The sequence below is a fragment of the Ammospiza caudacuta genome, chromosome 15 (genome assembly GCF_027887145.1).
Source record: "Ammospiza caudacuta isolate bAmmCau1 chromosome 15, bAmmCau1.pri, whole genome shotgun sequence".
Taxonomy (NCBI): Eukaryota; Metazoa; Chordata; class Aves; order Passeriformes; family Passerellidae; genus Ammospiza; species Ammospiza caudacuta.
In genome coordinates this window covers 1,382,611-1,453,844 of record NC_080607.1, presented here as the reverse complement: position 1 = coordinate 1,453,844, position 71,234 = coordinate 1,382,611, and positions in this window count along the sequence as shown.

Here is a 71,234-nt window from a genome sequence, read left to right as displayed (position 1 = left end):
TGGGATTGTGTGCGCAGCTTGCCAACTGATAGAAAACAGTACCTTACACTTTCCTGACCTTTCCAATCACATGAACATTCGATAGGAAGTTATTTTGGACAACTTTTCATTTCTTTATGCAAACACTTGGCAGACCTCCGTGCAACGTCCAGAACACGATGGGAGATGTTTTCTGTGTTCCGCATGTTTTCCTTGCCAGACAGAGTGGAAAAGCTTTCTGCTAGGATGTAGACCACAAAAGACGCTAAAGACGAAGGTACGAGGCTCTCCGGAGCTAAGCACCGCTCCCGGGCTTCTTTCGGCAGAAGCCGCGCTAAGAGAGCACTGTGAGCGGTACAATCGTCTTTGCGCGAAGAAGCCGCTTCTTCGGCTCCGGGAGCCGGAGAGAGCGGCAGCATCGGAAAGGTGAAGAAGGAAGCTGTACAACACTGGGATTGTGTGCGCAGCTTGCCAACTGATAGAAAACAGTACCTTACCACTTTCCTGACTTTTCCAATCACATGAACATTCGATAGGAAGTTATTTTGGACAACTTTTCATTTCTTTATGCAAACACTTGGCAGACCTCCGTGCAACGTCCAGAACACGATGGGAGATGTTTTCTGCGCTGGCGCAGGTTTTCCTTGCCAGACTGAGTGGAAAAGCTTTCTGCTAGGATGTAGACCACAAAAGACGCTAAAGACGAAGGTACGAGGCTCTCCGGAGCTAAGCGCCGCTCCCGGGCTTATTTCGGCAGAAGCGGCGCTAAGAGAGCACTGTGAGCGGTACAATCGTCTTTGCGCGAAGAAGCCGCTTCTTTGGCTCCGGGAGCCGGAGAGAGCGGCAGCATCGGAAAGGTGAAGAAGGAAGCTGTACAACACTGGGATTGTGTGCGCCAGCTTGCCAACTGATAGAAAACAGTACCTTACACTTTCCTGACGTTTCCAATCACAGAATGTTCGATTGGAAGCTGTTTTGGACAACTTTTCTTTGTTTCTTTCAAACACTTGGCAGACCTCCGTAAAACGTCCAGAACACGAAGGCAGATGTTTTCTGCGCTGGCGCAGGTTTTCCTTGCCAGACAGAGTGGAAAAGCTTTCTGCTAGGATGTAGACCACAAAAGACGCTAAAGACGAAGGGACGATGCTCTCCGGAGCTAAGCACCGCTCCCGGGCTTCTTTCGGCAGAAGCGGCGCTAAGAGAGCACTGTGAGCGGTACAATCGTCTTTGCGCGAAGAAGCCGCTTCTTCGGCTCCGGGAGCCGGAGAGAGCGGCAGCATCGGAAAGGTGAAGAAGGAAGCTGTACAACACTGGGATTGTGTGCGCAGCTTGCCAACTGATAGAAAACAGTACCTTACACTTTCCTGACCTTTCCAATCACATGAACATTCGATAGGAAGTTATTTTGGACAACTTTTCATTTCTTTATGCAAACACTTGGCAGACCTCCGTGCAACGTCCAGAACACGATGGGAGATGTTTTCTGCGCTGGCGCAGGTTTTCCTTGCCAGACAGAGTGGAAAAGCTTTCTGCTAGGATGTAGACCACAAAAGACGCTAAAGACGAAGGTACGATGCTCTCCGGAGCTAAGCGCCGCTCCCGGGCTTCTTTCGGCAGAAGCGGCGCTAAGAGAGCACTGTGAGCGGTACAATCGTCTTTGCGCGAAGAAGCCGCTTCTTCGGCTCCGGGAGCCGGAGAGAGCGGCAGCATCGGAAAGGTGAAGAAGGAAGCTGTACAACACTGGGATTGTGTGCGCAGCTTGCCAACTGATAGAAAACAGTACCTTACAACTTTCCTGACTTTTCCAATCACATGAATATTCGATTGGAAGCTGTTTTGGACAACTTTTCATTTCTTTATGCAAACACTTGGCAGACCTCCGTACAACGTCCAGAACACGATGGGAGATGTTTTCTGTGCTGGCGCAGGTTTTCCTTGCCAGACAGAGTGGAAAAGCTTTCTGCTAGGATGTAGACCACAAAAGACGCTAAAGACGAAGGGACGATGCTCTCCGGAGCTAAGCGCCGCTCCCGGGCTTCTTTCGGCAGAAGCCGCGCTAAGAGAGCACTGTGAGCGTTGCAATCGTCTTTGCGCGAAGAAGCCGCTTCTTCGGCTCCGGGAGCCGGAGAGATCGGCAGCATCGGAAAGGTGAAGAAGGAAGCTGTACAACACTGGGATTGTGTGCGCAGCTTGCCAACTGATAGAAAACAGTACCTTACCACTTTCCTGACTTTTCCAATCACATGAACATTCGATTGGAAGCTGTTTTGGAGAACTTTTCTTTGTTTCTTTCAAACACTTGGCAGACCTCCGTGCAACGTCCAGAACACGATGGGAGATGTTTTCTGTGCTGGCGCAGGTTTTCCTTGCCAGACAGAGTGGAAAAGCTTTCTGCTAGGATGTAGACCACAAAAGACGCTAAAGACGAAGGTACGATGCTCTCCGGAGCTAAGCGCCGCTCCCGGGCTTCTTTCGGCAGAAGCGGCGCTAAGAGAGCACTGTGAGCGGTACAATCGTCTTTGCGCGAAGAAGCCGCTTCTTCGGCTCCGGGAGCCGGAGAGAGCGGCAGCATCGGAAAGGTGAAGAAGGAAGCTGTACAACACTGGGATTGTGTGCGCAGCTTGCCAACTGATAGAAAACAGTACCTTACCACTTTCCTGACTTTTCCAATCACATGAACATTCGATAGGAAGTTATTTTGGACAACTTTTCATTTCTTTATGCAAACACTTGGCAGACCTCCGTGCAACGTCCAGAACACGATGGGAGATGTTTTCTGCGCTGGCGCAGGTTTTCCTTGCCAGACAGAGTGGAAAAGCTTTCTGCTAGGATGTAGACCACAAAAGACGCTAAAGACGAAGGTACGATGCTCTCCGGAGCTAAGCACCGCTCCCGGGCTTCTTTCGGCAGAAGCCGCGCTAAGAGAGCACTGTGAGCGGTACAATCGTCTTTGCGCGAAGAAGCCGCTTCTTCGGCTCCGGGAACCGGAGAGAGCGGCAGCATCGGAAAGGTGAAGAAGGAAGCTGTACAACACTGGGATTGTGTGCGCAGCTTGCCAACTGATAGAAAACAGTACCTTACCACTTTCCTGACTTTTCCAATCACATGAACAATCGATAGGAAGTTATTTTGGACAACTTTTCATTTCTTTATGCAAACACTTGGCAGACCTCCGTGCAACGTCCAGAACACGATGGGAGATGTTTTCTGCGCTGGCGCAGGTTATCCTTGCCAGAGTGGAAAAGCTTTCTGCTAGGATGTAGACCACAAAAGACGCTAAAGACGAAGGTACGAGGCTCTCCGGAGCTAAGCACCGCTCCCGGGCTTCTTTCGGCAGAAGCGGCGCTAAGAGAGCACTGTGAGCGGTACAATCGCCTTTGCGCGAAGAAGCCGCTTCTTCGGCTCCGGGAGCCGGAGAGAGCGGCAGCATCGGAAAGGTGAAGAAGGAAGCTGTACAACACTGGGATTGTGTGCGCAGCTTGCCAACTGATAGAAAACAGTACCTTACCACTTTCCTGACTTTTCCAATCACATGAATATTCGATTGGAAGCTGTTTTGGACAACTTTTCTTTGTTTCTTTCAAACACTTGGCAGACATCCGTGCAACGTCCAGAACACGATGGGAGATGTTTTCTGTGCTTGCGCAGGTTTTCCTTGCCAGACAGAGTGGAAAAGCTTTCTGCTAGGATGTAGACCACAAAAGACGCTAAAGGCGAAGGTACGATGCTCTCCGGAGCTAAGCGCCGCTCCCGGGCTTCTTTCGGCAGAAGCGGCGCTAAGAGAGCACTGTGAGCGGTACAATCGTCTTTGCGCGAAGAAGCCGCTTCTTCGGCTCCAGGAGACGGAGAGAGCGGCAGCATCGGAAAGGTGAAGAAGGAAGCTGTACAACACTGGGATTGTGTGCGCAGCTTGCCAACTGATAGAAAACAGTACCTTACCACTTTCCTGACTTTTCCAATCACATGAACATTCGATAGGAAGTTATTTTGGACAACTTTTCATTTCTTTATGCAAACACTTGGCAGACCTCCGTACAACGTCCAGAACACGATGGGAGATGTTTTCTGTGCTGGCGCAGGTTTTCCTTGCCAGACAGAGTGGAAAAGCTTTCTGCTAGGATGTAGACCACAAAAGACGCTAAAGACGAAGGGACGATGCTCTCCGGAGCTAAGCACCGCTCCCGGGCTTCTTTCGGCAGAAGCCGCGGTAAGAGAGCACTGTGAGCGGTACAATCGTCTTTGCGCGAAGAAGCCGCTTCTTCGGCTCCGGGAGCCGGAGAGAGCGGCAGCATCGCAAAGGTGAAGAAGGAAGCTGTACAACACTGGGATTGTGTGCGCAGCTTGCCAACTGATAGAAAACAGTACCTTACCACTCTCCTGACTTTTCCAATCACATGAATATTCGATTGGAAGCTGTTTTGGACAACTTTTCCTCTCTTCTTGTCAAACACTTGGCAGACCTCCGTGCAACGTCCAGAACACGATGGGAGATGTTTTCTGCGCTGGCGCATGTTTTCCTTGCCAGACAGAGTGGAAAAGCTTTCTGCTAGGATGTAGACCACAAAAGACGCTAAAGACGAAGGTACGATGCTCTCCGGAGCTAAGCGCCGCTCCCGGGCTTCTTTCGGCAGAAGTGGCGCTAAGAGAGCACTGTGAGCGGTACAATCGTCTTTGCGCGAAGAAGCCGCTTCTTCGGCTCCGGGAGCCGGAGAGAGCGGCAGCATCGGAAAGGTGAAGAAGGAAGCTGTACAACACTGGGCTTGTGTGCGCAGCTTGCCAACTGATAGAAAACAGTACCTTACCACTTTCCTGACTTTTCCAATCACATGAACATTCGATAGGAAGATATTTTGGACAACTTTTCATTTCTTTATGCAAACACTTGGCAGACCTCTGTGCAACGTCCAGAACACAATGGGAGATGTTTTCTGTGTTCCGCATGTTTTCCTTGCCAGACAGAGTGGAAAAGCTTTCTGCTAGGATGTAGACCACAAAAGACGCTAAAGACGAAGGTACGAGCCTCTCCGGAGCTAAGCACCGCTCCCGGGCTTCTTTCGGCAGAAGCGGCGCTAAGAGAGCACTGTGAGCGGTACAATCGTCTTTGCGCGAAGAAGCCGCTTCTTCGGCTCCGGGAGCCGGAGAGAGCGGCAGCATCGGAAAGGTGAAGAAGGAAGCTGTACAACACTGGGCTTGTGTGCGCAGCTTGCCAACTGATAGAAAACAGTACCTTACACTTTCCTGACCTTTCCAATCACATGAACATTCGATAGGAAGTTATTTTGGACAACTTTTCATTTCTTTATGCAAACACTTGGCAGACCTCCGTGCAACGTCCAGAACACGATGGGAGATGTTTTCTGCGCTGGCGCAGGTTTTCCTTGCCAGACAGAGTGGAAAAGCTTTCTGCTAGGATGTAGACCACAAAAGACGCTAAAGAAGATGGTACGAGGCTCTCCGGAGTTAAGCGCCGCTCCCGGGCTTCATTCGGCAGAAGCGGCGCTAAGAGAGCACTGTGAGCGGTACAATCGTCTTTGCGCGAAGAAGCCGCTTCTTCGGCTCCGGGAGCCGGAGAGAGTGGCAGCATCGGAAAGGTGAAGAAGGAAGCTGTACAACACTGGGATTGTGTGCGCAGCTTGCCAACTGATAGAAAACAGTACCTTACCACTTTCCTGACTTTTCCAATCACATGAACATTCAATTGGAAGCTGTTTTGGACAACTTTTCTTTGTTTCTTTCAAAAACTTGGCAGACCTCCGTGCAACGTCCAGAACACGATGGGAGATGTTTTCTGTGCTGGCGCAGGTTTTTCTTGCCAGACTGAGTGGAAAAGCTTTCTGCTAGGATGTAGACCACAAAAGACGCTAAAGAAGATGGTACGAGGCTCTCCGGATTAAGCGCCGCTCCCGGGCTTCATTCGGCAGAAGCGGCGTTAAGAGAGCACTGTGAGCGGTACAATCGTCTTTGCGCGAAGAAGCCGCTTCTTCGGCTCCGGGAGCCGGAGAGAGCGGCAGCATCGCAAAGGTGAAGAAGGAAGCTGTACAACACTGGGATTGTGTGCGCCAGCTTGCCAACTGATAGAAAACAGTACCTTACCACTTTCCTGACTTTTCCAATCACATGAACATTCGATAGGAAGTTATTTTGGACAACTTTTCATTTCTTTATGCAAACACTTGGCAGACCTCCGTACAACGTCCAGAACACGATGGGAGATGTTTTCTGTGCTGGCGCAGGTTATCCTTGCCAGACAGAGTGGAAAAGCTTTCTGCTAGGATGTAGACCACAAAAGACGCTAAAGACGAAGGTACGATGCTCTCCGGAGCTAAGCGCCGCTCCCGGGCTTCTTTCGGCAGAAGCGGCGCTAAGAGAGCACTGTGAGCGGTACAATCGTCTTTGCGCGAAGAAGCCGCTTCTTCGGCTCCGGGAGCCGGAGAGAGCGGCAGCATCGGAAAGGTGAAGAAGGAAGCTGTACAACACTGGGCTTGTGTGCGCAGCTTGCCAACTGATAGAAAACAGTACCTTACCACTTTCCTGACTTTTCCAATCACATGAATATTCGATTGGAAGCTGTTTGGGACAACTTTTCCTCTCTTCTTGTCAAACACTTGGCAGACCTCCGTACAACGTCCAGAAAACGATGGGAGATGTTTTCTGTGCTGGCGCAGGTTATCCTTGCCAGACAGAGTGGAAAAGCTTTCTGCTAGGATGTAGACCAGAAAAGACGCTAAAGACGAAGGTACGATGCTCTCCGGAGCTAAGCGCCGCTCCCGGGCTTCTTTCGGCAGAAGCGGCGCTAAGAGAGCACTGTGAGCGGTACAATCGTCTTTGCGCGAAGAAGCCGCTTCTTCGGCTCCGGGAGCCGGAGAGAGCGGCAGCATCGGAAAGGTGAAGAAGGAAGCTGTACAACACTGGGATTGTGTGCGCAGCTTGCCAACTGATAGAAAACAGTACCTTACCACTTTCCTGACTTTTCCAATCACATGAAAATTCGATAGGAAGTTATTTTGGACAACTTTTCATTTCTTTATGCAAACACTTGGCAGACCTCCGTGCAACGTCCAGAACACGATGGGAGATGTTTTCTGCGCTGGCGCAGGTTTTCCTTGCCAGACAGAGTGGAAAAGCTTTCTGCTAGGATGTAGACCACAAAAGACGCTAAAGACGAAGGTACGAGGCTCTCCGGAGCTAAGCACCGCTCCCGGGCTTCTTTCGGCAGAAGCGGCGCTAAGAGAGCACTGTGAGCGGTACAATCGCCTTTGCGCGAAGAAGCCGCTTCTTCGGCTCCGGGAGCCGGAGAGAGCGGCAGCATCGGAAAGGTGAAGAAGGAAGCTGTACAACACTGGGATTGTGTGCGCAGCTTGCCAACTGATAGAAAACAGTACCTTACCACTTTCCTGACTTTTCCAATCACATGAATATTCGATTGGAAGCTGTTTTGGACAACTTTTCTTTGTTTCTTTCAAACACTTGGCAGACATCCGTGCAACGTCCAGAACACGATGGGAGATGTTTTCTGTGCTTGCGCAGGTTTTCCTTGCCAGACAGAGTGGAAAAGCTTTCTGCTAGGATGTAGACCACAAAAGACGCTAAAGACGAAGGTACGATGCTCTCCGGAGCTAAGCGCCGCTCCCGGGCTTCTTTCGGCAGAAGCGGCGCTAAGAGAGCACTGTGAGCGGTACAATCGTCTTTGCGCGAAGAAGCCGCTTCTTCGGCTCCGGGAGCCGGAGAGAGCGGCAGCATCGCAAAGGTGAAGAAGGAAGCTGTACAACACTGGGATTGTGTGCGCAGCTTGCCAACTGATAGAAAACAGTACCTTACCACTTTCCTGACTTTTCCAATCACATGAACATTCGATAGGAAGTTATTTTGGACAACTTTTCATTTCTTTATGCAAACACTTGGCAGACCTCCGTGCAACGTCCAGAACATGATGGGATATGTTTTCTGCGCTGGCGCAGGTTTTCCTTGCCAAACTGAGTGGAAAAGCTTTCTGCTAGGATGTAGACCACAAAAGACGCTAAAGACGAAGGTACGATGCTCTCCGGAGCTAAGCACCGCTCCCGGGCTTCTTTCGGCAGAAGCCGCGCTAAGAGAGCACTGTGAGCGGTACAATCGTCTTTGCGCGAAGAAGCCGCTTCTTCGGCTCCGGGAGCCGGAGAGAGCGGCAGCATCGGAAAGGTGAAGAAGGAAGCTGTACAACACTGGGCTTGTGTGCGCAGCTTGCCAACTGATAGAAAACAGTACCTTACCACTTTCCTGACTTTTCCAATCACATGAACATTCGATAGGAAGTTATTTTGGACAACTTTTCATTTCTTTATGCAAACACTTGGCAGACCTCCGTGCAACGTCCAGAACACGATGGGAGATGTTTTCTGTGTTCCGCATGTTTTCCTTGCCAGACAGAGTGGAAAAGCTTTCTGCTAGGATGTAGACCACAAAAGACGCTAAAGACGAAGGTACGAGGCTCTCCGGAGCTAAGCACCGCTCCCGGGCTTCTTTCGGCAGAAGCGGCGCTAAGAGAGCACTGTGACCGGTACAATCGTCTTTGCGCGAAGAAGCCGCTTCTTCGGCTCCGGGAGCCGGAGAGAGCGGCAGCATCGGAAAGGTGAAGAAGGAAGCTGTACAACACTGGGATTGTGTGCGCAGCTTGCCAACTGATAGAAAACAGTACCTTACCACTTTCCTGACTTTTCCAATCACATGAACATTCGATAGGAAGTTATTTTGGACAACTTTTCATTTCTTTATGCAAACACTTGGCAGACCTCCGTGCAACGTCCAGAACACGATGGGAGATGTTTTCTGCGCTGGCGCAGGTTTTCCTTGCCAGACTGAGTGGAAAAGCTTTCTGCTAGGATGTAGACCACAAAAGACGCTAAAGACGAAGGTACGAGGCTCTCCGGAGCTAAGCACCGCTCCCGGGCTTCTTTCGGCAGAAGCGGCGCTAAGAGAGCACTGTGAGCGGTACAATCGTCTTTGCGCGAAGAAGCCGCTTCTTCGGCTCCGGGAGCCGGAGAGAGCGGCAGCATCGGAAAGGTGAAGAAGGAAGCTGTACAACACTGGGCTTGTGTGCGCAGCTTGCCAACTGATAGAAAACAGTACCTTACACTTTCCTGACGTTTCCAATCACATGAATCTTCGATTGGAAGCTGTTTTGGACAACTTTTCTTTGTTTCTTTCAAACACTTCGCAGACCTCCGTACAACGTCCAGAACACGAAGGGAGATGTTTTCTGTGCTGGCGCAGGTTTTCCTTGCCAGACAGAGTGGAAAAGCTTTCTGCTAGGATGTAGACCACAAAAGACGCTAAAGACGAAGGGACGATGCTCTCCGGAGTTAAGCGCCGCTCCCGGGCTTCTTTCGGCAGAAGCGGCGCTAAGAGAGCACTGTGAGCGGTACAATCGTCTTTGCGCGAAGAAGCCGCTTCTTCGGCTCCGGGAGCCGGAGAGAGCGGCAGCATCGGAAAGGTGAAGAAGGAAGCTGTGCAACACTGGGATTGTGTGCGCAGCTTGCCAACTGATAGAAAACAGTACCTTACCACTTTCCTGACCTTTCCAATCACATGAACATTCGATAGGAAGTTATTTTGGACAACTTTTCATTTCTTTATGCAAACACTTGGCAGACCTCCGTGCAACGTCCAGAACACGATGGGAGATGTTTTCTGCGCTGGCGCAGGTTTTCCTTGCCAGACAGAGTGGAAAAGCTTTCTGCTAGGATGTAGACCACAAAAGACGCTAAAGAAGATGGTACGAGGCTCTCCGGAGTTAAGCGCCGCTCCCGGGCTTCTTTCGGCAGAAGCGGCGCTAAGAGAGCACTGTGAGCGGTACAATCGTCTTTGCGCGAAGAAGCCGCTTCTTCGGCTCCGGGATCCGGAGAGAGCGGCAGCATCGGAAAGGTGAAGAAGGAAGCTGTACAACACTGGGATTGTGTGCGCAGCTTGCCAACTGATAGAAAACAGTACCTTACCACTTTCCTGACTTTTCCAATCACATGAACATTCGATTGGAAGCTGTTTTGGACAACTTTTCTTTGTTTCTTTCAAACACTTGGCAGACCTCCGTGCAACGTCCAGAACACGATGGGAGATGTTTTCTGTGCTGGCGCAGGTTTTCCTTGCCAGACTGAGTGGAAAAGCTTTCTGCTAGGATGTAGACCACAAAAGACGCTAAAGAAGATGGTACGAGGCTCTCCGGAGCTAAGCGCCGCTCCCGGGCTTCTTTCGGCAGAAGCCGCGCTAAGAGAGCACTGTGAGCGGTACAATCGTCTTTGCGCGAAGAAGCCGCTTCTTCGGCTCCGGGAGCCGGAGAGAGCGGCAGCATCGCAAAGGTGAAGAAGGAAGCTGTACAACACTGGGCTTGTGTGCGCAGCTTGCCAACTGATAGAAAACAGTACCTTACCACTTTCCTGACTTTTCCAATCACAGGAATATTCGATTGGAAGCTGTTTTGGACAACTTTTCATTTCTTTATGCAAACACTTGGCAGACCTCCGTGCAACGTCCAGAACACGATGGGAGATATTTTCTGCGCTGGCGCATGTTTTCCTTGCCAGACTGAGTGGAAAAGCTTTCTGCTAGGATGTAGACCACAAAAGACGCTAAAGACGAAGGTACGATGCTCTCCGGAGCTAAGCACCGCTCCCGGGCTTCTTTCGGCAGAAGCGGCGCTAAGAGAGCACTGTGAGCGGTACAATCGTCTTTGCGCGAAGAAGCCGCTTCTTCGGCTCCGGGAGCCGGAGAGAGCGGCAGCATCGGAAAGGTGAAGAAGGAAGCTGTACAACACTGGGATTGTGTGCGCAGCTTGCCAACTGATAGAAAACAGTACCTTACACTTTCCTGACGTTTCCAATCACAGAATATTCGATTGGAAGCTGTTTTGGACAACTTTTCTTTGTTTCTTTCAAACACTTGGCAGACCTCCGTACAACGTCCAGAACACGAAGGGAGATGTTTTCTGTGCTGGCGCAGGTTTTCCTTGCCAGACAGAGTGGAAAAGCTTTCTGCTAGGATGTAGACCAGAAAAGACGCTAAAGACGAAGGGACGATGCTCTCCGGAGCTAAGCGCCGCTCCCGGGCTTCTTTCGGCAGAAGCGGCGCTAAGAGAGCACTGTGAGCGGTACAATCGTCTTTGCGCGAAGAAGCCGCTTCTTCGGCTCCGGGAGCCGGAGAGAGCGGCAGCATCGGAAAGGTGAAGAAGGAAGCTGTACAACACTGGGATTGTGTGCGCAGCTTGCCAACTGATAGAAAACAGTACCTTACTCTTTCCTGACCTTTCCAATCACATGAACATTCGATAGGAAGTTATTTTGGACAACTTTTCATTTCTTTATGCAAACACTTGGCAGACCTCCGTGCAACGTCCAGAACACGATGGGAGATGTTTTCTGCGCTGGCGCAGGTTATCCTTGCCAGACAGAGTGGAAAAGCTTTCTGCTAGGATGTAGACCACAAAAGACGCTAAAGACGAAGGTACGAGGCTCTCCGGAGCTAAGCACCGCTCCCGGGCTTCTTTCGGCAGAAGCGGCGCTAAGAGAGCACTGTGAGCGGTACAATCGCCTTTGCGCGAAGAAGCCGCTTCTTCGGCTCCGGGAGCCGGAGAGAGCGGCAGCATCGGAAAGGTGAAGAAGGAAGCTGTACAACACTGGGATTGTGTGCGCAGCTTGCCACCTGATAGAAAACAGTACCTTACCACTTTCCTGACTTTTCCAATCACATGAATATTCGATTGGAAGCTGTTTTGGACAACTTTTCTTTGTTTCTTTCAAACACTTGGCAGACATCCGTGCAACGTCCAGAACACGATGGGAGATGTTTTCTGTGCTTGCGCAGGTTTTCCTTGCCAGACAGAGTGGAAAAGCTTTCTGCTAGGATGTAGACCACAAAAGACGCTAAAGACGAAGGTACGATGCTCTCCGGAGCTAAGCGCCGCTCCCGGGCTTCTTTCGGCAGAAGCGGCGCTAAGAGAGCACTGTGAGCGGTACAATCGTCTTTGCGCGAAGAAGCCGCTTCTTCGGCTCCAGGAGCCGGAGAGAGCGGCAGCATCGCAAAGGTGAAGAAGGAAGCTGTACAACACTGGGATTGTGTGCGCAGCTTGCCAACTGATAGAAAACAGTACCTTACCACTTTCCTGACTTTTCCAATCACATCAACATTCGATAGGAAGTTATTTTGGACAACTTTTCATTTCTTTATGCAAACACTTGGCAGACCTCCGTACAACGTCCAGAACACGATGGGAGATGTTTTCTGTGCTTGCGCAGGTTTTCCTTGCCAGACAGAGTGGAAAAGCTTTCTGCTAGGATGTAGACCACAAAAGACGCTAAAGACGAAGGGACGATGCTCTCCGGAGCTAAGCACCGCTCCCGGGCTTCTTTCGGCAGAAGCCGCGCTAAGAGAGCACTGTGAGCGGTACAATCGTCTTTGCGCGAAGAAGCCGCTTCTTCGGCTCCGGGAGCCGGAGAGAGCGGCAGCATCGGAAAGGTGAAGAAGGAAGCTGTACAACACTGGGATTGTGTGCGCAGCTTGCCAACTGATAGAAAACAGTACCTTACCACTCTCCTGACTTTTCCAATCACATGAATATTCGATTGGAAGCTGTTTTGGACAACTTTTCTTCTCTTCTTGTCAAACACTTGGCAGACCTCCGTACAACGTCCAGAACACGATGGGAGATGTTTTCTGCGCTGGCGCATGTTTTCCTTGCCAGACAGAGTGGAAAAGCTTTCTGCTAGGATGTAGACCACAAAAGACGCTAAAGACGAAGGTACGATGCTCTCCGGAGCTAAGCGCCGCTCCCGGGCTTCTTTCGGCAGAAGCCGCGCTAAGAGAGCACTGTGAGCGGTACAATCGTCTTTGCGCGAAGAAGCCGCTTCTTCGGCTCCGGGAGCCGGAGAGAGCGGCAGCATCGGAAAGGTGAAGAAGGAAGCTGTACAACAGTGGGATTGTGTGCGCCAGCTTGCCAACTGATAGAAAACAGTACCTTACCACTTTCCTGACGTTTCCAATCACATGAATATTCGATTGGAAGCTGTTTTGGACAACTTTTCCTCTCTTCTTGTCAAACACTTGGCAGACCTCCGTACAACGTCCAGAACACGATGGGAGATGTTTTCTGTGCTGGCGCATGTTTTCCTTGCCAGACAGAGTGGAAAAGCTTTCTGCTAGGATGTAGACCACAAAAGACGCTAAAGACGAAGGTACGAGGCTCTCCGGATCTAAGCGCCGCTCCCGGGCTTCTTTCGGCAGAAGCCGCGCTAAGAGAGCACTGTGAGCGGTACAATCGTCTTTGCGCGAAGAAGCCGCTTCTTCGGCTCCGGGAGCCGGAGAGAGCGGCAGCATCGGAAAGGTGAAGAAGGAAGCTGTACAACACTGGGCTTGTGTGCGCAGCTTGCCAACTGATAGAAAACAGTACCTTACCACTTTCCTGACTTTTCCAATCACAGGAATATTCGATTGGAAGCTGTTTTGGACAACTTTTCATTTCTTTATGCAAACACTTGGCAGACCTCCGTGCAACGTCCAGAACACGATGGGAGATGTTTTCTGCGCTGGCGCAGGTTTTCCTTGCCAGACAGAGTGGAAAAGCTTTCTGCTAGGATGTAGACCACAAAAGACGCTAAAGACGAAGGGACGATGCTCTCCGGAGTTAAGCGCCGCTCCCGGGCTTCTTTCGGCAGAAGCGGCGCTAAGAGAGCACTGTGAGCGGTACAATCGTCTTTGCGCGAAGAAGCCGCTTCTTCGGCTCCGGGAGCCGGAGAGAGCGGCAGCATCGGAAAGGTGAAGAAGGAAGCTGTACAACACTGGGCTTGTGTGCGCAGCTTGCCAACTGATAGAAAACAGTACCTTACCACTTTCCTGACTTTTCCAATCACATGAACATTCGATTGGAAGCTGTTTTGGACAACTTTTCTTTGTTTCTTTCAAACACTTGGCAGACCTCCGTGCAACGTCCAGAACACGATGGGAGATGTTTTCTGTGCTGGCGCAGGTTTTCCTTGCCAGACTGAGTGGAAAAGCTTTCTGCTAGGATGTAGACCACAAAAGACGCTAAAGAAGATGGTACGAGGCTCTCCGGAGTTAAGCGCCGCTCCCGGGCTTCATTCGGCAGAAGCGGCTTTAAGAGAGCACTGTGAGCGGTACAATCGTCTTTGCGCGAAGAAGCCGCTTCTTCGGCTCCGGGAGCCGGAGAGAGCGGCAGCATCGGAAAGGTGAAGAAGGAAGCTGTACAACACTGGGATTGTGTGCGCCAGCTTGCCAACTGATAGAAAACAGTACCTTACCACTTTCCTGACGTTTCCAATCACATGAATATTCGATTGGAAGCTGTTTTGGACAACTTTTCCTCTCTTCTTGTCAAACACTTGGCAGACCTCCGTGCAACGTCCAGAACACGATGGGAGATGTTTTCTGTGCTGGCGCATGTTTTCCTTGCCAGACAGAGTGGAAAAGCTTTCTGCTAGGATGTAGACCACAAAAGACGCTAAAGACGAAGGTACGATGCTCTCCGGAGCTAAGCGCCGCTCCCGGGCTTCTTTCGGCAGAAGCGGCGCTAAGAGAGCACTGTGAGCGGTACAATCGTCTTTGCGCGAAGAAGCCGCTTCTTTGGCTCCGGGAGCCGGAGAGAGCGGCAGCATCGGAAAGGTGAAGAAGGAAGCTGTACAACACTGGGCTTGTGTGCGCAGCTTGCCAACTGATAGGAAACAGTACCTTACCACTTTCCTGACTTTTCCAATCACAGGAATATTCGATTGGAAGTTATTTTGGACAACTTTTCATTTCTTTATGCAAACACTTGGCAGACCTCCGTGCAACGTCCAGAACACGATGGGAGATGTTTTCTGCGCTGGCGCAGGTTTTCCTTGCCAGACAGAGTGGAAAAGCTTTCTGCTAGGCTGTAGACCACAAAAGACGCTAAAGACGAAGGTACGAGGCTCTCCGGAGCTAAGCACCGCTCCCGGGCTTCTTTCGGCAGAAGCGGCGCTAAGAGAGCACTGTGAGCGGTACAATCGCCTTTGCGCGAAGAAGCCGCTTCTTCGGCTCCGGGAGCCGGAGAGAGCGGCAGCATCGGAAAGGTGAAGAAGGAAGCTGTACAACACTGGGATTGTGTGCGCAGCTTGCCAACTGATAGAAAACAGTACCTTACCACTTTCCTGACTTTTCCAATCACATGAACATTCGATAGGAAGTTATTTTGGACAACTTTTCATTTCTTTATGCAAACACTTGGCAGACCTCCGTGCAACGTCCAGAACACGATGGGAGATGTTTTCTGCGCTGGCGCAGGTTTTCCTTGCCAGACTGAGTGGAAAAGCTTTCTGCTAGGATGTAGACCACAAAAGACGCTAAAGACGAAGGTACGAGGCTCTCCGGAGCTAAGCACCGCTCCCGGGCTTCTTTCGGCAGAAGCGGCGCTAAGAGAGCACTGTGAGCGGTACAATCGTCTTTGCGCGAAGAAGCCGCTTCTTCGGCTCCGGGAGCCGGAGAGAGCGGCAGCATCGGAAAGGTGAAGAAGGAAGCTGTACAACACTGGGCTTGTGTGCGCAGCTTGCCAACTGATAGAAAACAGTACCTTACACTTTCCTGACGTTTCCAATCACATGAATCTTCGATTGGAAGCTGTTTTGGACAACTTTTCTTTGTTTCTTTCAAACACTTGGCAGACCTCCGTACAACGTCCAGAACACGAAGGGAGATGTTTTCTGTGGTGGCGCAGGTTTTCCTTGCCAGACAGAGTGGAAAAGCTTTCTGCTAGGATGTAGACCACAAAAGACGCTAAAGACGAAGGGACGATGCTCTCCGGAGTTAAGCGCCGCTCCCGGGCTTCTTTCGGCAGAAGCGGCGCTAAGAGAGCACTGTGAGCGGTACAATCGTCTTTGCGCGAAGAAGCCGCTTCTTCGGCTCCGGGAGCCGGAGAGAGCGGCAGCATCGGAAAGGTGAAGAAGGAAGCTGTACAACACTGGGATTGTGTGCGCAGCTTGCCAACTGATAGAAAACAGTACCTTACCACTTTCCTGACCTTTCCAATCACATGAACATTCGATAGGAAGTTATTTTGGACAACTTTTCATTTCTTTATGCAAACACTTGGCAGACCTCCGTGCAACGTCCAGAACACGATGGGAGATGTTTTCTGCGCTGGCGCAGGTTTTCCTTGCCAGACAGAGTGGAAAAGCTTTCTGCTAGGATGTAGACCACAAAAGACGCTAAAGAAGATGGTACGAGGCTCTCCGGAGTTAAGCGCCGCTCCCGGGCTTCTTTCGGCAGAAGCGGCGCTAAGAGAGCACTGTGAGCGGTACAATCGTCTTTGCGCGAAGAAGCCGCTTCTTCGGCTCCGGGAGCCGGAGAGAGCGGCAGCATCGGAAAGGTGAAGAAGGAAGCTGTACAACACTGGGATTGTGTGCGCAGCTTGCCAACTGATAGAAAACAGTACCTTACCACTTTCCTGACTTTTCCAATCACATGAATATTCGATTGGAAGCTGTTTTGGACAACTTTTCTTTGTTTCTTTCAAACACTTGGCAGACATCCGTACAACGTCCAGAACACGATGGGAGATGTTTTCTGTGCTTGCGCAGGTTTTCCTTGCCAGACAGAGTGGAAAAGCTTTCTGCTAGGATGTAGACCACAAAAGACGCTAAAGACGAAGGTACGATGCTCTCCGGAGCTAAGCGCCGCTCCCGGGCTTCTTTCGGCAGAAGCGGCGCTAAGAGAGCACTGTGAGCGGTACAATCGTCTTTGCGCGAAGAAGCCGCTTCTTCGGCTCCGGGAGCCGGAGAGAGCGGCAGCATCGCAAAGGTGAAGAAGGAAGCTGTACAACACTGGGATTGTGTGCGCAGCTTGCCAACTGATAGAAAACAGTACCTTACCACTTTCCTGACTTTTCCAATCACATGAACATTCGATAGGAAGTTATTTTGGACAACTTTTCATTTCTTTATGCAAACACTTGGCAGACCTCCGTGCAACGTCCAGAACATGATGGGATATGTTTTCTGCGCTGGCGCAGGTTTTCCTTGCCAAACTGAGTGGAAAAGCTTTCTGCTAGGATGTAGACCACAAAAGACGCTAAAGACGAAGGTACGATGCTCTCCGGAGCTAAGCACCGCTCCCGGGCTTCTTTCGGCAGAAGCCGCGCTAAGAGAGCACTGTGAGCGGTACAATCGTCTTTGCGCGAAGAAGCCGCTTCTTCGGCTCCGGGAGCCGGAGAGAGCGGCAGCATCGGAAAGGTGAAGAAGGAAGCTGTACAACACTGGGCTTGTGTGCGCAGCTTGCCAACTGATAGAAAACAGTACCTTACCACTTTCCTGACTTTTCCAATCACATGAACATTCGATAGGAAGTTATTTTGGACAACTTTTCATTTCTTTATGCAAACACTTGGCAGACCTCCGTGCAACGTCCAGAACACGATGGGAGATGTTTTCTGTGTTCCGCATGTTTTCCTTGCCAGACAGAGTGGAAAAGCTTTCTGCTAGGATGTAGACCACAAAAGACGCTAAAGACGAAGGTACGAGGCTCTCCGGAGCTAAGCACCGCTCCCGGGCTTCTTTCGGCAGAAGCGGCGCTAAGAGAGCACTGTGACCGGTACAATCGTCTTTGCGCGAAGAAGCCGCTTCTTCGGCTCCGGGAGCCGGAGAGAGCGGCAGCATCGGAAAGGTGAAGAAGGAAGCTGTACAACACTGGGCTTGTGTGCGCAGCTTGCCAACTGATAGAAAACAGTACCTTACACTTTCCTGACGTTTCCAATCACATGAATCTTCGATTGGAAGCTGTTTTGGACAACTTTTCTTTGTTTCTTTCAAACACTTGGCAGACCTCCGTACAACGTCCAGAACACGAAGGGAGATGTTTTCTGTGCTGGCGCAGGTTTTCCTTGCCAGACAGAGTGGAAAAGCTTTCTGCTAGGATGTAGACCACAAAAGACGCTAAAGACGAAGGGACGATGCTCTCCGGAGTTAAGCGCCGCTCCCGGGCTTCTTTCGGCAGAAGCGGCGCTAAGAGAGCACTGTGAGCGGTACAATCGTCTTTGCGCGAAGAAGCCGCTTCTTCGGCTCCGGGAGCCGGAGAGAGCGGCAGCATCGGAAAGGTGAAGAAGGAAGATGTGCAACACTGGGATTGTGTGCGCAGCTTGCCAACTGATAGAAAACAGTACCTTACCACTTTCCTGACCTTTCCAATCACATGAACATTCGATAGGAAGTTATTTTGGACAACTTTTCATTTCTTTATGCAAACACTTGGCAGACCTCCGTGCAACGTCCAGAACACGATGGGAGATGTTTTCTGCGCTGGCGCAGGTTTTCCTTGCCAGACAGAGTGGAAAAGCTTTCTGCTAGGATGTAGACCACAAAAGACGCTAAAGAAGATGGTACGAGGCTCTCCGGAGTTAAGCGCCGCTCCCGGGCTTCTTTCGGCAGAAGCGGCGCTAAGAGAGCACTGTGAGCGGTACAATCGTCTTTGCGCGAAGAAGCCGCTTCTTCGGCTCCGGGAGCCGGAGAGAGCGGCAGCATCGGAAAGGTGAAGAAGGAAGCTGTACAACACTGGGATTGTGTGCGCAGCTTGCCAACTGATAGAAAACAGTACCTTACCACTTTCCTGACTTTTCCAATCACATGAACATTCGATTGGAAGCTGTTTTGGACAACTTTTCTTTGTTTCTTTCAAACACTTGGCAGACCTCCGTGCAACGTCCAGAACACGATGGGAGATGTTTTCTGTGCTGGCGCAGGTTTTCCTTGCCAGACTGAGTGGAAAAGCTTTCTGCTAGGATGTAGACCACAAAAGACGCTAAAGAAGATGGTACGAGGCTCTCCGGAGCTAAGCGCCGCTCCCGGGCTTCTTTCGGCAGAAGCCGCGCTAAGAGAGCACTGTGAGCGGTACAATCGTCTTTGCGCGAAGAAGCCGCTTCTTCGGCTCCGGGAGCCGGAGAGAGCGGCAGCATCGCAAAGGTGAAGAAGGAAGCTGTACAACACTGGGCTTGTGTGCGCAGCTTGCCAACTGATAGAAAACAGTACCTTACCACTTTCCTGACTTTTCCAATCACAGGAATATTCGATTGGAAGCTGTTTTGGACAACTTTTCATTTCTTTATGCAAACACTTGGCAGACCTCCGTGCAACGTCCAGAACACGATGGGAGATATTTTCTGCGCTGGCGCATGTTTTCCTTGCCAGACTGAGTGGAAAAGCTTTCTGCTAGGATGTAGACCACAAAAGACGCTAAAGACGAAGGTACGATGCTCTCCGGAGCTAAGCACCGCTCCCGGGCTTCTTTCGGCAGAAGCGGCGCTAAGAGAGCACTGTGAGCGGTACAATCGTCTTTGCGCGAAGAAGCCGCTTCTTCGGCTCCGGGAGCCGGAGAGAGCGGCAGCATCGGAAAGGTGAAGAAGGAAGCTGTACAACACTGGGATTGTGTGCGCAGCTTGCCAACTGATAGAAAACAGTACCTTACACTTTCCTGACGTTTCCAATCACAGAATATTCGATTGGAAGCTGTTTTGGACAACTTTTCTTTGTTTCTTTCAAACACTTGGCAGACCTCCGTACAACGTCCAGAACACGAAGGGAGATGTTTTCTGTGCTGGCGCAGGTTTTCCTTGCCAGACAGAGTGGAAAAGCTTTCTGCTAGGATGTAGACCAGAAAAGACGCTAAAGACGAAGGGACGATGCTCTCCGGAGCTAAGCGCCGCTCCCGGGCTTCTTTCGGCAGAAGCGGCGCTAAGAGAGCACTGTGAGCGGTACAATCGTCTTTGCGCGAAGAAGCCGCTTCTTCGGCTCCGGGAGCCGGAGAGAGCGGCAGCATCGGAAAGGTGAAGAAGGAAGCTGTACAACACTGGGATTGTGTGCGCAGCTTGCCAACTGATAGAAAACAGTACCTTACTCTTTCCTGACCTTTCCAATCACATGAACATTCGATAGGAAGTTATTTTGGACAACTTTTCATTTCTTTATGCAAACACTTGGCAGACCTCCGTGCAACGTCCAGAACACGATGGGAGATGTTTTCTGCGCTGGCGCAGGTTATCCTTGCCAGACAGAGTGGAAAAGCTTTCTGCTAGGATGTAGACCACAAAAGACGCTAAAGACGAAGGTACGAGGCTCTCCGGAGCTAAGCACCGCTCCCGGGCTTCTTTCGGCAGAAGCGGCGCTAAGAGAGCACTGTGAGCGGTACAATCGCCTTTGCGCGAAGAAGCCGCTTCTTCGGCTCCGGGAGCCGGAGAGAGCGGCAGCATCGGAAAGGTGAAGAAGGAAGCTGTACAACACTGGGATTGTGTGCGCAGCTTGCCACCTGATAGAAAACAGTACCTTACCACTTTCCTGACTTTTCCAATCACATGAATATTCGATTGGAAGCTGTTTTGGACAACTTTTCTTTGTTTCTTTCAAACACTTGGCAGACCTCCGTGCAACGTCCAGAACACGATGGGAGATGTTTTCTGTGCTTGCGCAGGTTTTCCTTGCCAGACAGAGTGGAAAAGCTTTCTGCTAGGATGTAGACCACAAAAGACGCTAAAGACGAAGGTACGATGCTCTCCGGAGCTAAGCGCCGCTCCCGGGCTTCTTTCGGCAGAAGCGGCGCTAAGAGAGCACTGTGAGCGGTACAATCGTCTTTGCGCGAAGAAGCCGCTTCTTCGGCTCCGGGAGCCGGAGAGAGCGGCAGCATCGCAAAGGTGAAGAAGGAAGCTGTACAACACTGGGATTGTGTGCGCAGCTTGCCAACTGATAGAAAACAGTACCTTACCACTTTCCTGACTTTTCCAATCACATCAACATTCGATAGGAAGTTATTTTGGACAACTTTTCATTTCTTTATGCAAACACTTGGCAGACCTCCGTACAACGTCCAGAACACGATGGGAGATGTTTTCTGTGCTTGCGCAGGTTTTCCTTGCCAGACAGAGTGGAAAAGCTTTCTGCTAGGATGTAGACCACAAAAGACGCTAAAGACGAAGGGACGATGCTCTCCGGAGCTAAGCACCGCTCCCGGGCTTCTTTCGGCAGAAGCCGCGCTAAGAGAGCACTGTGAGCGGTACAATCGTCTTTGCGCGAAGAAGCCGCTTCTTCGGCTCCGGGAGCCGGAGAGAGCGGCAGCATCGGAAAGGTGAAGAAGGAAGCTGTACAACACTGGGATTGTGTGCGCAGCTTGCCAACTGATAGAAAACAGTACCTTACCACTCTCCTGACTTTTCCAATCACATGAATATTCGATTGGAAGCTGTTTTGGACAACTTTTCTTCTCTTCTTGTCAAACACTTGGCAGACCTCCGTACAACGTCCAGAACACGATGGGAGATGTTTTCTGCGCTGGCGCATGTTTTCCTTGCCAGACAGAGTGGAAAAGCTTTCTGCTAGGATGTAGACCACAAAAGACGCTAAAGACGAAGGGACGATGCTCTCCGGAGCTAAGCGCCGCTCCCGGGCTTCTTTCGGCAGAAGCCGCGCTAAGAGAGCACTGTGAGCGGTACAATCGTCTTTGCGCGAAGAAGCCGCTTCTTCGGCTCCGGGAGCCGGAGAGAGCGGCAGCATCGGAAAGGTGAAGAAGGAAGCTGTACAACAGTGGGATTGTGTGCGCCAGCTTGCCAACTGATAGAAAACAGTACCTTACCACTTTCCTGACGTTTCCAATCACATGAATATTCGATTGGAAGCTGTTTTGGACAACTTTTCCTCTCTTCTTGTCAAAAACTTGGCAGACCTCCGTACAACGTCCAGAACACGATGGGAGATGTTTTCTGTGCTGGCGCATGTTTTCCTTGCCAGACAGAGTGGAAAAGCTTTCTGCTAGGATGTAGACCACAAAAGACGCTAAAGACGAAGGTACGAGGCTCTCCGGATCTAAGCGCCGCTCCCGGGCTTCTTTCGGCAGAAGCGGCGCTAAGAGAGCACTGTGAGCGGTACAATCGTCTTTGCGCGAAGAAGCCGCTTCTTCGGCTCCGGGAGCCGGAGAGAGCGGCAGCATCGGAAAGGTGAAGAAGGAAGCTGTACAACACTGGGCTTGTGTGCGCAGCTTGCCAACTGATAGAAAACAGTACCTTACCACTTTCCTGACTTTTCCAATCACAGGAATATTCGATTGGAAGCTGTTTTGGACAACTTTTCATTTCTTTATGCAAACACTTGGCAGACCTCCGTGCAACGTCCAGAACACGATGGGAGATGTTTTCTGTGCTGGCGCAGGTTTTCCTTGCCAGACAGAGTGGAAAAGCTTTCTGCTAGGATGTAGACCACAAAAGACGCTAAAGACGAAGGGACGATGCTCTCCGGAGTTAAGCGCCGCTCCCGGGCTTCTTTCGGCAGAAGCGGCGCTAAGAGAGCACTGTGAGCGGTACAATCGTCTTTGCGCGAAGAAGCCGCTTCTTCGGCTCCGGGAGCCGGAGAGAGCGGCAGCATCGGAAAGGTGAAGAAGGAAGCTGTACAACACTGGGCTTGTGTGCGCAGCTTGCCAACTGATAGAAAACAGTACCTTACCACTTTCCTGACTTTTCCAATCACATGAACATTCGATTGGAAGCTGTTTTGGACAACTTTTCTTTGTTTCTTTCAAACACTTGGCAGACCTCCGTGCAACGTCCAGAACACGATGGGAGATGTTTTCTGTGCTGGCGCAGGTTTTCCTTGCCAGACTGAGTGGAAAAGCTTTCTGCTAGGATGTAGACCACAAAAGACGCTAAAGAAGATGGTACGAGGCTCTCCGGAGTTAAGCGCCGCTCCCGGGCTTCATTCGGCAGAAGCGGCTTTAAGAGAGCACTGTGAGCGGTACAATCGTCTTTGCGCGAAGAAGCCGCTTCTTCGGCTCCGGGAGCCGGAGAGAGCGGCAGCATCGGAAAGGTGAAGAAGGAAGCTTTACAACACTGGGATTGTGTGCGCCAGCTTGCCAACTGATAGAAAACAGTACCTTACCACTCTCCTGACGTTTCCAATCACATGAATATTCGATTGGAAGCTGTTTTGGACAACTTTTCCTCTCTTCTTGTCAAACACTTGGCAGACCTCCGTGCAACGTCCAGAACACGATGGGAGATGTTTTCTGTGCTGGCGCATGTTTTCCTTGCCAGACAGAGTGGAAAAGCTTTCTGCTAGGATGTAGACCACAAAAGACGCTAAAGACGAAGGTACGATGCTCTCCGGAGCTAAGCGCCGCTCCCGGGCTTCTTTCGGCAGAAGCGGCGCTAAGAGAGCACTGTGAGCGGTACAATCGTCTTTGCGCGAAGAAGCCGCTTCTTTGGCTCCGGGAGCCGGAGAGAGCGGCAGCATCGGAAAGGTGAAGAAGGAAGCTGTACAACACTGGGCTTGTGTGCGCAGCTTGCCAACTGATAGGAAACAGTACCTTACCACTTTCCTGACTTTTCCAATCACAGGAATATTCGATTGGAAGTTATTTTGGACAACTTTTCATTTCTTTATGCAAACACTTGGCAGACCTCCGTGCAACGTCCAGAACACGATGGGAGATGTTTTCTGCGCTGGCGCAGGTTTTCCTTGCCAGACAGAGTGGAAAAGCTTTCTGCTAGGATGTAGACCACAAAAGACGCTAAAGACGAAGGTACGAGGCTCTCCGGAGCTAAGCACCGCTCCCGGGCTTCTTTCGGCAGAAGCGGCGCTAAGAGAGCACTGTGAGCGGTACAATCGCCTTTGCGCGAAGAAGCCGCTTCTTCGGCTCCGGGAGCCGGAGAGAGCGGCAGCATCGGAAAGGTGAAGAAGGAAGCTGTACAACACTGGGATTGTGTGCGCAGCTTGCCAACTGATAGAAAACAGTACCTTACCACTTTCCTGACTTTTCCAATCACATGAACATTCGATAGGAAGTTATTTTGGACAACTTTTCATTTCTTTATGCAAACACTTGGCAGACCTCCGTGCAACGTCCAGAACACGATGGGAGATGTTTTCTGCGCTGGCGCAGGTTTTCCTTGCCAGACTGAGTGGAAAAGCTTTCTGCTAGGATGTAGACCACAAAAGACGCTAAAGACGAAGGTACGAGGCTCTCCGGAGCTAAGCACCGCTCCCGGGCTTCTTTCGGCAGAAGCGGCGCTAAGAGAGCACTGTGAGCGGTACAATCGTCTTTGCGCGAAGAAGCCGCTTCTTCGGCTCCGGGAGCCGGAGAGAGCGGCAGCATCGGAAAGGTGAAGAAGGAAGCTGTACAACACTGGGCTTGTGTGCGCAGCTTGCCAACTGATAGAAAACAGTACCTTACACTTTCCTGACGTTTCCAATCACATGAATCTTCGATTGGAAGCTGTTTTGGACAACTTTTCTTTGTTTCTTTCAAACACTTGGCAGACCTCCGTACAACGTCCAGAACACGAAGGGAGATGTTTTCTGTGCTGGCGCAGGTTTTCCTTGCCAGACAGAGTGGAAAAGCTTTCTGCTAGGATGTAGACCACAAAAGACGCTAAAGACGAAGGGACGATGCTCTCCGGAGTTAAGCGCCGCTCCCGGGCTTCTTTCGGCAGAAGCGGCGCTAAGAGAGCACTGTGAGCGGTACAATCGTCTTTGCGCGAAGAAGCCGCTTCTTCGGCTCCGGGAGCCGGAGAGAGCGGCAGCATCGGAAAGGTGAAGAAGGAAGCTGTACAACACTGGGATTGTGTGCGCAGCTTGCCAACTGATAGAAAACAGTACCTTACCACTTTCCTGACCTTTCCAATCACATGAACATTCGATAGGAAGTTATTTTGGACAACTTTTCATTTCTTTATGCAAACACTTGGCAGACCTCCGTGCAACGTCCAGAACACGATGGGAGATGTTTTCTGCGCTGGCGCAGGTTTTCCTTGCCAGACAGAGTGGAAAAGCTTTCTGCTAGGATGTAGACCACAAAAGACGCTAAAGAAGATGGTACGAGGCTCTCCGGAGTTAAGCGCCGCTCCCGGGCTTCTTTCGGCAGAAGCGGCGCTAAGAGAGCACTGTGAGCGGTACAATCGTCTTTGCGCGAAGAAGCCGCTTCTTCGGCTCCGGGAGCCGGAGAGAGCGGCAGCATCGGAAAGGTGAAGAAGGAAGCTGTACAACACTGGGATTGTGTGCGCAGCTTGCCAACTGATAGAAAACAGTACCTTACCACTTTCCTGACTTTTCCAATCACATGAACATTCGATAGGAAGTTATTTTGGACAACTTTTCATTTCTTTATGCAAACACTTGGCAGACCTCCGTGCAACGTCCAGAACACGATGGGAGATGTTTTCTGCGCTGGCGCAGGTTTTCCTTGCCAGACAGAGTGGAAAAGCTTTCTGCTAGGATGTAGACCACAAAAGACGCTAAAGACGAAGGTACGAGGCTCTCCGGAGCTAAGCACCGCTCCCGGGCTTCTTTCGGCAGAAGCGGCGCTAAGAGAGCACTGTGAGCGGTACAATCGCCTTTGCGCGAAGAAGCCGCTTCTTCGGCTCCGGGAGCCGGAGAGAGCGGCAGCATCGGAAAGGTGAAGAAGGAAGCTGTACAACACTGGGATTGTGTGCGCAGCTTGCCAACTGATAGAAAACAGTACCTTACCACTTTCCTGACTTTTCCAATCACATGAATATTCGATTGGAAGCTGTTTTGGACAACTTTTCTTTGTTTCTTTCAAACACTTGGCAGACATCCGTGCAACGTCCAGAACACGATGGGAGATGTTTTCTGTGCTTGCGCAGGTTTTCCTTGCCAGACAGAGTGGAAAAGCTTTCTGCTAGGATGTAGACCACAAAAGACGCTAAAGACGAAGGTACGATGCTCTCCGGAGCTAAGCGCCGCTCCCGGGCTTCTTTCGGCAGAAGCGGCGCTAAGAGAGCACTGTGAGCGGTACAATCGTCTTTGCGCGAAGAAGCCGCTTCTTCGGCTCCGGGAGCCGGAGAGAGCGGCAGCATCGCAAAGGTGAAGAAGGAAGCTGTACAACACTGGGATTGTGTGCGCAGCTTGCCAACTGATAGAAAACAGTACCTTACCACTTTCCTGACTTTTCCAATCACATGAACACTCGATAGGAAGTTATTTTGGACAACTTTTCATTTCTTTATGCAAACACTTGGCAGACCTCCGTGCAACGTCCAGAACATGATGGGAGATGTTTTCTGCGCTGGCGCAGGTTTTCCTTGCCAGACTGAGTGGAAAAGCTTTCTGCTAGGATGTAGACCACAAAAGACGCTAAAGACGAAGGTACGATGCTCTCCGGAGCTAAGCACCGCTCCCGGGCTTCTTTCGGCAGAAGCGGCGCTAAGAGAGCACTGTGAGCGGTACAATCGTCTTTGCGCGAAGAAGCCGCTTCTTCGGCTCCGGGAGCCGGAGAGAGCGGCAGCATCGGAAAGGTGAAGAAGGAAGCTGTACAACACTGGGATTGTGTGCGCAGCTTGCCAACTGATAGAAAACAGTACCTTACCACTTTCCTGACTTTTCCAATCACATGAACATTCGATAGGAAGTTATTTTGGACAACTTTTCATTTCTTTATGCAAACACTTGGCAGACCTCCGTGCAACGTCCAGAACACGATGGGAGATGTTTTCTGTGTTCCGCATGTTTTCCTTGCCAGACAGAGTGGAAAAGCTTTCTGCTAGGATGTAGACCACAAAAGACGCTAAAGACGAAGGTACGAGGCTCTCCGGAGCTAAGCACCGCTCCCGGGCTTCTTTCGGCAGAAGCGGCGCTAAGAGAGCACTGTGACCGGTACAATCGTCTTTGCGCGAAGAAGCCGCTTCTTCGGCTCCGGGAGCCGGAGAGAGCGGCAGCATCGGAAAGGTGAAGAAGGAAGCTGTACAACACTGGGATTGTGTGCGCAGCTTGCCAACTGATAGAAAACAGTACCTTACCACTTTCCTGACTTTTCCAATCACATGAACATTCGATAGGAAGTTATTTTGGACAACTTTTCATTTCTTTATGCAAACACTTGGCAGACCTCCGTGCAACGTCCAGAACACGATGGGAGATGTTTTCTGCGCTGGCGCAGGTTTTCCTTGCCAGACTGAGTGGAAAAGCTTTCTGCTAGGATGTAGACCACAAAAGACGCTAAAGACGAAGGTACGAGGCTCTCCGGAGCTAAGCACCGCTCCCGGGCTTCTTTCGGCAGAAGCGGCGCTAAGAGAGCACTGTGAGCGGTACAATCGTCTTTGCGCGAAGAAGCCGCTTCTTCGGCTCCGGGAGCCGGAGAGAGCGGCAGCATCGGAAAGGTGAAGAAGGAAGCTGTACAACACTGGGCTTGTGTGCGCAGCTTGCCAACTGATAGAAAACAGTACCTTACACTTTCCTGACGTTTCCAATCACATGAATCTTCGATTGGAAGCTGTTTTGGACAACTTTTCTTTGTTTCTTTCAAACACTTGGCAGACCTCCGTACAACGTCCAGAACACGAAGGGAGATGTTTTCTGTGCTGGCGCAGGTTTTCCTTGCCAGACAGAGTGGAAAAGCTTTCTGCTAGGATGTAGACCACAAAAGACGCTAAAGACGAAGGGACGATGCTCTCCGGAGTTAAGCGCCGCTCCCGGGCTTCTTTCGGCAGAAGCGGCGCTAAGAGAGCACTGTGAGCGGTACAATCGTCTTTGCGCGAAGAAGCCGCTTCTTCGGCTCCGGGAGCCGGAGAGAGCGGCAGCATCGGAAAGGTGAAGAAGGAAGCTGTACAACACTGGGATTGTGTGCGCAGCTTGCCAACTGATAGAAAACAGTACCTTACCACTTTCCTGACCTTTCCAATCACATGAACATTCGATAGGAAGTTATTTTGGACAACTTTTCATTTCTTTATGCAAACACTTGGCAGACCTCCGTGCAACGTCCAGAACACGATGGGAGATGTTTTCTGCGCTGGCGCAGGTTTTCCTTGCCAGACAGAGTGGAAAAGCTTTCTGCTAGGATGTAGACCACAAAAGACGCTAAAGAAGATGGTACGAGGCTCTCCGGAGTTAAGCGCCGCTCCCGGGCTTCTTTCGGCAGAAGCGGCGCTAAGAGAGCACTGTGAGCGGTACAATCGTCTTTGCGCGAAGAAGCCGCTTCTTCGGCTCCGGGAGCCGGAGAGAGCGGCAGCATCGGAAAGGTGAAGAAGGAAGCTGTACAACACTGGGATTGTGTGCGCAGCTTGCCAACTGATAGAAAACAGTACCTTACCACTTTCCTGACTTTTCCAATCACATGAACATTCGATTGGAAGCTGTTTTGGACAACTTTTCTTTGTTTCTTTCAAACACTTGGCAGACCTCCGTGCAACGTCCAGAACACGATGGGAGATGTTTTCTGTGCTGGCGCAGGTTTTCCTTGCCAGACTGAGTGGAAAAGCTTTCTGCTAGGATGTAGACCACAAAAGACGCTAAAGAAGATGGTACGAGGCTCTCCGGAGCTAAGCGCCGCTCCCGGGCTTCTTTCGGCAGAAGCCGCGCTAAGAGAGCACTGTGAGCGGTACAATCGTCTTTGCGCGAAGAAGCCGCTTCTTCGGCTCCGGGAGCCGGAGAGAGCGGCAGCATCGCAAAGGTGAAGAAGGAAGCTGTACAACACTGGGCTTGTGTGCGCAGCTTGCCAACTGATAGAAAACAGTACCTTACCACTTTCCTGACTTTTCCAATCACAGGAATATTCGATTGGAAGCTGTTTTGGACAACTTTTCATTTCTTTATGCAAACACTTGGCAGACCTCCGTGCAACGTCCAGAACACGATGGGAGATATTTTCTGCGCTGGCGCATGTTTTCCTTGCCAGACTGAGTGGAAAAGCTTTCTGCTAGGATGTAGACCACAAAAGACGCTAAAGACGAAGGTACGATGCTCTCCGGAGCTAAGCACCGCTCCCGGGCTTCTTTCGGCAGAAGCGGCGCTAAGAGAGCACTGTGAGCGGTACAATCGTCTTTGCGCGAAGAAGCCGCTTCTTCGGCTCCGGGAGCCGGAGAGAGCGGCAGCATCGGAAAGGTGAAGAAGGAAGCTGTACAACACTGGGATTGTGTGCGCAGCTTGCCAACTGATAGAAAACAGTACCTTACACTTTCCTGACGTTTCCAATCACAGAATATTCGATTGGAAGCTGTTTTGGACAACTTTTCTTTGTTTCTTTCAAACACTTGGCAGACCTCCGTACAACGTCCAGAACACGAAGGGAGATGTTTTCTGTGCTGGCGCAGGTTTTCCTTGCCAGACAGAGTGGAAAAGCTTTCTGCTAGGATGTAGACCAGAAAAGACGCTAAAGACGAAGGGACGATGCTCTCCGGAGCTAAGCGCCGCTCCCGGGCTTCTTTCGGCAGAAGCCGCGCTAAGAGAGCACTGTGAGCGGTACAATCGTCTTTGCGCGAAGAAGCCGCTTCTTCGGCTCCGGGAGCCGGAGAGAGCGGCAGCATCGGAAAGGTGAAGAAGGAAGCTGTACAACACTGGGATTGTGTGCGCAGCTTGCCAACTGATAGAAAACAGTACCTTACTCTTTCCTGACCTTTCCAATCACATGAACATTCGATAGGAAGTTATTTTGGACAACTTTTCATTTCTTTATGCAAACACTTGGCAGACCTCCGTGCAACGTCCAGAACACGATGGGAGATGTTTTCTGCGCTGGCGCAGGTTATCCTTGCCAGACAGAGTGGAAAAGCTTTCTGCTAGGATGTAGACCACAAAAGACGCTAAAGACGAAGGTACGAGGCTCTCCGGAGCTAAGCACCGCTCCCGGGCTTCTTTCGGCAGAAGCGGCGCTAAGAGAGCACTGTGAGCGGTACAATCGCCTTTGCGCGAAGAAGCCGCTTCTTCGGCTCCGGGAGCCGGAGAGAGCGGCAGCATCGGAAAGGTGAAGAAGGAAGCTGTACAACACTGGGATTGTGTGCGCAGCTTGCCACCTGATAGAAAACAGTACCTTACCACTTTCCTGACTTTTCCAATCACATGAATATTCGATTGGAAGCTGTTTTGGACAACTTTTCTTTGTTTCTTTCAAACACTTGGCAGACATCCGTGCAACGTCCAGAACACGATGGGAGATGTTTTCTGTGCTTGCGCAGGTTTTCCTTGCCAGACAGAGTGGAAAAGCTTTCTGCTAGGATGTAGACCACAAAAGACGCTAAAGACGAAGGTACGATGCTCTCCGGAGCTAAGCGCCGCTCCCGGGCTTCTTTCGGCAGAAGCGGCGCTAAGAGAGCACTGTGAGCGGTACAATCGTCTTTGCGCGAAGAAGCCGCTTCTTCGGCTCCGGGAGCCGGAGAGAGCGGCAGCATCGCAAAGGTGAAGAAGGAAGCTGTACAACACTGGGATTGTGTGCGCAGCTTGCCAACTGATAGAAAACAGTACCTTACCACTTTCCTGACTTTTCCAATCACATCAACATTCGATAGGAAGTTATTTTGGACAACTTTTCATTTCTTTATGCAAACACTTGGCAGACCTCCGTACAACGTCCAGAACACGATGGGAGATGTTTTCTGTGCTTGCGCATGTTTTCCTTGCCAGACAGAGTGGAAAAGCTTTCTGCTAGGATGTAGACCACAAAAGACGCTAAAGACGAAGGGACGATGCTCTCCGGAGCTAAGCACCGCTCCCGGGCTTCTTTCGGCAGAAGCGGCGCTAAGAGAGCACTGTGAGCGGTACAATCGTCTTTGCGCGAAGAAGCCGCTTCTTCGGCTCCGGGAGCCGGAGAGAGCGGCAGCATCGGAAAGGTGAAGAAGGAAGCTGTACAACACTGGGATTGTGTGCGCAGCTTGCCAACTGATAGAAAACAGTACCTTACCACTCTCCTGACTTTTCTAATCACATGAATATTCGATTGGAAGCTGTTTTGGACAACTTTTCTTCTCTTCTTGTCAAACACTTGGCAGACCTCCGTAGAACGTCCAGAACACGATGGGAGATGTTTTCTGCGCTGGCGCATGTTTTCCTTGCCAGACAGAGTGGAAAAGCTTTCTGCTAGGATGTAGACCACAAAAGACGCTAAAGACGAAGGTACGATGCTCTCCGGAGCTAAGCGCCGCTCCCGGGCTTCTTTCGGCAGAAGCCGCGCTAAGAGAGCACTGTGAGCGGTACAATCGTCTTTGCGCGAAGAAGCCGCTTCTTCGGCTCCGGGAGCCGGAGAGAGCGGCAGCATCGGAAAGGTGAAGAAGGAAGCTGTACAACACTGGGATTGTGTGCGCCAGCTTGCCAACTGATAGAAAACAGTACCTTACCACTTTCCTGACGTTTCCAATCACATGAATATTCGATTGGAAGCTGTTTTGGACAACTTTTCATTTCTTTATGCAAACACTTGGCAGACCTCCGTGCAACGTCCAGAACACGATGGGAGATGTTTTCTGCGCTGGCGCAGGTTTTCCTTGCCAGACAGAGTGGAAAAGCTTTCTGCTAGGATGTAGACCACAAAAGACGCTAAAGACGAAGGGACGATGCTCTCCGGAGTTAAGCGCCGCTCCCGGGCTTCTTTCGGCAGAAGCGGCGCTAAGAGAGCACTGTGAGCGGTACAATCGTCTTTGCGCGAAGAAGCCGCTTCTTCGGCTCCGGGAGCCGGAGAGAGCGGCAGCATCGGAAAGGTGAAGAAGGAAGCTGTACAACACTGGGCTTGTGTGCGCAGCTTGCCAACTGATAGAAAACAGTACCTTACCACTTTCCTGACTTTTCCAATCACATGAACATTCGATTGGAAGCTGTTTTGGACAACTTTTCTTTGTTTCTTTCAAACACTTGGCAGACCTCCGTGCAACGTCCAGAACACGATGGGAGATGTTTTCTGTGCTGGCGCAGGTTTTCCTTGCCAGACTGAGTGGAAAAGCTTTCTGCTAGGATGTAGACCACAAAAGACGCTAAAGAAGATGGTACGAGGCTCTCCGGAGTTAAGCGCCGCTCCCGGGCTTCATTCGGCAGAAGCGGCTTTAAGAGAGCACTGTGAGCGGTACAATCGTCTTTGCGCGAAGAAGCCGCTTCTTCGGCTCCGGGAGCCGGAGAGAGCGGCAGCATCGGAAAGGTGAAGAAGGAAGCTGTACAACACTGGGATTGTGTGCGCCAGCTTGCCAACTGATAGAAAACAGTACCTTAGCACTTTCCTGACGTTTCCAATCACATGAATATTCGATTGGAAGCTGTTTTGGACAACTTTTCCTCTCTTCTTGTCAAACACTTGGCAGACCTCCGTGCAACGTCCAGAACACGAAGGGAGATGTTTTCTGTGCTGGCGCATGTTTTCCTTGCCAGACAGAGTGGAAAAGCTTTCTGCTAGGATGTAGACCACAAAAGACGCTAAAGACGAAGGTACGATGCTCTCCGGAGCTAAGCGCCGCTCCCGGGCTTCTTTCGGCAGAAGCGGCGCTAAGAGAGCACTGTGAGCGGTACAATCTTCTTTGCGCGAAGAAGCCGCTTCTTTGGCTCCGGGAGCCGGAGAGAGCGGCAGCATCGGAAAGGTGAAGAAGGAAGCTGTACAACACTGGGCTTGTGTGCGCAGGTTGCCAACTGATAGAAAACAGTACCTTACCACTTTCCTGACTTTCCAATCACAGGAATATTCGATTGGAAGTTATTTTGGACAACTTTTCATTTCTTTATGCAAACACTTGGCAGACCTCCGTGCAACGTCCAGAACACGATGGGAGATGTTTTCTGCGCTGGCGCAGGTTTTCCTTGCCAGACAGAGTGGAAAAGCTTTCTGCTAGGCTGTAGACCACAAAAGACGCTAAAGACGAAGGTACGAGGCTCTCCGGAGCTAAGCACCGCTCCCGGGCTTCTTTCGGCAGAAGCGGCGCTAAGAGAGCACTGTGAGCGGTACAATCGCTTTTGCGCGAAGAAGCCGCTTCTTCGGCTCCGGGAGCCGGAGAGAGCGGCAGCATCGGAAAGGTGAAGAAGGAAGCTGTACAACACTGGGATTGTGTGCGCAGCTTGCCAACTGATAGAAAACAGTACCTTACCACTTTCCTGACTTTTCCAATCACATGAACATTCGATAGGAAGTTATTTTGGACAACTTTTCATTTCTTTATGCAAACACTTGGCAGACCTCCGTGCAACGTCCAGAACACGATGGGAGATGTTTTCTGCGCTGGCGCAGGTTTTCCTTGCCAGACTGAGTGGAAAAGCTTTCTGCTAGGATGTAGACCACAAAAGACGCTAAAGACGAAGGTACGAGGCTCTCCGGAGCTAAGCACCGCTCCCGGGCTTCTTTCGGCAGAAGCGGCGCTAAGAGAGCACTGTGAGCGGTACAATCGTCTTTGCGCGAAGAAGCCGCTTCTTCGGCTCCGGGAGCCGGAGAGAGCGGCAGCATCGGAAAGGTGAAGAAGGAAGCTGTACAACACTGGGCTTGTGTGCGCAGCTTGCCAACTGATAGAAAACAGTACCTTACACTTTCCTGACGTTTCCAATCACATGAATCTTCGATTGGAAGCTGTTTTGGACAACTTTTCTTTGTTTCTTTCAAACACTTGGCAGACCTCCGTACAACGTCCAGAACACGAAGGGAGATGTTTTCTGTGCTGGCGCAGGTTTTCCTTGCCAGACAGAGTGGAAAACCTTTCTGCTAGGATGTAGACCACAAAAGACGCTAAAGACGAAGGGACGATGCTCTCCGGAGCTAAGCGCCGCTCCCGGGCTTCTTTCGGCAGAAGCGGCGCTAAGAGAGCACTGTGAGCGGTACAATCGTCTTTGCGCGAAGAAGCCGCTTCTTCGGCTCCGGGAGCCGGAGAGAGCGGCAGCATCGCAAAGGTGAAGAAGGAAGCTGTACAACACTGGGATTGTGTGCGCAGCTTGCCAACTGATAGAAAACAGTACCTTACCACTTTCCTGACTTTTCCAATCACATCAACATTCGATAGGAAGTTATTTTGGACAACTTTTCATTTCTTTATGCAAACACTTGGCAGACCTCCGTACAACGTCCAGAACACGATGGGAGATGTTTTCTGTGCTTGCGCATGTTTTCCTTGCCAGACAGAGTGGAAAAGCTTTCTGCTAGGATGTAGACCACAAAAGACGCTAAAGACGAAGGGACGATGCTCTCCGGAGCTAAGCACCGCTCCCGGGCTTCTTTCGGCAGAAGCGGCGCTAAGAGAGCACTGTGAGCGGTACAATCGTCTTTGCGCGAAGAAGCCGCTTCTTCGGCTCCGGGAGCCGGAGAGAGCGGCAGCATCGGAAAGGTGAAGAAGGAAGCTGTACAACACTGGGATTGTGTGCGCAGCTTGCCAACTGATAGAAAACAGTACCTTACCACTCTCCTGACTTTTCTAATCACATGAATATTCGATTGGAAGCTGTTTTGGACAACTTTTCTTCTCTTCTTGTCAAACACTTGGCAGACCTCCGTAGAACGTCCAGAACACGATGGGAGATGTTTTCTGCGCTGGCGCATGTTTTCCTTGCCAGACAGAGTGGAAAAGCTTTCTGCTAGGATGTAGACCACAAAAGACGCTAAAGACGAAGGTACGATGCTCTCCGGAGCTAAGCGCCGCTCCCGGGCTTCTTTCGGCAGAAGCCGCGCTAAGAGAGCACTGTGAGCGGTACAATCGTCTTTGCGCGAAGAAGCCGCTTCTTCGGCTCCGGGAGCCGGAGAGAGCGGCAGCATCGGAAAGGTGAAGAAGGAAGCTGTACAACACTGGGATTGTGTGCGCCAGCTTGCCAACTGATAGAAAACAGTACCTTACCACTTTCCTGACGTTTCCAATCACATGAATATTCGATTGGAAGCTGTTTTGGACAACTTTTCATTTCTTTATGCAAACACTTGGCAGACCTCCGTGCAACGTCCAGAACACGATGGGAGATGTTTTCTGCGCTGGCGCAGGTTTTCCTTGCCAGACAGAGTGGAAAAGCTTTCTGCTAGGATGTAGACCACAAAAGACGCTAAAGACGAAGGGACGATGCTCTCCGGAGTTAAGCGCCGCTCCCGGGCTTCTTTCGGCAGAAGCGGCGCTAAGAGAGCACTGTGAGCGGTACAATCGTCTTTGCGCGAAGAAGCCGCTTCTTCGGCTCCGGGAGCCGGAGAGAGCGGCAGCATCGGAAAGGTGAAGAAGGAAGCTGTACAACACTGGGCTTGTGTGCGCAGCTTGCCAACTGATAGAAAACAGTACCTTACCACTTTCCTGACTTTTCCAATCACATGAACATTCGATTGGAAGCTGTTTTGGACAACTTTTCTTTGTTTCTTTCAAACACTTGGCAGACCTCCGTGCAACGTCCAGAACACGATGGGAGATGTTTTCTGTGCTGGCGCAGGTTTTCCTTGCCAGACTGAGTGGAAAAGCTTTCTGCTAGGATGTAGACCACAAAAGACGCTAAAGAAGATGGTACGAGGCTCTCCGGAGTTAAGCGCCGCTCCCGGGCTTCATTCGGCAGAAGCGGCTTTAAGAGAGCACTGTGAGCGGTACAATCGTCTTTGCGCGAAGAAGCCGCTTCTTCGGCTCCGGGAGCCGGAGAGAGCGGCAGCATCGGAAAGGTGAAGAAGGAAGCTGTACAACACTGGGATTGTGTGCGCCAGCTTGCCAACTGATAGAAAACAGTACCTTAGCACTTTCCTGACGTTTCCAATCACATGAATATTCGATTGGAAGCTGTTTTGGACAACTTTTCCTCTCTTCTTGTCAAACACTTGGCAGACCTCCGTGCAACGTCCAGAACACGAAGGGAGATGTTTTCTGTGCTGGCGCATGTTTTCCTTGCCAGACAGAGTGGAAAAGCTTTCTGCTAGGATGTAGACCACAAAAGACGCTAAAGACGAAGGTACGATGCTCTCCGGAGCTAAGCGCCGCTCCCGGGCTTCTTTCGGCAGAAGCGGCGCTAAGAGAGCACTGTGAGCGGTACAATCTTCTTTGCGCGAAGAAGCCGCTTCTTTGGCTCCGGGAGCCGGAGAGAGCGGCAGCATCGGAAAGGTGAAGAAGGAAGCTGTACAACACTGGGCTTGTGTGCGCAGGTTGCCAACTGATAGAAAACAGTACCTTACCACTTTCCTGACTTTCCAATCACAGGAATATTCGATTGGAAGTTATTTTGGACAACTTTTCATTTCTTTATGCAAACACTTGGCAGACCTCCGTGCAACGTCCAGAACACGATGGGAGATGTTTTCTGCGCTGGCGCAGGTTTTCCTTGCCAGACAGAGTGGAAAAGCTTTCTGCTAGGCTGTAGACCACAAAAGACGCTAAAGACGAAGGTACGAGGCTCTCCGGAGCTAAGCACCGCTCCCGGGCTTCTTTCGGCAGAAGCGGCGCTAAGAGAGCACTGTGAGCGGTACAATCGCTTTTGCGCGAAGAAGCCGCTTCTTCGGCTCCGGGAGCCGGAGAGAGCGGCAGCATCGGAAAGGTGAAGAAGGAAGCTGTACAACACTGGGATTGTGTGCGCAGCTTGCCAACTGATAGAAAACAGTACCTTACCACTTTCCTGACTTTTCCAATCACATGAACATTCGATAGGAAGTTATTTTGGACAACTTTTCATTTCTTTATGCAAACACTTGGCAGACCTCCGTGCAACGTCCAGAACACGATGGGAGATGTTTTCTGCGCTGGCGCAGGTTTTCCTTGCCAGACTGAGTGGAAAAGCTTTCTGCTAGGATGTAGACCACAAAAGACGCTAAAGACGAAGGTACGAGGCTCTCCGGAGCTAAGCACCGCTCCCGGGCTTCTTTCGGCAGAAGCGGCGCTAAGAGAGCACTGTGAGCGGTACAATCGTCTTTGCGCGAAGAAGCCGCTTCTTCGGCTCCGGGAGCCGGAGAGAGCGGCAGCATCGGAAAGGTGAAGAAGGAAGCTGTACAACACTGGGCTTGTGTGCGCAGCTTGCCAACTGATAGAAAACAGTACCTTACACTTTCCTGACGTTTCCAATCACATGAATCTTCGATTGGAAGCTGTTTTGGACAACTTTTCTTTGTTTCTTTCAAACACTTGGCAGACCTCCGTACAACGTCCAGAACACGAAGGGAGATGTTTTCTGTGCTGGCGCAGGTTTTCCTTGCCAGACAGAGTGGAAAACCTTTCTGCTAGGATGTAGACCACAAAAGACGCTAAAGACGAAGGGACGATGCTCTCCGCAGTTAAGCGCCGCTCCCGGGCTTCTTTCGGCAGAAGCGGCGCTAAGAGAGCACTGTGAGCGGTACAATCGTCTTTGCGCGAAGAAGCCGCTTCTTCGGCTCCGGGAGCCGGAGAGAGCGGCAGCATCGGAAAGGTGAAGAAGGAAGCTGTACAACACTGGGCTTGTGTGCGCAGCTTGCCAACTGATAGAAAACAGTACCTTACCACTTTCCTGACCTTTCCAATCACATGAATATTCGATAGGAATTTATTTTGGACAACTTTTCATTTCTTTATGCAAACACTTGGCAGACCTCCGTGCAACGTCCAGAACACGATGGGAGATGTTTTCTACGCTGGCGCAGGTTTTCCTTGCCAGACAGAGTGGAAAAGCTTTCTGCTAGGATGTAGACCACAAAAGACGCTAAAGACGAAGGTACGAGGCTCTCCGGAGTTAAGCGCCGCTCCCGGGCTTCTTTCGGCAGAAGCGGCGCTAAGAGAGCACTGTGAGCGGTACAATCGTCTTTGCGCGAAGAAGCCGCTTCTTCGGCTCCGGGAGCCGGAGAGAGCGGCAGCATCGGAAAGGTGAAGAAGGAAGCTGTACAACACTGGGATTGTGTGCGCAGCTTGCCAACTGATAGAAAACAGTACCTTACCACTTTCCTGACTTTTCCAATCACATGAACATTCGATTGGAAGCTGTTTTGGACAACTTTTCTTTGTTTCTTTCAAACACTTGGCAGACCTCCGTGCAACGTCCAGAACACGATGGGAGATGTTTTCTGTGCTGGCGCAGGTTTTCCTTGCCAGACTGAGTGGAAAAGCTTTCTGCTAGGATGTAGACCACAAAAGACGCTAAAGAAGATGGTACGAGGCTCTCCGGAGCTAAGCGCCGCTCCCGGGCTTCTTTCGGCAGAAGCCGCGCTAAGAGAGCACTGTGAGCGGTACAATCGTCTTTGCGCGAAGAAGCCGCTTCTTCGGCTCCGGGAGCCGGAGAGAGCGGCAGCATCGCAAAGGTGAAGAAGGAAGCTGTACAACACTGGGCTTGTGTGCGCAGCTTGCCAACTGATAGAAAACAGTACCTTACCACTTTCCTGACTTTTCCAATCACAGGAATATTCGATTGGAAGCTGTTATGGACAACTTTTCATTTCTTTATGCAAACACTTGGCAGACCTCCGTGCAACGTCCAGAACACGATGGGAGATATTTTCTGCGCTGGCGCATGTTTTCCTTGCCAGACTGAGTGGAAAAGCTTTCTGCTAGGATGTAGACCACAAAAGACGCTAAAGACGAAGGTACGATGCTCTCCGGAGCTAAGCACCGCTCCCGGGCTTCTTTCGGCAGAAGCGGCGCTAAGAGAGCACTGTGAGCGGTACAATCGTCTTTGCGCGAAGAAGCCGCTTCTTCGGCTCCGGGAGCCGGAGAGAGCGGCAGCATCGGAAAGGTGAAGAAGGAAGCTGTACAACACTGGGATTGTGTGCGCAGCTTGCCAACTGATAGAAAACAGTACCTTACACTTTCCTGACGTTTCCAATCACAGAATATTCGATTGGAAGCTGTTTTGGACAACTTTTCTTTGTTTCTTTCAAACACTTGGCAGACCTCCGTACAACGTCCAGAACACGAAGGGAGATGTTTTCTGTGCTGGCGCAGGTTTTCCTTGCCAGACAGAGTGGAAAAGCTTTCTGCTAGGATGTAGACCAGAAAAGACGCTAAAGACGAAGGGACGATGCTCTCCGGAGCTAAGCGCCGCTCCCGGGCTTCTTTCGGCAGAAGCCGCGCTAAGAGAGCACTGTGAGCGGTACAATCGTCTTTGCGCGAAGAAGCCGCTTCTTCGGCTCCGGGAGCCGGAGAGAGCGGCAGCATCGGAAAGGTGAAGAAGGAAGCTGTACAACACTGGGATTGTGTGCGCAGCTTGCCAACTGATAGAAAACAGTACCTTACTCTTTCCTGACCTTTCCAATCACATGAACATTCGATAGGAAGTTATTTTGGACAACTTTTCATTTCTTTATGCAAACACTTGGCAGACCTCCGTGCAACGTCCAGAACACGATGGGAGATGTTTTCTGCGCTGGCGCAGGTTATCCTTGCCAGACAGAGTGGAAAAGCTTTCTGCTAGGATGTAGACCACAAAAGACGCTAAAGACGAAGGTACGAGGCTCTCCGGAGCTAAGCACCGCTCCCGGGCTTCTTTCGGCAGAAGCGGCGCTAAGAGAGCACTGTGAGCGGTACAATCGCCTTTGCGCGAAGAAGCCGCTTCTTCGGCTCCGGGAGCCGGAGAGAGCGGCAGCATCGGAAAGGTGAAGAAGGAAGCTGTACAACACTGGGATTGTGTGCGCAGCTTGCCACCTGATAGAAAACAGTACCTTACCACTTTCCTGACTTTTCCAATCACATGAATATTCGATTGGAAGCTGTTTTGGACAACTTTTCTTTGTTTCTTTCAAACACTTGGCAGACATCCGTGCAACGTCCAGAACACGATGGGAGATGTTTTCTGTGCTTGCGCAGGTTTTCCTTGCCAGACAGAGTGGAAAAGCTTTCTGCTAGGATGTAGACCACAAAAGACGCTAAAGACGAAGGTACGATGCTCTCCGGAGCTAAGCGCCGCTCCCGGGCTTCTTTCGGCAGAAGCCGCGCTAAGAGAGCACTGTGAGCGGTACAATCGTCTTTGCGCGAAGAAGCCGCTTCTTCGGCTCCGGGAGCCGGAGAGAGCGGCAGCATCGCAAAGGTGAAGAAGGAAGCTGTACAACACTGGGATTGTGTGCGCAGCTTGCCAACTGATAGAAAACAGTACCTTACCACTTTCCTGACTTTTCCAATCACATCAACATTCGATAGGAAGTTATTTTGGACAACTTTTCATTTCTTTATGCAAACACTTGGCAGACCTCCGTACAACGTCCAGAACACGATGGGAGATGTTTTCTGTGCTTGCGCAGGTTTTCCTTGCCAGACTGAGTGGAAAAGCTTTCTGCTAGGATGTAGACCACAAAAGACGCTAAAGACGAAGGGACGATGCTCTCCGGAGCTAAGCACCGCTCCCGGGCTTCTTTCGGCAGAAGCCGCGCTAAGAGAGCACTGTGAGCGGTACAATCGTCTTTGCGCGAAGAAGCCGCTTCTTCGGCTCCGGGAGCCGGAGAGAGCGGCAGCATCGGAAAGGTGAAGAAGGAAGCTGTACAACACTGGGATTGTGTGCGCAGCTTGCCAACTGATAGAAAACAGTACCTTACCACTCTCCTGACTTTTCCAATCACATGAATATTCGATTGGAAGCTGTTTTGGACAACTTTTCTTCTCTTCTTGTCAAACACTTGGCAGACCTCCGTACAACGTCCAGAACACGATGGGAGATGTTTTCTGCGCTGGCGCATGTTTTCCTTGCCAGACAGAGTGGAAAAGCTTTCTGCTAGGATGTAGACCACAAAAGACGCTAAAGAAGATGGTACGAGGCTCTCCGGAGCTAAGCGCCGCTCCCGGGCTTCATTCGGCAGAAGCCGCGCTAAGAGAGCACTGTGAGCGGTACAATCGTCTTTGCGCGAAGAAGCCGCTTCTTCGGCTCCGGGAGCCGGAGAGAGCGGCAGCATCGGAAAGGTGAAGAAGGAAGCTGTACAACAGTGGGATTGTGTGCGCCAGCTTGCCAACTGATAGAAAACAGTACCTTACCACTTTCCTGACGTTTCCAATCACATGAATATTCGATTGGAAGCTGTTTTGGACAACTTTTCCTCTCTTCTTGTCAAACACTTGGCAGACCTCCGTACAACGTCCAGAACACGATGGGAGATGTTTTCTGTGCTGGCGCATGTTTTCCTTGCCAGACAGAGTGGAAAAGCTTTCTGCTAGGATGTAGACCACAAAAGACGCTAAAGACGAAGGTACGAGGCTCTCCGGATCTAAGCGCCGCTCCCGGGCTTCTTTCGGCAGAAGCCGCGCTAAGAGAGCACTGTGAGCGGTACAATCGTCTTTGCGCGAAGAAGCCGCTTCTTCGGCTCCGGGAGCCGGAGAGAGCGGCAGCATCGGAAAGGTGAAGAAGGAAGCTGTACAACACTGGGCTTGTGTGCGCAGCTTGCCAACTGATAGAAAACAGTACCTTACCACTTTCCTGACTTTTCCAATCACAGGAATATTCGATTGGAAGCTGTTTTGGACAACTTTTCATTTCTTTATGCAAACACTTGGCAGACCTCCGTGCAACGTCCAGAACACGATGGGAGATGTTTTCTGCGCTGGCGCAGGTTTTCCTTGCCAGACAGAGTGGAAAAGCTTTCTGCTAGGATGTAGACCACAAAAGACGCTAAAGACGAAGGGACGATGCTCTCCGGAGTTAAGCGCCGCTCCCGGGCTTCTTTCGGCAGAAGCGGCGCTAAGAGAGCACTGTGAGCGGTACAATCGTCTTTGCGCGAAGAAGCCGCTTCTTCGGCTCCGGGAGCCGGAGAGAGCGGCAGCATCGGAAAGGTGAAGAAGGAAGCTGTACAACACTGGGATTGTGTGCGCAGCTTGCCAACTGATAGAAAACAGTACCTTACCACTTTCCTGACTTTTCCAATCACATGAACATTCGATTGGAAGCTGTTTTGGACAACTTTTCTTTGTTTCTTTCAAACACTTGGCAGACCTCCGTGCAACGTCCAGAACACGATGGGAGATGTTTTCTGTGCTGGCGCAGGTTTTCCTTGCCAGACTGAGTGGAAAAGCTTTCTGCTAGGATGTAGACCACAAAAGACGCTAAAGAAGATGGTACGAGGCTCTCCGGAGTTAAGCGCCGCTCCCGGGCTTCATTCGGCAGAAGCGGCTTTAAGAGAGCACTGTGAGCGGTACAATCGTCTTTGCGCGAAGAAGCCGCTTCTTCGGCTCCGGGAGCCGGAGAGAGCGGCAGCATCGGAAAGGTGAAGAAGGAAGCTGTACAACACTGGGATTGTGTGCGCAGCTTGCCAACTGATAGAAAACAGTACCTTACCACTTTCCTGACTTTTCCAATCACAGGAATATTCGATTGGAAGTTATTTTGGACAACTTTTCATTTCTTTATGCAAACACTTGGCAGACCTCCGTGCAACGTCCAGAACACGATGGGAGATGTTTTCTGCGCTGGCGCAGGTTTTCCTTGCCAGACAGAGTGGAAAAGCTTTCTGCTAGGCTGTAGACCACAAAAGACGCTAAAGACGAAGGTACGAGGCTCTCCGGAGCTAAGCACCGCTCCCGGGCTTCTTTCGGCAGAAGCGGCGCTAAGAGAGCACTGTGAGCGGTACAATCGCCTTTGCGCGAAGAAGCCGCTTCTTCGGCTCCGGGAGCCGGAGAGAGCGGCAGCATCGGAAAGGTGAAGAAGGAAGCTGTACAACACTGGGATTGTGTGCGCAGCTTGCCAACTGATAGAAAACAGTACCTTACCACTTTCCTGACTTTTCCAATCACAGGAATATTCGATTGGAAGCTGTTTTGGACAAATTTTCTTTGTTTCTTTCAAACACTTGGCAGACATCCGTGCAACGTCCAGAACACGATGGGAGATGTTTTCTGTGCTTGCGCAGGTTTTCCTTGCCAGACAGAGTGGAAAAGCTTTCTGCTAGGATGTAGACCACAAAAGACGCTAAAGACGAAGGTACGATGCTCTCCGGAGCTAAGCACCGCTCCCGGGCTTCTTTCGGCAGAAGCGGCGCTAAGAGAGCACTGTGAGCGGTACAATCGTCTTTGCGCGAAGAAGCCGCTTCTTCGGCTCCGGGAGCCGGAGAGAGCGGCAGCATCGGAAAGGTGAAGAAGGAAGCTGTACAACACTGGGATTGTGTGCGCAGCTTGCCAACTGATAGAAAACAGTACCTTACCACTTTCCTGACTTTTCCAATCACATGAACATTCGATAGGAAGTTATTTTGGACAACTTTTCATTTCTTTATGCAAACACTTGGCAGACCTCCGTACAACGTCCAGAACACGATGGGAGATGTTTTCTGTGCTGGCGCAGGTTATCCTTGCCAGACAGAGTGGAAAAGCTTTCTGCTAGGATGTAGACCACAAAAGACGCTAAACACGAAGGTACGAGCCTCTCCGGAGCTAAGCACCGCTCCCGGGCTTCTTTCGGCAGAAGCCGCGCTAAGAGAGCACTGTGAGCGGTACAATCGTCTTTGCGCGAAGAAGCCGCTTCTTCGGCTCCGGGAGCCGGAGAGAGCGGCAGCATCGGAAAGGTGAAGAAGGAAGCTGTACAACACTGGGATTGTGTGCGCAGCTTGCCAACTGATAGAAAACAGTACCTTACCACTCTCCTGACTTTTCCAATCACATGAATATTCGATTGGAAGCTGTTTTGGACAACTTTTCTTCTCTTCTTGTCAAACACTTGGCAGACCTCCGTGCAACGTCCAGAACACGATGGGAGATGTTTTCTGCGCTGGCGCATGTTTTCCTTGCCAGACAGAGTGGAAAAGCTTTCTGCTAGGATGTAGACCACAAAAGACGCTAAAGACGAAGGTACGATGCTCTCCGGAGCTAAGCGCCGCTCCTGGGCTTCTTTCGGCAGAAGCCGCGCTAAGAGAGCACTGTGAGCGGTACAATCGTCTTTGCGCGAAGAAGCCGCTTCTTCGGCTCCGGGAGCCGGAGAGAGCGGCAGCATCGGAAAGGTGAAGAAGGAAGCTGTACAACACTGGGCTTGTGTGCGCAGCTTGCCACCTGATAGAAAACAGTACCTTACCACTTTCCTGACTTTTCCAATCACATGAACATTCGATAGGAAGTTATTTTGGACAACTTTTCATTTCTTTATGCAAACACTTGGCAGACCTCCGTGCAACGTCCAGAACACGATGGCAGATGTTTTCTGTGTTCCGCATGTTTTCCTTGCCAGACAGAGTGGAAAAGCTTTCTGCTAGGATGTAGACCACAAAAGACGCTAAAGACGAAGGTACGAGGCTCTCCGGAGCTAAGCACCGCTCCCGGGCTTCTTTCGGCAGAAGCCGCGCTAAGAGAGCACTGTGAGCGGTACAATCGTCTTTGCGCGAAGAAGCCGCTTCTTCGGCTCCGGGAGCCGGAGAGAGCGGCAGCATCGGAAAGGTGAAGAAGGAAGCTGTACAACACTGGGATTGTGTGCGCAGCTTGCCAACTGATAGAAAAAAGTACCTTACACTTTCCTGACTTTTCCAATCACAGAATCTTCGATTGGAAGCTGTTTTGGACAACTTTTCTTTGTTTCTTTCAAACACTTGGCAGACCTCCGTACAACGTCCAGAACACGAAGGGAGATGTTTTCTGTGCTGGCGCAGGTTTTCCTTGCAAGACAGAGTGGAAAAGCTTTCTGCTAGGATGTAGACCACAAAAGACGCTAAAGACGAAAGTACGAGGCTCTCCGGAGCTAAGCGCCGCTCCCGGGCTTCTTTCGGCAGAAGCGGCGCTAAGAGAGCACTGTGAGCGGTACAATCGTCTTTGCGCGAAGAAGCCGCTTCTTCGGCTCCGGGAGCCGGAGAGAGCGGCAGCATCGGAAAGGTGAAGAAGGAAGCTGTACAACACTGGGATTGTGTGCGCAGCTTGCCAACTGATAGAAAACAGTACCTTACCACTTTCCTGACCTTTCCAATCACATGAACATTCGATAGGAAGTTATTTTGGACAACTTTTCATTTCTTTATGCAAACACTTGGCAGACCTCCGTGCAACGTCCAGAACACGATGGGATATGTTTTCTGCGCTGGCGCAGGTTTTCCTTGCCAGACAGAGTGGAAAAGCTTTCTGCTAGGATGTAGACCACAAAAGACGCTAAAGAAGATGGTACGAGGCTCTCCGGAGTTAAGCGCCGCTCCCGGGCTTCATTCGGCAGAAGCGGCGCTAAGAGAGCACTGTGAGCGGTACAATCGTCTTTGCGCGAAGAAGCCGCTTCTTCGGCTCCGGGAGCCGGAGAGAGCGGCAGCATCGGAAAGGTGAAGAAGGAAGCTGTACAACACTGGGATTGTGTGCGCCAGCTTGCCAACTGATAGAAAACAGTACCTTACCACTTTCCTGACGTTTCCAATCACATGAATATTCGATTGGAAGCTGTTTTGGACAACTTTTCCTCTCTTCTTGTCAAACACTTGGCAGACCTCCGTGCAACGTCCAGAACACGATGGGAGATGTTTTCTGCGCTGGCGCATGTTTTCCTTGCCAGACAGAGTGGAAAAGCTTTCTGCTAGGATGTAGACCACAAAAGACGCTAAAGACGAAGGTACGATGCTCTCCGGAGCTAAGCGCCGCTCCCGGGCTTCTTTCGGCAGAAGCGGCGCTAAGAGAGCACTGTGAGCGGTACAATCGTCTTTGCGCGAAGAAGCCGCTTCTTCGGCTCCGGGAGCCGGAGAGAGCGGCAGCATCGGAAAGGTGAAGAAGGAAGCTGTACAACACTGGGCTTGTGTGCGCAGCTTGCCAACTGATAGAAAACAGTACCTTACCACTTTCCTGACTTTTCCAATCACATGAACATTCGATAGGAAGTTATTTTGGACATTTTTCATTTCTTTATGCAAACACTTGGCAGACCTCCGTGCAACGTCCAGAACACGATGGGAGATGTTTTCTGCGCTGGCGCAGGTTTTCCTTGCCAGACAGAGTGGAAAAGCTTTCTGCTAGGATGTAGACCACAAAAGACGCTAAAGACGAAGGGACGATGCTCTCCGGAGTTAAGCGCCGCTCCCGGGCTTCTTTCGGCAGAAGCGGCGCTAAGAGAGCACTGTGAGCGGTACAATCGTCTTTGCGCGAAGAAGCCGCTTCTTCGGCTCCGGGAGCCGGAGAGAGCGGCAGCATCGGAAAGGTGAAGAAGGAAGCTGTACAACACTGGGCTTGTGTGCGCAGCTTGCCAACTGATAGAAAACAGTACCTTACCACTTTCCTGTCTTTTCCAATCACATGAACATTCGATTGGAAGCTGTTTTGGACAACTTTTCTTTGTTTCTTTCAAACACTTGGCAGACCTCCGTGCAACGTCCAGAACACGATGGGAGATGTTTTCTGTGCTGGCGCAGGTTTTCCTTGCCAGACTGAGTGGAAAAGCTTTCTGCTAGGATGTAGACCACAAAAGACGCTAAAGAAGATGGTACGAGGCTCTCCGGAGTTAAGCGCCGCTCCCGGGCTTCATTCGGCAGAAGCGGCGTTAAGAGAGCACTGTGAGCGGTACAATCGTCTTTGCGCGAAGAAGCCGCTTCTTCGGCTCCGGGAGCCGGAGAGAGCGGCAGCATCGGAAAGGTGAAGAAGGAAGCTGTACAACACTGGGATTGTGTGCGCCAGCTTGCCAACTGATAGAAAACAGTACCTTACCACTTTCCTGACGTTTCCAATCACATGAATATTCGATTGGAAGCTGTTTTGGACAACTTTTCCTCTCTTCTTGTCAAACACTTGGCAGACCTCCGTGCAACGTCCAGAACACGATGGGAGATGTTTTCTGTGCTGGCGCATGTTTTCCTTGCCAGACAGAGTGGAAAAGCTTTCTGCTAGGATGTAGACCACAAAAGACGCTAAAGACGAAGGTACGATGCTCTCCGGAGCTAAGCGCCGCTCCCGGGCTTCTTTCGGCAGAAGCGGCGCTAAGAGAGCACTGTGAGCGGTACAATCGTCTTTGCGCGAAGAAGCCGCTTCTTCAGCTCCGGGAGCCGGAGAGAGCGGCAGCATCGGAAAGGTGAAGAAGGAAGCTGTACAACACTGGGCTTGTGTGCGCAGCTTGCCAACTGATAGAAAACAGTACCTTACCACTTTCCTGACTTTTCCAATCACAGGAATATTCGATTGGAAGTTATTTTGGACAACTTTTCATTTCTTTATGCAAACACTTGGCAGACCTCCGTGCAACGTCCAGAACACGATGGGAGATATTTTCTGCGCTGGCGCAGGTTTTCCTTGCCAGACAGAGTGGAAAAGCTTTCTGCTAGGATGTAGACCACAAAAGACGCTAAAGACGAAGGTACGAGGCTCTCCGGAGCTAAGCACCGCTCCCGGGCTTCTTTCGGCAGAAGCGGCGCTAAGAGAGCACTGTGAGCGGTACAATCGCCTTTGCGCGAAGAAGCCGCTTCTTCGGCTCCGGGAGCCGGAGAGAGCGGCAGCATCGGAAAGGTGAAGAAGGAAGCTGTACAACACTGGGATTGTGTGCGCAGCTTGCCAACTGATAGAAAACAGTACCTTACCACTTTCCTGACTTTTCCAATCACATGAATATTCGATTGGAAGCTGTTTTGGACAACTTTTCTTTCTTTCTTTCAAACACTTGGCAGACATCCGTGCAACGTCCAGAACACGATGGGAGATGTTTTCTGTGCTTGCGCAGGTTTTCCTTGCCAGACAGAGCGGAAAAGCTTTCTGCTAGGATGTAGACCACAAAAGACGCTAAAGACGAAGGTACGATGCTCTCCGGAGCTAAGCACCGCTCCCGGGCTTCTTTCGGCAGAAGCCGCGCTAAGAGAGCACTGTGAGCGGTACAATCGTCTTTGCGCGAAGAAGCCGCTTCTTCGGCTCCGGGAGCCGGAGAGAGCGGCAGCATCGGAAAGGTGAAGAAGGAAGCTGTACAACACTGGGATTGTGTGCGCAGCTTGCCAACTGATAGAAAACAGTACCTTACCACTTTCCTGACTTTTCCAATCACATCAACATTCGATAGGAAGTTATTTTGGACAACTTTTCATTTCTTTATGCAAACACTTGGCAGACCTCCGTACAACGTCCAGAACACGATGGGAGATGTTTTCTGTGCTGGCGCATGTTTTCCTTGCCAGACAGAGTGGAAAAGCTTTCTGCTAGGATGTAGACCACAAAAGACGCTAAAGACGAAGGTACGATGCTCTCCGGAGCTAAGCGCCGCTCCCGGGCTTCTTTCGGCAGAAGCCGCGCTAAGAGAGCACTGTGAGCGGTACAATCGTCTTTGCGCGAAGAAGCCGCTTCTTCGGCTCCGGGAGCCGGAGAGAGCGGCAGCATCGGAAAGGTGAAGAAGGAAGCTGTACAACACTGGGCTTGTGTGCGCAGCTTGCCACCTGATAGAAAACAGTACCTTACCACTTTCCTGACTTTTCCAATCACATGAACATTCGATAGGAAGTTATTTTGGACAACTTTTCATTTCTTTATGCAAACACTTGGCAGACCTCCGTGCAACGTCCAGAACACGATGGCAGATGTTTTCTGTGTTCCGCATGTTTTCCTTGCCAGACAGAGTGGAAAAGCTTTCTGCTAGGATGTAGACCACAAAAGACGCTAAAGACGAAGGTACGAGGCTCTCCGGAGCTAAGCACCGCTCCCGGGCTTCTTTCGGCAGAAGCGGCGCTAAGAGAGCACTGTGAGCGGTACAATCGTCTTTGCGCGAAGAAGCCGCTTCTTCGGCTCCGGGAGCCGGAGAGAGCGGCAGCATCGGAAAGGTGAAGAAGGAAGCTGTACAACACTGGGATTGTGTGCGCAGCTTTCCAACTGATAGAAAACAGTACCTTACACTTTCCTGACGTTTCCAATCACAGAATATTCGATTGGAAGCTGTTTTGGACAACTTTTCTTTGTTTCTTTCAAACACTTGGCAGACCTCCGTACAACGTCCAGAACACGAAGGGAGATGTTTTCTGTGCTGGCGCAGGTTTTCCTTGCAAGACAGAGTGGAAAAGCTTTCTGCTAGGATGTAGACCACAAAAGACGCTAAAGACGAAGGGACGATGCTCTCCGGAGTTAAGCGCCGCTCCCGGGCTTCTTTCGGCAGAAGCGGCGCTAAGAGAGCACTGTGAGCGGTACAATCGTCTTTGCGCGAAGAAGCCGCTTCTTCGGCTCCGGGAGCCGGAGAGAGCGGCAGCATCGGAAAGGTGAAGAAGGAAGCTGTACAACACTGGGATTGTGTGCGCAGCTTGCCAACTGATAGAAAACAGTACCTTACACTTTCCTGACCTTTCCAATCACATGAACATTCGATAGGAAGTTATTTTGGACAACTTTTCATTTCTTTATGCAAACACTTGGCAGACCTCCGTGCAACGTCCAGAACACGATGGGAGATGTTTTCTGCGCTGGCGCAGGTTTTCCTTGCCCGACAGAGTGGAAAAGCTTTCTGCTAGGATGTAGACCACAAAAGACGCTAAAGAAGATGGTACGAGGCTCTCCGGAGTTAAGCGCCGCTCCCGGGCTTCATTCGGCAGAAGCGGCGCTAAGAGAGCACTGTGAGCGGTACAATCGTCTTTGCGCGAAGAAGCCGCTTCTTCGGCTCCGGGAGCCGGAGAGAGCGGCAGCATCGGAAAGGTGAAGAAGGAAGCTGTACAACACTGGGATTGTGTGCGCCAGCTTGCCAACTGATAGAAAACAGTACCTTACCACTTTCCTGACGTTTCCAATCACATGGATATTCGATTGGAAGCTGTTTTGGACAACTTTTCCTCTCTTCTTGTCAAACACTTGGCAGACATCCGTGCAACGTCCAGAACACGATGGGAGATGTTTTCTGCGCTGGCGCATGTTTTCCTTGCCAGACAGAGTGGAAAAGCTTTCTGCTAGGATGTAGACCACAAAAGACGCTAAAGACGAAGGTACGATGCTCTCCGGAGCTAAGCGCCGCTCCCGGGCTTCTTTCGGCAGAAGCCGCGCTAAGAGAGCACTGTGAGCGGTACAATCGTCTTTGCGCGAAGAAGCCGCTTCTTCGGCTCCGGGAGCCGGAGAGAGCGGCAGCATCGGAAAGGTGAAGAAGGAAGCTGTACAACACTGGGCTTGTGTGCGCAGCTTGCCAACTGATAGAAAACAGTACCTTACCACTTTCCTGACTTTTCCAATCACATGAACATTCGATAGGAAGTTATTTTGGACATTTTTCATTTCTTTATGCAAACACTTGGCAGACCTCCGTGCAACGTCCAGAACACGATGGGAGATGTTTTCTGTGTTCCGCATGTTTTCCTTGCCAGCAGAGTGGAAAAGATTTCTGCTAGGATGTAGACCACAAAAGACGCTAAAGACGAAGGTACGAGGCTCTCCGGAGCTAAGCACCGCTCCCGGGCTTCTTTCGGCAGAAGCCGCGCTAAGAGAGCACTGTGAGCGGTACAATCGCCTTTGCGCGAAGAAGCCGCTTCTTCGGCTCCGGGAGCCGGAGAGAGCGGCAGCATCGGAAAGGTGAAGAAGGAAGCTGTACAACACTGGGCTTGTGTGCGCAGCTTGCCAACTGATAGAAAACAGTACCTTACCACTTTCCTGAGTTTTCCAATCACATGAATATTCGATAGGAAGTTATTTTGGACAACTTTTCATTTCTTTATGCAAACACTTGGCAGACCTCCGTGCAACGTCCAGAACACGATGGGAGATGTTTTCTGTGTTCCGCATGTTTTCCTTGCCAGACAGAGTGGAAAAGCTTTCTGCTAGGATGTAGACCACAAAAGACGCTAAAGACGAAAGTACGATGCTCTCCGGAGCTAAGCGCCGCTCCCGGGCTTCTTTCGGCAGAAGCCGCGCTAAGAGAGCACTGTGAGCGGTACAATCGTCTTTGCGCGAAGAAGCCGCTTCTTCGGCTCCGGGAGCCGGAGAGAGCGGCAGCATCGGAAAGGTGAAGAAGGAAGCTGTACAACACTGGGCTTGTGTGCGCAGCTTGCCAACTGATAGAAAACAGTACCTTACCACTTTCCTGACTTTTCCAATCACATGAACATTCGATAGGAAGTTATTTTGGACATTTTTCATTTCTTTATGCAAACACTTGGCAGACCTCCGTGCAACGTCCAGAACACGATGGGAGATGTTTTCTGTGTTCCGCATGTTTTCCTTGCCAGACAGAGTGGAAAAGATTTCTGCTAGGATGTAGACCACAAAAGACGCTAAAGACGAAGGTACGAGGCTCTCCGGAGCTAAGCACCGCTCCCGGGCTTCTTTCGGCAGAAGCCGCGCTAAGAGAGCACTGTGAGCGGTACAATCGCCTTTGCGCGAAGAAGCCGCTTCTTCGGCTCCGGGAGCCGGAGAGAGCGGCAGCATCGGAAAGGTGAAGAAGGAAGCTGTACAACACTGGGCTTGTGTGCGCAGCTTGCCAACTGATAGAAAACAGTACCTTACCACTTTCCTGAGTTTTCCAATCACATGAATATTCGATAGGAAGTTATTTTGGACAACTTTTCATTTCTTTATGCAAACACTTGGCAGACCTCCGTGCAACGTCCAGAACACGATGGGAGATGTTTTCTGTGTTCCGCATGTTTTCCTTGCCAGACAGAGTGGAAAAGCTTTCTGCTAGGATGTAGACCACAAAAGACGCTAAAGACGAAGGTACGAGGCTCTCCGGAGCTAAGCACCGCTCCCGGGCTTCTTTCGGCAGAAGCGGCGCTAAGAGAGCACTGTGAGCGGTACAATCGCCTTTGCGCGAAGAAGCCGCTTCTTCGGCTCCGGGAGCCGGAGAGAGCGGCAGCATCGGAAAGGTGAAGAAGGAAGCTGTACAACACTGGGATTGTGTGCGCAGCTTGCCAACTGATAGAAAACAGTACCTTACCACTTTCCTGACTTTTCCAATCACATGAACATTCGATAGGAAGTTATTTTGGACAACTTTTCATTTCTTTATGCAAACACTTGGCAGACCTCCGTGCAACGTCCAGAACACGATGGGAGATGTTTTCTGTGCTGGCGCAGGTTTTCCTTGCCAGACAGAGTGGAAAAGCTTTCTGCTAGGATGTAGACCACAAAAGACGCTAAAAACGAAGGTACGATGCTCTCCGGAGCTAAGCGCCGCTCCCGGGCTTCTTTCGGCAGAAGCGGCGCTAAGAGAGCACTGTGAGCGGTACAATCGTCTTTGCGCGAAGAAGCCGCTTCTTCGGCTCCGGGAGCCGGAGAGAGCGGCAGCATCGGAAAGGTGAAGAAGGAAGCTGTACAACACTGGGATTGTGTGCGCAGCTTGCCAACTGATAGAAAACAGTACCTTACACTTTCCTGACCTTTCCAATCACATGAACATTCGATAGGAAGTTATTTTGGACAACTTTTCATTTCTTTATGCAAACACTTGGCAGGCCTCCGTGCAACGTCCAGAACACGATGGGAGATGTTTTCTGCGCTGGCGCAGGTTTTCCTTGCCAGACAGAGTGGAAAAGCTTTCTGCTAGGATGTAGACCACAAAAGACGCTAAAGAAGATGGTACGAGGCTCTCCGGAGTTAAACGCCGCTCCCGGGCTTCATTCGGCAGAAGCGGCGCTAAGAGAGCACTGTGAGCGGTACAATCGTCTTTGCGCGAAGAAGCCGCTTCTTCGGCTCCGGGAGCCGGAGAGAGCGGCAGCATCGGAAAGGTGAAGAAGGAAGCTGTACAACACTGGGATTGTGTGCGCCAGCTTGCCAACTGATAGAAAACAGTACCTTACCACTTTCCTGACGTTTCCAATCACATGAATATTCGATTGGAAGCTGTTTTGGACAACTTTTCCTCTCTTCTTGTCAAACACTTGGCAGACCTCCGTACAACATCCAGAACACGATGGGAGATGTTTTCTGTGCTGGCGCATGTTTTCCTTGCCAGACAGAGTGGAAAAGCTTTCTGCTAGGATGTAGACCACAAAAGACGCTAAAGACGAAGGTACGATGCTCTCCGGAGCTAAGCGCCGCTCCCGGGCTTCTTTCGGCAGAAGCCGCGCTAAGAGAGCACTGTGAGCGGTACAATCGTCTTTGCGCGAAGAAGCCGCTTCTTCGGCTCCGGGAGCCGGAGAGAGCGGCAGCATCGGAAAGGTGAAGATGGAAGCTGTACAACACTGGGCTTGTGTGCGCAGCTTGCCAACTGATAGAAAACAGTACCTTACCACTTTCCTGACCTTTCCAATCACATGAACATTCGATAGGAAGTTATTTTGGACAACTTTTCATTTCTTTATGCAAACACTTGGCAGACCTCCGTGCAACGTCCAGAACACGATGGGAGATGTTTTCTGTGCTGGCGCAGGTTTTCCTTGCCAGACAGAGTGGAAAAGCTTTCTGCTAGGATGTAGACCACAAAAGACGCTAAAGACGAAGGGACGATGCTCTCCGGAGTTAAGCGCCGCTCCCGGGCTTCTTTCGGCAGAAGCGGCGCTAAGAGAGCACTGTGTGCGGTACAATCGTCTTTGCGCGAAGAAGCCGCTTCTTCGGCTCCGGGAGCCGGAGAGAGCGGCAGCATCGGAAAGGTGAAGAAGGAAGCTGTACAACACTGGGATTGTGTGCGCAGCTTGCCAACTGATAGAAAACAGTACCTTACAACTTTCCTGACTTTTCCAATCACATGAATATTCGCTTGGAAGCTGTTTTGGACAACTTTTCTTCTCTTCTTGTCAAACACTTGGCAGACCTCCGTACAACGTCCAGAACACGATGGGAGATGTTTTCTGTGCTCCCGCAGGTTTTCCTTGCCAGACAGAGTGGAAAAGCTTTCTGCTAGGATGTAGACCACAAAAGACGCTAAAGACGAAGGGACGATGGTCTCCGGAGCTAAGCGCCGCTCCCGGGCTTCTTTCGGCAGAAGCGGCGCTAAGAGAGCACTGTGAGCGGTACAATCGTCTTTGCGCGAAGAAGCCGCTTCTTCGGCTCCGGGAGCCGGAGAGAGCGGCAGCATCGGAAAGGTGAAGAAGGAAGCTGTACAACACTGGGATTGTGTGCGCAGCTTGCCAACTGATAGAAAACAGTACCTTACACTTTCCTGACCTTTCCAATCACATGAACATTCGATAGGAAGTTATTTTGGACAACTTTTCATTTCTTTATGCAAACACTTGGCAGACCTCCGTGCAACGTCCAGAACACGATGGGAGATGTTTTCTGTGCTGGCGCAGGTTATCCTTGCCAGACAGAGTGGAAAAGCTTTCTGCTAGGATGTAGACCACAAAAGACGCTAAAGAAGATGGTACGAGGCTCTCCGGAGTTAAGCGCCGCTCCCGGGCTTCATTCGGCAGAAGCGGCGCTAAGAGAGCACTGTGAGCGGTACAATCGTCTTTGCGCGAAGAAGCCGCTTCTTCGGCTCCGGGAGCCGGAGAGAGCGGCAGCATCGGAAAGGTGAAGAAGGAAGCTGTACAACACTGGGATTGTGTGCGCCAGCTTGCCAACTGATAGAAAACAGTACCTTACCACTTTCCTGACGTTTCCAATCACATGAATATTCGATTGGAAGCAGTTTTAGACAACTTTTCTTCTCTTCTTGTCAAACACTTGGCAGACCTCCGTACAACGTCCAGAACACGATGGGAGATGTTTTCTGTGCTGGCGCATGTTTTCCTTGCCAGACAGAGTGGAAAAGCTTTCTGCTAGGATGTAGACCACAAAAGACGCTAAAGACGAAGGGACGATGCTCTCCGGAGCTAAGCGCCGCTCCCGGGCTTCCTTCGGCAGAAGCCGCGCTAAGAGAGCACTGTGAGCGGTACAATCGTCTTTGCGCGAAGAAGCCGCTTCTTCGGCTCCGGGAGCCGGAGAGAGCGGCAGCATCGGAAAGGTGAAGAAGGAAGCTGTACAACACTGGGATTGTGTGCGCAGCTTGCCAACTGATAGAAAACAGTACCTTACACTTTCCTGACCTTTCCAATCACATGAACATTCGATAGGAAGTTATTTTGGACAACTTTTCATTTCTTTATGCAAACACTTGGCAGACCTCCGTGCAACGTCCAGAACACGATGGGAGATGTTTTCTGCGCTGGCGCAGGTTTTCCTTGCCAGACTGAGTGGAAAAGCTTTCTGCTAGGATGTAGACCACAAAAGACGCTAAAGACGAAGGGACGATGCTCTCCGGAGTTAAGCGCCGCTCCCGGGCTTCTTTCGGCAGAAGCGGCGCTAAGAGAGCACTGTGAGCGGTACAATCGTCTTTGCGCGAAGAAGCCGCTTCTTCGGCTCCGGGAGCCGGAGAGAGCGGCAGCATCGGAAAGGTGAAGAAGGAAGCTGTACAACACTGGGATTGTGTGCGCAGCTTGCCAACTGATAGAAAACAGTACCTTACAACTTTCCTGACTTTTCCAATCACATGAATATTCGCTTGGAAGCTGTTTTGGACAACTTTTCTTCTCTTCTTGTCAAACACTTGGCAGACCTCCGTACAACGTCCAGAACACGATGGGAGATGTTTTCTGTGCTCCCGCAGGTTTTCCTTGCCAGACAGAGTGGAAAAGCTTTCTGCTAGGATGTAGACCACAAAAGACGCTAAAGACGAAGGGACGATGCTCTCCGGAGCTAAGCGCCGCTCCCGGGCTTCTTTCGGCAGAAGCCGCGCTAAGAGAGCACTGTGAGCGGTACAATCGTCTTTGCGCGAAGAAGCCGCTTCTTCGGCTCCGGGAGCCGGAGAGAGCGGCAGCATCGGAAAGGTGAAGAAGGAAGCTGTACAACACTGGGATTGTGTGCGCAGCTTGCCAACTGATAGAAAACAGTACCTTACACTTTCCTGACCTTTCCAATCACATGAACATTCGATAGGAAGTTATTTTGGACAACTTTTCATTTCTTTATGCAAACACTTGGCAGACCTCCGTGCAACGTCCAGAACACGATGGGAGATGTTTTCTGTGCTGGCGCAGGTTATCCTTGCCAGACAGAGTGGAAAAGCTTTCTGCTAGGATGTAGACCACAAAAGACGCTAAAGAAGATGGTACGAGGCTCTCCGGAGTTAAGCGCCGCTCCCGGGCTTCATTCGGCAGAAGCGGCGCTAAGAGAGCACTGTGAGCGGTACAATCGTCTTTGCGCGAAGAAGCCGCTTCTTCGGCTCCGGGAGCCGGAGAGAGCGGCAGCATCGGAAAGGTGAAGAAGGAAGCTGTACAACACTGGGATTGTGTGCGCCAGCTTGCCAACTGATAGAAAACAGTACCTTACCACTTTCCTGACGTTTCCAATCACATGAATATTCGATTGGAAGCAGTTTTGGACAACTTTTCTTCTCTTCTTGTCAAACACTTGGCAGACCTCTGTACAACGTCCAGAACACGATGGGAGATGTTTTCTGTGCTGGCGCATGTTTTCCTTGCCAGACAGAGTGGAAAAGCTTTCTGCTAGGATGTAGACCACAAAAGACGCTAAAGACGAAGGGACGATGCTCTCCGGAGCTAAGCGCCGCTCCCGGGCTTCCTTCGGCAGAAGCCGCGCTAAGAGAGCACTGTGAGCGGTACAATCGTCTTTGCGCGAAGAAGCCGCTTCTTCGGCTCCGGGAGCCGGAGAGAGCGGCAGCATCGGAAAGGTGAAGAAGGAAGCTGTACAACACTGGGATTGTGTGCGCAGCTTGCCAACTGATAGAAAACAGTACCTTACCACTTTCCTGACCTTTCCAATCACATGAACATTCGATAGGAAGTTATTTTGGACAACTTTTCATTTCTTTATGCAAACACTTGGCAGACCTCCGTGCAACGTCCAGAACACGATGGGAGATGTTTTCTGCGCTGGCGCAGGTTTTCCTTGCCAGACTGAGTGGAAAAGCTTTCTGCTAGGATGTAGACCACAAAAGACGCTAAAGAAGATGGTACGAGGCTCTCCGGAGTTAAGCGCCGCTCCCGGGCTTCATTCGGCAGAAGCGGCGCTAAGAGAGCACTGTGAGCGGTACAATCGTCTTTGCGCGAAGAAGCCGCTTCTTCGGCTCCGGGAGCCGGAGAGAGCGGCAGCATCGGAAAGGTGAAGAAGGAAGCTGTACAACACTGGGATTGTGTGCGCAGCTTGCCAACTGATAGAAAACAGTACCTTACCACTTTCCTGACGTTTCCAATCACAGGAATATTCGATTGGAAGCTGTTTTGGACAACTTTTCCTCTCTTCTTGTCAAACACTTGGCAGACCTCCGTGCAACGTCCAGAACACGATGGGAGATGTTTTCTGTGCTGGCGCAGGTTTTCCTTGCCAGACAGAGTGGAAAAGCTTTCTGCTAGGATGTAGACCACAAAAGACGCTAAAGACGAAGGTACGAGGCTCTCCGGAGCTGAGCACCGCTCCCGGGCTTCTTTCGGCAGAAGCGGCGCTAAGAGAGCACTGTGAGCGGTACAATCGTCTTTGCGCGAAGAAGCCGCTTCTTTGGCTCCGGGAGCCGGAGAGAGCGGCAGCATCGGAAAGGTGAAGAAGGAAGCTGTACAACACTGGGATTGTGTGCGCAGCTTGCCAACTGATAGAAAACAGTACCTTACACTTTCCTGACCTTTCCAATCACAGAATATTCGATTGGAAGCTGTTTTGGACAACTTTTCTTTGTTTCTTTCAAACACTTGGCAGACCTCCGTACAACGTCCAGAACACGAAGGGAGATGTTTTCTGTGCTGGCGCAGGTTTTCCTTGCCAGACAGAGTGGAAAAGCTTTCTGCTAGGATGTAGACCACAAAAGACGCTAAAGACGAAGGGACGATGCTCTCCGGAGTTATGCGCCGCTCCCGGGCTTCTTTCGGCAGAAGCCGCGCTAAGAGAGCACTGTGAGCGGTACAATCGTCTTTGCGCGAAGAAGCCGCTTCTTCGGCTCCGGGAGCCGGAGAGAGCGGCAGCATCGGAAAGGTGAAGAAGGAAGCTGTACAACACTGGGATTGTGTGCGCAGCTTGCCAACTGATAGAAAAGAGTACCTTACAACTTTCCTGACTTTTCCAATCACATGAATATTCGATTGGAAGCAGTTTTGGACAACTTTTCTTCTCTTCTTGTCAAACACTTGGCAGACCTCCGTACAACGTCCAGAACACGATGGGAGATGTTTTCTGTGCTGGCGCATGTTTTCCTTGCCAGACAGAGTGGAAAAGCTTTCTGCTAGGATGTAGACCACAAAAGACGCTAAAGACGAAGGTACGATGCTCTCCGGAGCTAAGCGCCGCTCCCGGGCTTCTTTCGGCAGAAGCCGCGCTAAGAGAGCACTGTGAGCGGTACAATCGTCTTTGCGCAAAGAAGCCGCTTCTTCGGCTCCGGGAGCCGGAGAGAGCGGCAGCATCGGAAAGGTGAAGAAGGAAGCTGTACAACACTGGGATTGTGTGCGCAGCTTGCCAACTGATAGAAAACAGTACCTTACCACTTTCCTGACTTTTCCAATCACATGAACATTCGATTGGAAGCTGTTTTGGACAACATTTCTTTGTTTCTTTCAAACACTTGGCAGACCTCCGTGCAACGTCCAGAACACGATGGGAGATGTTTTCTGCGCTGGCGCAGGTTTTCCTTGCCAGACAGAGTGGAAAAGCTTTCTGCTAGGATGTAGACCACAAAAGACGCTAAAGACGAAGGTACGATGCTCTCCGGAGCTAAGCACCGCTCCCGGGCTTCTTTCGGCAGAAGCGGCGCTAAGAGAGCACTGTGACAGGTACAATCGTCTTTGCGCGAAGAAGCCGCTTCTTCGGCTCCGGGAGCCGGAGAGAGCGGCAGCATCGGAAAGGTGAAGATGGAAGCTGTACAACACTGGGCTTGTGTGCGCAGCTTGCCAACTGATAGAAAACAGTACCTTACCACTTTCCTGACCTTTCCAATCACATGAACATTCGATAGGAAGTTATTTTGGACAACTTTTCATTTCTTTATGCAAACACTTGGCAGACCTCCGTGCAACGTCCAGAACACGATGGGAGATGTTTTCTGTGCTGGCGCAGGTTTTCCTTGCCAGACAGAGTGGAAAAGCTTTCTGCTAGGATGTAGACCACAAAAGACGCTAAAGACGAAGGGACGATGCTCTCCGGAGTTAAGCACCGCTCCCGGGCTTCTTTCGGCAGAAGCGGCGCTAAGAGAGCACTGTGAGCGGTACAATCGTCTTTGCGCGAAGAAGCCGCTTCTTCGGCTCCGGGAGCCGGAGAGAGCGGCAGCATCGGAAAGGTGAAGAAGGAAGCTGTACAACACTGGGATTGTGTGCGCAGCTTGCCAACTGATAGAAAACAGTACCTTACAACTTTCCTGACTTTTCCAATCACATGAATATTCGCTTGGAAGCTGTTTTGGACAACTTTTCTTCTCTTCTTGTCAAACACTTGGCAGACCTCCGTACAACGTCCAGAACACGATGGGAGATGTTTTCTGCGCTGGCGCATGTTTTCCTTGCCAGACAGAGTGGAAAAGCTTTCTGCTAGGATGTAGACCACAAAAGACGCTAAAGACGAAGGGACGATGCTCTCCGGAGCTAAGCGCCGCTCCCGGGCTTCTTTCGGCAGAAGCCGCGCTAAGAGAGCACTGTGAGCGGTACAATCGTCTTTGCGCGAAGAAGCCGCTTCTTCGGCTCCGGGAGCCGGAGAGAGCGGCAGCATCGGAAAGGTGAAGAAGGAAGCTGTACAACACTGGGATTGTGTGCGCAGCTTGCCAACTGATAGAAAACAGTACCTTACACTTTCCTGACCTTTCCAATCACATGAACATTCGATAGGAAGTTATTTTGGACAACTTTTCATTTCTTTATGCAAACACTTGGCAGACCTCCGTGCAACGTCCAGAACACGATGGGAGATGTTTTCTGTGCTGGCGCAGGTTATCCTTGCCAGACAGAGTGGAAAAGCTTTCTGCTAGGATGTAGACCACAAAAGACGCTAAAGAAGATGGTACGAGGCTCTCCGGAGTTAAGCGCCGCTCCCGGGCTTCATTCGGCAGAAGCGGCGCTAAGAGAGCACTGTGAGCGGTACAATCGTCTTTGCGCGAAGAAGCCGCTTCTTCGGCTCCGGGAGCCGGAGAGAGCGGCAGCATCGGAAAGGTGAAGAAGGAAGCTGTACAACACTGGGATTGTGTGCGCCAGCTTGCCAACTGATAGAAAACAGTACCTTACCACTTTCCTGACGTTTCCAATCACATGAATATTCGATTGGAAGCAGTTTTGGACAACTTTTCTTCTCTTCTTGTCAAACACTTGGCAGACCTCCGTACAACGTCCAGAACACGATGGGAGATGTTTTCTGTGCTGGCGCATGTTTTCCTTGCCAGACAGAGTGGAAAAGCTTTCTGCTAGGATGTAGACCACAAAAGACGCTAAAGACGAAGGGACGATGCTCTCCGGAGCTAAGCGCCGCTCCCGGGCTTCCTTCGGCAGAAGCCGCGCTAAGAGAGCACTGTGAGCGGTACAATCGTCTTTGCGCGAAGAAGCCGCTTCTTCGGCTCCGGGAGCCGGAGAGAGCGGCAGCATCGGAAAGGTGAAGAAGGAAGCTGTACAACACTGGGATTGTGTGCGCAGCTTGCCAACTGATAGAAAACAGTACCTTACACTTTCCTGACCTTTCCAATCACATGAACATTCGATAGGAAGTTATTTTGGACAACTTTTCATTTCTTTATGCAAACACTTGGCAGACCTCCGTGCAACGTCCAGAACACGATGGGAGATGTTTTCTGCGCTGGCGCAGGTTTTCCTTGCCAGACTGAGTGGAAAAGCTTTCTGCTAGGATGTAGACCACAAAAGACGCTAAAGAAGATGGTACGAGGCTCTCCGGAGTTAAGCGCCGCTCCCGGGCTTCATTCGGCAGAAGCGGCGCTAAGAGAGCACTGTGAGCGGTACAATCGTCTTTGCGCGAAGAAGCCGCTTCTTCGGCTCCGGGAGCCGGAGAGAGCGGCAGCATCGGAAAGGTGAAGAAGGAAGCTGTACAACACTGGGATTGTGTGCGCAGCTTGCCAACTGATAGAAAACAGTACCTTACCACTTTCCTGACGTTTCCAATCACAGGAATATTCGATTGGAAGCTGTTTTGGACAACTTTTCCTCTCTTCTTGTCAAACACTTGGCAGACCTCCGTGCAACGTCCAGAACACGATGGGAGATGTTTTCTGTGCTGGCGCAGGTTTTCCTTGCCAGACAGAGTGGAAAAGCTTTCTGCTAGGATGTAGACCACAAAAGACGCTAAAGACGAAGGTACGAGGCTCTCCGGAGCTAAGCACCGCTCCCGGGCTTCTTTCGGCAGAAGCGGCGCTAAGAGAGCACTGTGAGCGGTACAATCGTCTTTGCGCGAAGAAGCCGCTTCTTTGGCTCCGGGAGCCGGAGAGAGCGGCAGCATCGGAAAGGTGAAGAAGGAAGCTGTACAACACTGGGATTGTGTGCGCAGCTTGCCAACTGATAGAAAACAGTACCTTACACTTTCCTGACCTTTCCAATCACAGAATATTCGATTGGAAGCTGTTTTGGACAACTTTTCTTTGTTTCTTTCAAACACTTGGCAGACCTCCGTACAACGTCCAGAACACGAAGGGAGATGTTTTCTGTGCTGGCGCATGTTTTCCTTGCCAGACAGAGTGGAAAAGCTTTCTGCTAGGATGTAGACCACAAAAGACGCTAAAGACGAAGGTACGATGCTCTCCGGAGCTAAGCGCCGCTCCCGGGCTTCTTTCGGCAGAAGCCGCGCTAAGAGAGCACTGTGAGCGGTACAATCGTCTTTGCGCAAAGAAGCCGCTTCTTCGGCTCCGGGAGCCGGAGAGAGCGGCAGCATCGGAAAGGTGAAGAAGGAAGCTGTACAACACTGGGATTGTGTGCGCAGCTTGCCAACTGATAGAAAACAGTACCTTACCACTTTCCTGACTTTTCCAATCACATGAACATTCGATTGGAAGCTGTTTTGGACAACTTTTCTTTGTTTCTTTCAAACACTTGGCAGACCTCCGTGCAACGTCCAGAACACGATGGGAGATGTTTTCTGCGCTGGCGCAGGTTTTCCTTGCCAGACAGAGTGGAAAAGCTTTCTGCTAGGATGTAGACCACAAAAGACGCTAAAGACGAAGGTACGATGCTCTCCGGAGCTAAGCACCGCTCCCGGGCTTCTTTCGGCAGAAGCGGCGCTAAGAGAGCACTGTGACAGGTACAATCGTCTTTGCGCGAAGAAGCCGCTTCTTCGGCTCCGGGAGCCGGAGAGAGCGGCAGCATCGGAAAGGTGAAGAAGGAAGCTGTACAACACTGGGATTGTGTGCGCAGCTTGCCAACTGATAGAAAACAGTACCTTACCGCTTTCCTGACTTTTCCAATCACATGAACATTCGATAGGAAGTTATTTTGGACAACTTTTCATTTCTTTATGCAAACACTTGGCAGACCTCCGTGCAACGTCCAGAACACGATGGCAGATGTTTTCTGCGCTGGCGCAGGTTTTCCTTGCCAGACAGAGTGGAAAAGCTTTCTGCTAGGATGTAGACCACAAAAGACGCTAAAGAAGATGGTACGAGGCTCTCCGGAGTTAAGCGCCGTTCCCGGGCTTCATTCGGCAGAAGCGGCGCTAAGAGAGCACTGTGAGCGGTACAATCGTCTTTGCGCGAAGAAGCCGCTTCTTCGGCTCCGGGAGCCGGAGAGAGCGGCAGCATCGGAAAGGTGAAGAAGGAAGCTGTACAACACTGGGATTGTGTGCGCCAGCTTGCCAACTGATAGAAAACAGTACCTTACCACTTTCCTGACGTTTCCAATCACATGAATATTCGATTGGAAGCTGTTTTGGACAACTTTTCCTCTCTTCTTGTCAAACACTTGGCAGACCTCCGTACAACGTCCAGAACACGATGGGAGATGTTTTCTGTGCTGGCGCATGTTTTCCTTGCCAGACAGAGTGGAAAAGCTTTCTGCTAGGATGTAGACCACAAAAGACGCTAAAGACGAAGGTACGAGGCTCTCCGGAGCTAAGCGCCGCTCCCGGGCTTCTTTCGGCAGAAGCGGCGCTAAGAGAGCACTGTGAGCGGTACAATCGTCTTTGCGCGAAGAAGCCGCTTCTTCGGCTCCGGGAGCCGGAGAGAGCGGCAGCATCGGAAAGGTGAAGAAGGAAGCTGTACAACACTGGGATTGTGTGCGCAGCTTGCCAACTGATAGAAAACAGTACCTTACAACTTTCCTGACTTTTCCAATCACATGAATATTCGATTGGAAGCTGTTTTGGACAACTTATCTTCTCTTCTTGTCAAACACTTGGCAGACCTCCGTACAACGTCCAGAACACGATGGGAGATGTTTTCTGTGCTGGCGCAGGTTTTCCTTGCCAGACAGAGTGGAAAAGCTTTCTGCTAGGATGTAGACCACAAAAGACGCTAAAGACGAAGGTACGATGCTCTCCGGAGCTAAGCGCCGCTCCCGGGCTTCTTTCGGCAGAAGCCGCGCTAAGAGAGCACTGTGAGCGGTACAATCGTCTTTGCGCGAAGAAGCCGCTTCTTCGGCTCCGGGAGCCGGAGAGAGCGGCAGCATCGGAAAGGTGAAGAAGGAAGCTGTACAACACTGGGATTGTGTGCGCAGCTTGCCAACTGATAGAAAACAGTACCTTACCACTTTCCTGACTTTTCCAATCACATGAACATTCGATTGGAAGCTGTTTTGGACAACTTTTCTTTGTTTCTTTCAAACACTTGGCAGACTTCCGTGCAACGTCCAGAACACGATGGGAGATGTTTTCTGTGCTGGCGCAGGTTTTCCTTGCCAGACAGAGTGGAAAAGCTTTCTGCTAGGATGTAGACCACAAAAGACGCTAAAGACGAAGGTACGATGCTCTCCGGAGCTAAGCGCCGCTCCCGGGCTTCTTTCGGCAGAAGCGGCGCTAAGAGAGCACTGTGACAGGTACAATCGTCTTTGCGCGAAGAAGCCGCTTCTTCGGCTCCGGGAGCCGGAGAGAGCGGCAGCATCGGAAAGGTGAAGAAGGAAGCTGTACAACACTGGGATTGTGTGCGCAGTTTGCCAACTGATAGAAAACAGTACCTTACCACTTTCCTGACTTTTCCAATCACATGAACATTCGATAGGAAGTTATTTTGGACAACTTTTCATTTCTTTATGCAAACACTTGGCAGACCTCCGTGCAACGTCCAGAACACGATGGGAGATGTTTTCTGCGCTGGCGCAGGTTTTCCTTGCCAGACAGAGTGGAAAAGCTTTCTGCTAGGATGTAGACCACAAAAGACGCTAAAGAAGATGGTACGAGGCTCTCCGGAGTTAAGCGCCGCTCCCGGGCTTCATTCGGCAGAAGCGGCGCTAAGAGAGCACTGTGAGCGGTACAATCGTCTTTGCGCGAAGAAGCCGCTTCTTCGGCTCCGGGAGCCGGAGAGAGCGGCAGCATCGGAAAGGTGAAGAAGGAAGCTGTACAACACTGGGATTGTGTGCGCCAGCTTGCCAACTGATAGAAAACAGTACCTTACCACTTTCCTGACGTTTCCAATCACATGAATATTCGATTGGAAGCTGTTTTGGACAACTTTTCCTCTCTTCTTGTCAAACACTTGGCAGACCTCCGTACAACGTCCAGAACACGATGGGAGATGTTTTCTGTGCTGGCGCATGTTTTCCTTGCCAGACAGAGTGGAAAAGCTTTCTGCTAGGATGTAGACCACAAAAGACGCTAAAGACGAAGGTACGAGGCTCTCCGGAGCTAAGCGCCGCTCCCGGGCTTCTTTCGGCAGAAGCGGCGCTAAGAGAGCACTGTGAGCGGTACAATCGTCTTTGCGCGAAGAAGCCGCTTCTTCGTCTCCGGGAGCCGGAGAGAGCGGCAGCATCGGAAAGGTGAAGAAGGAAGCTGTACAACACTGGGATTGTGTGCGCAGCTTGCCAACTGATAGAAAACAGTACCTTACAACTTTCCTGATTTTTCCAATCACATGAATATTCGATTGGAAGCTGTTTTGGACAACTTATCTTCTCTTCTTGTCAAACACTTGGCAGACCTCCGTACAACGTCCAGAACACGATGGGAGATGTTTTCTGTGCTGGCGCAGGTTTTCCTTGCCAGACAGAGTGGAAAAGCTTTCTGCTAGGATGTAGACCACAAAAGACGCTAAAGACGAAGGGACGATGCTCTCCGGAGCTAAGCGCCGCTCCCGGGCTTCTTTCGGCAGAAGCCGCGCTAAGAGAGCACTGTGAGCGGTACAATCGTCTTTGCGCGAAGAAGCCGCTTCTTCGGCTCCGGGAGCCGGAGAGAGCGGCAGCATCGGAAAGGTGAAGAAGGAAGCTGTACAACACTGGGATTGTGTGCGCAGCTTGCCAACTGATAGAAAACAGTACCTTACCACTTTCCTGACTTTTCCAATCACGTGAACATTCGATTGGAAGCTGTTTTGGACAACTTTTCTTTGTTTCTTTCAAACACTTGGCAGACTTCCATGCAACGTCCAGAACACGATGGGAGATGTTTTCTGAGCTGGCGCAGGTTTTCCTTGCCAGACAGAGTGGAAAAGATTTCTGCTAGGATGTAGACCACAAAAGACGCTAAAGACGAAGGTACGATGCTCTCCGGAGCTAAGCGCCGCTCCCGGGCTTCTTTCGGCAGAAGCGGCGCTAAGAGAGCACTGTGACAGGTACAATCGTCTTTGCGCGAAGAAGCCGCTTCTTCGGCTCCGGGAGCCGGAGAGAGCGGCAGCATCGCAAAGGTGAAGAAGGAAGCTGTACAACACTGGGATTGTGTGCGCAGCTTGCCAACTGATAGAAAACAGTACCTTACCACTTTCCTGACTTTTCCAATCACATGAACAATCGATAGGAAGTTATTTTGGACAACTTTTCATTTCTTTATGCAAACACTTGGCAGACCTCCGTGCAACGTCCAGAACACGATGGGAGATGTTTTCTGCGCTGGCGCAGGTTTTCCTTGCCAGACAGAGTGGAAAAGCTTTCTGCTAGGATGTAGACCACAAAAGACGCTAAAGACGAAGGTACGAGGCTCTCCGGAGCTAAGCGCCGCTCCCGGGCTTCTTTCGGCAGAAGCGGCGCTAAGAGAGCACTGTGAGCGGTACAATCGTCTTTGCGCGAAGAAGCCGCTTCTTCGGCTCCGGGAGCCGGAGAGAGCGGCAGCATCGGAAAGGTGAAGAAGGAAGCTGTACAACACTGGGATTGTGTGCGCAGCTTGCCAACTGATAGAAAACAGTACCTTACCACTTTCCTGACTTTTCCAATCACATGAACATTCGATAGGAAGTTATTTTGGACAACTTTTCATTTCTTTATGCAAACACTTGGCAGACCTCCGTACAACGTCCAGAACACGATGGGAGATGTTTTCTGTGCTGGCGCAGGTTATCCTTGCCAGACAGAGTGGAAAAGCTTTCTGCTAGGATGTAGACCACAAAAGACGCTAAAGACGAAGTTACGAGCCTCTCCGGAGCTAAGCACCGCTCCCGGGCTTCTTTCGGCAGAAGCCGCGCTAAGAGAGCACTGTGAGCGGTACAATCGCCTTTGCGCGAAGAAGCCGCTTCTTCGGCTCCGGGAGCCGGAGAGAGCGGCAGCATCGGAAAGGTGAAGAAGGAAGCTGTACAACACTGGGATTGAGTGCGCAGCTTGCCAACTGATAGAAAACAGTACCTTACCACTCTCCTGACTTTTCCAATCACATGAATATTCGATTGGAAGCTGTTTTGGACAACTTTGCTTCTCTTCTTGTCAAACACTTGGCAGACCTCCGTGCAACGTCCAGAACACGATGGGAGATGTTTTCTGTGCTGGCGCAGGTTTTCCTTGCCAGACAGAGTGGAAAAGCTTTCTGCTAGGATGTAGACCAGAAAAGATGCTAAAGACGAAGGTACGATGCTCTCTGGAGCTAAGCGCCGCTCCCGGGCTTCTTTCGGCAGAAGCGGCGCTAAGAGAGCACTGTGAGCGGTACAATCGTCTTTGCGCGAAGAAGCCGCTTCTTCGGCTCCGGGAGCCGGAGAGAGCGGCAGCATCGGAAAGGTGAAGAAGGAAGCTGTACAACACTGGGATTGTGTGCGCAGCTTGCCAACTGATAGAAAACAGTACCTTACACTTTCCTGACCTTTCCAATCACATGAACATTCGATAGGAAGTTATTTTGGACAACTTTTCATTTCTTTATGCAAACACTTGGCAGACCTCCGTGCAACGTCCAGAACACGATGGGAGATGTTTTCTGCGCTGGCGCAGGTTTTCCTTGCCAGACAGAGTGGAAAAGCTTTCTGCTAGGATGTAGACCACAAAAGACGCTAAAGACGAAGGTACGAGGCTCTCCGGAGCTAAGCGCCGCTCCCGGGCTTCTTTCGGCAGAAGCGGCGCTAAGAGAGCACTGTGAGCGGTACAATCGTCTTTGCGCGAAGAAGCCGCTTCTTCGGCTCCGGGAGCCGGAGAGAGCGGCAGCATCGGAAAGGTGAAGAAGGAAGCTGTACAACACTGGGATTGTGTGCGCAGCTTGCCAACTGATAGAAAACAGTACCTTACCACTTTCCTGACTTTTCCAATCACATCAACATTCGATAGGAAGTTATTTTGGACAACTTTTCATTTCTTTATGCAAACACTTGGCAGACCTCCGTACAACGTCCAGAACACGATGGGAGATGTTTTCTGTGCTGGCGCAGGTTATCCTTGCCAGACAGAGTGGAAAAGCTTTCTGCTAGGATGTAGACCACAAAAGACGCTAAAGACGAAGGTACGAGCCTCTCCGGAGCTAAGCACCGCTCCCGGGCTTCTTTCGGCAGAAGCCGCGATAAGAGAGCACTGTGAGCGGTACAATCGCCTTTGCGCGAAGAAGCTGCTTCTTCGGCTCCGGGAGCCGGAGAGAGCGGCAGCATCGGAAAGGTGAAGAAGGAAGCTGTACAACACTGGGATTGTGTGCGCAGCTTGCCAAATGATAGAAAACAGTACCTTACCACTCTCCTGACTTTTCCAATCACATGAATATTCGATTGGAAGCTGTTTTGGACAACTTTGCTTCTCTTCTTGTCAAACACTTGGCAGACCTCCGTGCAACGTCCAGAACACGATGGGAGATGTTTTCTGCGCTGGCGCAGGTTTTCCTTGCCAGACTGAGTGGAAAAGCTTTCTGCTAGGATGTAGACCACAAAAGACGCTAAAGACGAAGGTACGATGCTCTCCGGAGCTAAGCACCGCTCCCGGGCTTCTTTCGGCAGAAGCGGCGCTAAGAGAGCACTGTGAGCGGTACAATCGTCTTTGCGCGAAGAAGCCGCTTCTTCGGCTCCGGGAGCCGGAGAGAGCGGCAGCATCGGAAAGGTGAAGAAGGAAGCTGTACAACACTGGGATTGTGTGCGCAGCTTGCCAACTGATAGAAAACAGTACCTTACACTTTCCTGACGTTTCCAATCACAGAATATTCGATTGGAAGCTGTTTTGGACAACTTTTCTTTGTTTCTTTCAAACACTTGGCAGACCTCCGTGCAACGTCCAGAACACGAAGGGAGATGTTTTCTGTGCTGGCGCAGGTTTTCCTTGCCAGACAGAGTGGAAAAGCTTTCTGCTAGGATGTAGACCACAAAAGACGCTAAAGACGAAGGTACGATGCTCTCCGGAGCTAAGCGCCGCTCCCGGGCTTCTTTCGGCAGAAGCCGCGCTAAGAGAGCACTGTGAGCGGTACAATCGTCTTTGCGCGAAGAAGCCGCTTCTTCGGCTCCGGGAGCCGGAGAGAGCGGCAGCATCGGAAAGGTGAAGAAGGAAGCTGTACAACACTGGGATTGTGTGCGCAGCTTGCCAACTGATAGAAAACAGTACCTTACACTTTCCTGACCTTTCCAATCACATGAACATTCGATAGGAAGTTATTTTGGACAACTTTTCATTTCTTTATGCAAACACTTGGCAGACCTCCGTGCAACGTCCAGAACACGATGGGAGATGTTTTCTGCGCTGGCGCAGGTTTTCCTTGCCAGACTGAGTGGAAAAGCTTTCTGCTAGGATGTAGACCACAAAAGACGCTAAAGAAGATGGTATGAGGCTCTCCGGAGTTAAGCGCCGCTCCCGGGCTTCATTCGGCAGAAGCGGCGCTAAGAGAGCACTGTGAGCGGTACAATCGTCTTTGCGCGAAGAAGCCGCTTCTTCGGCTCCGGGAGCCGGAGAGAGCGGCAGCATCGGAAAGGTGAAGAAGGAAGCTGTACAACACTGGGATTGTGTGCGCCAGCTTGCCAACTGATAGAAAACAGTACCTTACCACTTTCCTGACGTTTCCAATCACATGAATATTCGATTGGAAGCTGTTTTGGACAACTTTTCCTCTCTTCTTGTCAAACACTTGGCAGACCTCCGTACAACGTCCAGAACACGATGGGAGATGTTTTCTGTGCTGGCGCATGTTTTCCTTGCCAGACAGAGTGGAAAAGCTTTCTGCTAGGATGTAGACCACAAAAGACTCTAAAGACGAAGGTACGATGCTCTCCGGAGCTAAGCGCCGCTCCCGGGCTTCTTTCGGCAGAAGCGGCGCTAAGAGAGCACTGTGAGCGGTACAATCGTCTTTGCGCGAAGAAGCCGCTTCTTCGGCTCCGGAGGCCGGAGAGAGCGGCAGCATCGGAAAGGTGAAGAAGGAAGCTGTACAACACTGGGATTGTGTGCGCAGCTTGCCAACTGATAGAAAACAGTACCTTACCACTTTCCTGACTTTTCCAATCACAGGAATATTCGATTGGAAGCTGTTTTGGACAACTTTTCCTCTCTTCTTGTCAAACACTTGGCAGACCTCCGTGCAACGTCCAGAACACGATGGGAGATGTTTTCTGTGCTGGCGCAGGTTTTCCTTGCCAGACAGAGTGGAAAAGCTTTCTGCTAGGATGTAGACCACAAAAGACGCTAAAGACGAAGGTACGATGCTCTCCGGAGCTAAGCGCCGCTCCCGGGCTTCTTTCGGCAGAAGCGGCGCTAAGAGAGCACTGTGACCGGTACAATCGTCTTTGCGCGAAGAAGCCGCTTCTTCGGCTCCGGGAGCCGGAGAGAGCGGCAGCATCGGAAAGGTGAAGAAGGAAGCTGTACAACACTGGGATTGTGTGCGCAGCTTGCCAACTGATAGAAAACAGTACCTTACCACTTTCCTGACTTTTCCAATCACATGAACATTCGATAGGAAGTTATTTTGGACAACTTTTCATTTCTTTATGCAAACACTTGGCAGACCTCCGTGCAACGTCCAGAACACGATGGGAGATGTTTTCTGCGCTGGCGCAGGTTTTCCTTGCCAGACTGAGTGGAAAAGCTTTCTGCTAGGATGTAGACCACAAAAGACGCTAAAGACGAAGGTACGAGGCTCTCCGGAGCTAAGCACCGCTCCCGGGCTTCTTTCGGCAGAAGCGGCGCTAAGAGAGCACTGTGAGCGGTACAATCGTCTTTGCGCGAAGAAGCCGCTTCTTCGGCTCCGGGAGCCGGAGAGAGCGGCAGCATCGGAAAGGTGAAGAAGGAAGCTGTACAACACTGGGATTGTGTGCGCAGCTTGCCAACTGATAGAAAACAGTACCTAACACTTTCCTGACGTTTCCAATCACAGAATATTCGATTGGAAGCTGTTTTGGAACTCTTTTCTTTGTTTCTTTCAAACACTTGGCAGACCTCCGTGCAACGTCCAGAACACGAAGGGAGATGTTTTCTGTGCTGGCGCAGGTTTTCCTTGCCAGACAGAGTGGAACAGCTTTCTGCTAGGATGTAGACCACAAAAGACGCTAAAGACGAAGGGACGATGCTCTCCGGAGCTAAGCGCCGCTCCCGAGCTTCTTTCGGCAGAAGCCGCGCTAAGAGAGCACTGTGAGCGGTACAATCGTCTTTGCGCGAAGAAGCCGCTTCTTCGGCTCCGGGAGCCGGAGAGAGCGGCAGCATCGGAAAGGTGAAGAAGGAAGCTGTACAACACTGGGATTGTGTGCGCAGCTTGCCAACAGATAGAAAACAATACCTTACAACTTTCCTGACTTTTCCAATCACATGAATATTCGATTGGAAGCTGTTTTGGACAACTTTTCTTCTCTTCTTGTCAAACACTTGGCAGACCTCCGTACAACGTCCAGAACACGATGGGAGATGTTTTCTGTGCTGGCGCAGGTTTTCCTTGCCAGACAGAGTGGAAAAGCTTTCTGCTAGGATGTAGACCACAAAAGACGCTAAAGACGAAGGGACGATGGTCTCCGGAGCTAAGCGCCGCTCCCGGGCTTCTTTCGGCAGAAGCGGCGCTAAGAGAGCACTGTGAGCGGTACAATCGTCTTTGCGCGAAGAAGCCGCTTCTTCGGCTCCGGGAGCCGGAGAGAGCAGCAGCATCGCAAAGGTGAAGAAGGAAGCTGTACAACACTGGGATTGTGTGCGCAGCTTGCCAACTGATAGAAAACAGTACCTTACCACTTTCCTGACTTTTCCAATCACATGAACATTCGATTGGAAGCTGTTTTGGACAACTTTTCTTTGTTTCTTTCAAACACTTGGCAGACCTCCGTGCAATGTCCAGAACACGATGGGAGATGTTTTCTGTGCTGGCGCAGGTTTTCCTTGCCAGACAGAGTGGAAAAGCTTTCTGCTAGGGTGTTGACCACAAAAGACGCTAAAGACGAAGGTACGATGCTCTCCGGAGCTAAGCGCCGCTCCCGGGCTTCTTTCGGCAGAAGCGGCGCTAAGAGAGCACTGTGACAGGTACAATCGTCTTTGCACGAAGAAGCCGCTTCTTCGGCTCCGGGAGCCGGAGAGAGCGGCAGCATCGGAAAGGTGAAGAAGGAAGCTGTACAACACTGGGATTGTGTGCGCAGCTTGCCAACTGATAGAAAACAGTACCTTACCACTTTCCTGACTTTTCCAATCACATGAACATTCGATAGGAAGTTATTTTGGACAACTTTTCATTTCTTTATGCAAACACT